Source organism: Hypanus sabinus, chromosome 23, assembly GCF_030144855.1.
Source record: "Hypanus sabinus isolate sHypSab1 chromosome 23, sHypSab1.hap1, whole genome shotgun sequence".
Classification (NCBI taxonomy): domain Eukaryota; kingdom Metazoa; phylum Chordata; class Chondrichthyes; order Myliobatiformes; family Dasyatidae; genus Hypanus; species Hypanus sabinus.
Window position 1 is genome coordinate 59,597,678 of NC_082728.1, and position 71,292 is coordinate 59,668,969.

The 71,292-nt window shown below is 45.5% G+C and overlaps 3 protein-coding genes and 1 long non-coding RNA gene across 5 annotated transcripts in view; 2 read left to right on the forward strand and 2 right to left on the reverse strand.

Annotated features, from left to right (window-relative positions):
• Positions 1-6,111: 6,111 nt before the first annotated feature.
• On the reverse strand, positions 6,112-13,166 carry LOC132380231 (WW domain-binding protein 2-like). Its single transcript, XM_059948946.1, has 4 exons — positions 13,089-13,166; positions 7,424-7,532; positions 6,847-6,985; positions 6,112-6,203 (listed from the first exon to the last, which is right to left on the reverse strand). The coding sequence occupies exons 1-4, from the start codon at positions 13,124-13,126 to the stop codon at positions 6,199-6,201; spliced, it is 291 nt and encodes a 96-aa protein (XP_059804929.1). The 5' UTR covers positions 13,127-13,166; the 3' UTR covers positions 6,112-6,198.
• A 6,346-nt stretch (positions 13,167-19,512) lies between these two features.
• Positions 19,513-31,869, reverse strand: atp5pd (ATP synthase peripheral stalk subunit d). 2 transcript variants are annotated; one of them, XM_059948950.1, is made up of 6 exons: positions 31,749-31,869; positions 26,539-26,669; positions 24,231-24,327; positions 20,406-20,477; positions 20,265-20,327; positions 19,513-19,705 (listed from the first exon to the last, which is right to left on the reverse strand). In XM_059948950.1, the coding sequence occupies exons 2-6, from the start codon at positions 26,658-26,660 to the stop codon at positions 19,574-19,576; spliced, it is 486 nt and encodes a 161-aa protein (XP_059804933.1). In that variant the 5' UTR covers positions 26,661-26,669; positions 31,749-31,869; the 3' UTR covers positions 19,513-19,573. The 2 variants fall into 2 exon arrangements, with proteins under 2 accessions (XP_059804933.1, XP_059804932.1); XM_059948949.1 differs by lacking the exon at positions 31,749-31,869 and adding an exon at positions 31,508-31,642.
• LOC132380233 (BTB/POZ domain-containing protein KCTD2-like) lies at positions 31,572-59,915 on the forward strand. Its single transcript, XM_059948948.1, has 6 exons — positions 31,572-31,818; positions 44,133-44,241; positions 49,477-49,568; positions 53,178-53,273; positions 57,926-58,051; positions 59,283-59,915. The coding sequence occupies exons 1-6, from the start codon at positions 31,618-31,620 to the stop codon at positions 59,310-59,312; spliced, it is 654 nt and encodes a 217-aa protein (XP_059804931.1). The 5' UTR covers positions 31,572-31,617; the 3' UTR covers positions 59,313-59,915.
• A 6,848-nt stretch (positions 59,916-66,763) lies between these two features.
• The window catches only part of LOC132380235 (uncharacterized), an 8,121-nt gene continuing 3,592 nt past the window's right edge, over positions 66,764-71,292 (forward strand). The window contains exon 1 of the long non-coding RNA XR_009507708.1: positions 66,764-66,901. This is a non-coding gene — a long non-coding RNA (uncharacterized LOC132380235). The remainder of the gene's footprint in view (positions 66,902-71,292) is intronic.

Below are 71,292 nucleotides of genomic sequence, written 5' to 3' on the forward strand. Positions count from 1 at the left end.
GGTGGTGGTGATGGAGGGAACTAGATCAGAGGTGGGTGGTGGTGATGGAGGGAACTGGATCAGAGGTGGTGGTGATGGAGGGAACTGGATCAGAGGTGGGTGGTGATGGAGGGAACTGGATCAGAGGTGGTGGTGGTGTTGGAGGGAACTCGATCAGAGGTGGTGGTGATGGAGGGAACTGGATCAGAGGTGGTGGTGATGGAGGGAACTGGATCAGAGGTGGGTGGTGGTGATGGAGGGAACTGGATCAGAGGTGGTGGTGATGGAGGGAACTGGATCAGAGGTGGTGGTGGTGATGGAGGGAACTGGATCAGAGGTGGTGGTGTTGGAGGGAACTGGATCAGAGGTGGTGGTGATGGAGGGAACTGGATCAGAGGTGGGTGGTGGTGGTGGAGGGAACTGGATCAGAGGTGGGTGGTGGTGATGGAGGGAACTGGATCAGAGGTGGTGATGATGGAGGGAACTGGATCAGAGGTGGGTGGTGGTGATGGAGGGAACTGGATCAGAGGTGGGTGGTGGTGATGGAGGGAAGTGGATCAGAGGTGGGTGGTGATGGAGGGAACTGGATCAGAGGTGGGTGGTGGTGATGGAGGGAACTGGATCAGAGGTGGTGGTGGTGATGGAGGGAACTGGATCAGAGGTGGGTGGTGGTGATGGAGGGAACTGGATCAGAGGTGGTGGTGATGGAGGGAACTGGATCAGAGGTGGTGGTGGTGATGGAGGGAACTGAATCAGAGGTGGGTGGTGATGATGGAGGGAACTGGATCAGAGGTGAGTGGTGATGGAGGGAACTGGATCAGAGGTGGGTCGTGATGGAGGGAACTGGATCAGAGGTGGGTGGGTGGTGATGGAGGGAACTGGATCAGAGGTGGGTCGTGATAGAGGGAACTGGATCAGAGGTGGGTGGTGGTGATGGAGGGAACTGGATCAGACGTGGGTCGTGATGGAGGGAACTGGATCAGAGGTGGGTGGGTGGTGATGGAGGGAACTGGATCAGAGGTGGGTGGTGGTGATGGAGGGAACTGGATCAGAGGTGGGTGGTGGTGATGGAGGGAACTGGATCAGAGGTGGTGGTGTTGGAGGGAACTGGATCAGAGGTGGGTGGTGATGGAGGGAACTGGATCAGAGGTGGTGGTGATGTTGGAGGGAACTGGATCAGAGGTGGTGGTGGTGATGGAGGGAACTGGATCAGAGGTGGGTGGTGATGGAGGGAACTGGATCAGAGGTGGTGGTGATGTTGGAGGGAACTGGATCAGAGGTGGTGGTGGTGATGGAGGGAACTGGATCAGAGGTGGGTGGTGATGGAGGGAACTGGATCAGAGGTGGTGGTGATGTTGGAGGGAACTGGATCAGAGGTGGTGGTGATGGAGGGAACTGGATCAGAGGTGGTGGTGGTGTTGGAGGGAACTGGATCAGAGGTGGGTGGAGATGGAGGGAACTGGATCAGAGGTGGTGGTGGTGTTGGAGGGAACTGGATCAGAGGTGGGTGGTGATGGAGGGAACTGGATCAGAGGTGGTGGTGTTGGAGGGAACTGGATCAGAGGTGGGTGGTGGTGTTGGAGGAAACTGGATCAGAGGTGGTGGTGGTGATGGAGGGAACTGGATCAGAGGTGGGTGGTGGTGATGGAGGGAACTGGATCAGAGGTGGTGGTGATGGAGGGAACTGGATCAGAGGTGGGTGGTGATGGAGGGAACTGGATCAGAGGTGGGTGGTGGTGATGGAGGGAACTGGATCAGAGGTGGGTGGTCGTGATGGAGGGAACTGGATCAGAGGTGGTGGTGGTGTTGGAGGGAACTGGATCAGAGGTGGGTGGTGATGGATGGAACTGGATCAGAGGTGGGTGGTGGTGATGGAGGGAACTGGATCAGAGGTGGTGGTGATGGAGGGAACTGGATCAGAGGTGGGTGGTGATGGAGGGAACTGGATCAGAGGTGGTGGTGGTGTTGGAGGGAACTGGATCAGAGGTGGGTGGTGATGGAGGGAAATGGATCAGAGGTGGTGGTGGTGATGGAGGGAACTGGATCAGAGGTGGTGGTGGTGTTGGAGGAAACTGGATCAGAGGTGGTGGTGTTGGAGGGAACTGGATCAGAGGTGGGTGGTGGTGTTGGAGGAAACTGGATCAGAGGTGGTGGTGGTGATGGAGGGAACTGGATCAGAGGTGGGTGGTGGTGATGGAGGGAACTGGATCAGAGGTGGGTGGTGATGGAGGGAACTGGATCAGAGGTGGTGGTGATGTTGGAGGGAACTGGATCAGAGGTGGTGGTGATGGAGGGAACTGGATCAGAGGTGGTGCTGATGATGGAGGGAACTGGATCAGAGGTGGTGGTGGTGTTGGAGGGAACTGGATCAGAGGTGGGTGGTGATGGAGGGAACTGGATCAGAGGTGGGTGGTGGTGATGGAGGGAACTGGATCAGAGGTGGGTGGTGATGGAGGGAACTGGATCAGAGGTGGTGGTGATGGAGGGAACTGGATCAGAGGTGGGTGGTGATGGAGGGAACTGGATCAGAGGTGGGTGGTGATGGAGGGAACTGGATCAGAGGTGGGTGGTGGTGATGGAGGGAACTGGATCAGAGGTGGTGATAATGGAGGGAACTGGATCAGAGGTGGGTGGTGGTGATGGATGGAACTGGATCAGAGGTGGTGGTGATGGAGGGAACTGGATCAGAGGTGGTGGTGATGGAGGGAACTGGATCAGAGGTGGGTGGTGGTGATGGAGGGAACTGGATCAGAGGTGGGTGGTGGTGTTGGAGGAAACTGGATCAGAGGTGGTGGTGGTGATGGAGGGAACTAGATCAGAGGTGGGTGGTGGTGATGGAGGGAACTGGATCAGAGGTGGTGGTGATGGAGGGAACTGGATCAGAGGTGGGTGGTGATGGAGGGAACTGGATCAGAGGTGGGTGGTGGTGATGGAGGGAACTGGATCAGAGGTGGGTGGTGATGGAGGGAACTGGATCAGAGGTGGTGGTGATGGAGGGAACTGGATCAGAGGTGGGTGGTGATGGAGGGAACTGGATCAGAGGTGGGTGGTGATGGAGGGAACTGGATCAGAGGTGGGTGGTGGTGATGGAGGGAACTGGATCAGAGGTGGTGATAATGGAGGGAACTGGATCAGAGGTGGGTGGTGGTGATGGATGGAACTGGATCAGAGGTGGTGGTGATGGAGGGAACTGGATGAGAGGGTGGAGGTGATGGAGGGAACTGGATCAGAGGTGGGTGGTGGTGATGGAGGGAACTGGATCAGAGGTGGGTGGTGGTGTTGGAGGAAACTGGATCAGAGGTGGTGGTGGTGATGGAGGGAACTAGATCAGAGGTGGGTGGTGGTGATGGAGGGAACTGGATCAGAGGTGGTGGTGATGGAGGGAACTGGATCAGAGGTGGGTGGTGATGGAGGGAACTGGATCAGAGGTGGTGGTGGTGTTGGAGGGAACTCGATCAGAGGTGGTGGTGATGGAGGGAACTGGATCAGAGGTGGTGGTGATGGAGGGAACTGGATCAGAGGTGGTGGTGATGGAGGGAACTGGGTCAGAGGTGGTGGTGGTGACGGAGGGAACTGGATCAGAGGTGGTGGTGGTGATGGAGGGAACTGGATCAGAGGTGGGTGGTGGTGATGGAGGGAACTGGATCAGAGGTGGGTGGTGGTGATGGAGGGAACTGGATCAGAGGTGGTGGTGTTGGAGGGAACTGGATCAGAGGTGGTGGTGATGGAGGGAACTGGATCAGAGGTGGTGGTGGTGTTGGAGGGAACTCGATCAGAGGTGGTGGTGATGGAGGGAACTGGATCAGAGGTGGTGGTGGTGTTGGAGGGAACTCGATCAGAGGTGGTGGTGATGGAGGGAACTGGATCAGAGGTGGTGGTGGTGTTGGAGGGAACTGGATCAGTGGTGGTGGTGATGATGGAGGGAACTGGATCAGAGGTGGTGATGATGGAGGGAACTGGATCAGAGGTGGTGGTGATGGAGGGAACTGGATCAGAGGTGGGTGGTGGTGATGGAGGGAACTGGATCAGAGGTGGGTGGTGATGGAGGGAACTGGATCAGAGGTGGTGGTGATGGAGGGAACTGGATCAGAGGTGGGTGGTGGTGATGGAGGGAACTGGATCAGAGGTGGTGGTGATGATGGAGGGAACTGGATCAGAGGTGGTGATGATGGAGGGAACTGGATCAGAGGTGGTGGTGATGGAGGGAACTGGATCAGAGGTGGTGGTGGTGATGGAGGGAACTGGATCAGAGGTGGGTGGTGGTGATGGAGGGAACTGGATCAGAGGTGGTGGTGGTGATGGAGGGAACTGGATCAGAGGTGGTGGTGGTGATGGAGGGAACTGGATCAGAGGTGGGTGGTGGTGATGGAGGGAACTGGATCAGAGGTGGGTGGTGGTGATGGAGGGAACTGGATCAGAGGTGGGTGGTGGTGATGGAGGGAACTGGATCAGAGGTGGGTGGTGATGGAAGGAACTGGATCAGAGGTGGTGGTGTTGGAGGGAACTGGATCAGAGGGGAGTGGTGGTGTTGGAGGAAACTGGATCAGAGGTGGTGGTGGTGATGGAGGGAACTGGACCAGAGGTGGGTGGTGATGGATGGAACTGGATCAGAGGTGGGTGGTGATGGAGGGAACTGGATCAGAGGTGGTGGTGATGGAGGGAACTGGATCAGAGGTGGGTGGTCGTGATGGAGGGAACTGGATCAGAGGTGGTGGTGATGGAGGGAACTGGATCAGAGGTGGTGGTGATGGAGGGAACTGGATCAGAGGTGGTGGTGATGGAGGGAACTGGATCAGAGGTGGGTGGTGGTGATGGAGGGAACTGGATCAGAGGTGGGTGGTGGTGATGGAGGGAACTGGATCAGAGGTGGGTGGTGGTGATGGAGGGAACTGGATCAGAGGTGGTGGTGATGGAGGGAACTGGATCAGAGGTGGGTGGTGGTGATGGAGGGAACTGGATCAGAGGTGGGTGGTGGTGATGGAGGGAACTGGATCAGAGGTGGTGATGATGGAGGGAACTGGATCAGAGGTGGTGATGATGGAGGGAACTGGATCAGAGGTGGTGGTGATGGAGGGAACTGGATCAGTGGTGGGTGGTGGTGATGGAGGGAACTGGATCAGAGGTGGGTGGTGGTGATGGAGGGAACTGGATCAGAGGTGGTGGTGGTGATGGAGGGAACTGGATCAGAGGTGGTGGTGGTGATGGAGGGAACTGGATCAGAGGTGGGTGGTGGTGATGGAGGGAACTGGATCAGAGGTGGGTGGTGGTGATGGAGGGAACTGGATCAGAGGTGGGTGGTGGTGATGGAGGGAACTGGATCAGAGGTGGTGGTGATGGAGGGAACTGGATCAGAGGTGGTGGTGATGGAGGGAACTGGATCAGAGGTGGTGGTGATGGAGGGAACTGGATCAGAGGGGGTGGTGGTGATGGAGGGAACTGGATCAGAGGTGGGTGGTGGTGATGGAGGGAACTGGATCAGAGGTTGTGATGATGGAGGGAACTGGATCAGAGGGGGTGGTGGTGATGGAGGGAACTGGATCAGAGGTGGTGGTGATGGAGGGAACTGGATCAGAGGTGGGTGATGATGGAGGGAACTGGATCAGAGGGGGTGGTGGTGATGGAGGGAACTGGATCAGAGGTGGTGGTGATGGATGGAACTGGATCAGAGGTGGGTGGTGATGGAGGGAACTGGATCAGAGGTGGGTGGTGGTGATGGAGGGAACTGGATCAGAGGTGTGTGGTGGTGATGGAGGGAACTGGATCAGAGGTGGTGGTGATGGAGGGAACTGGATCAGAGGTGGGTGGTGATGGAGGGAACTGGATCAGAGGTGGTGATGATGGAGGGAACTGGATCAGACGTGGGTGGTGGTGTTGGAGGGGAATTGCTTGGTTCTTTTTTTAGGAAGAAGCGGAGAGTTATAAGGGATTGATGGGGGATAGAAGTGTATAGGGAAGACTTCTGTGGTGAAAATGAGCTGGTCAGGCTTCAGAATTTGGAAGGTGTTGAGGGTATTGAGGATACGTTAAGTATCGTGGATATAGTTGGGAAGGGACTGTTCGGAATGGAAAAGAATGGATTCGAGATATGAGGAGACGCGTTTGATGGGGCACAGTGAAAAAGCCCACCTGATGAATTCCTTTGTCTGTTCAGCCGTCCTGTTTAATTTCTCTTCTCACACATACTCCTGCTAGTTCCTCATTGCATTATTTAATTTAGCTTTACTCTGCGAAGACATGTAAACCCAATAACTGCTCAGAACTTGTGCCGGCTTTTCACCAGCCAGTGTTTGTAAGATGAACAAGAATGGGAGAGGTATTTTGTGAGGGAAAGGGGTTTTGTAAATACCACAGGAGAATTTTACAGGATTCAGCAACCCTTCTGGCAGGACTACTCACCAAACATAACAATTACTCCAGGGAAGGCATTCCTCCGGCATCCTGACACAGGATTGCAATCTTCTCCCTTTGACAACTCGTCTGCTCTATCGTACCTGAACTGCATGTTAACAGCATAATCCTCTTCCAGCAGAGTGGGTACATCTGCCCTAGGCAGACACTCCCAGAGAAACTATTGGAATAGCTGCTCTTCCATCTCTCGTATCATTTCCCTCAAGCCCCAGGATATTTGCACATTGTTGCAGTACAACATTGCCCAGACACTGGCCAGATCCCATCGGTACATTACCAATGCAGAATGCTATTGCCCCAGCCTCTGTTCTGACTCCTCCTTTGCCTCCATGGTATCAGCCACTTCCTGCTCCAATTCCTCCCCAATAAAAGCAAACTGGTTGTTTCTCACTCAATTGCTTCCACTGGTTGTAAACAAGCAGTGTAAATGATTCCCTGATTCCTGTTTGTCCTGCTCACCATGTGGCTCAGCACGAATTGTGCCTTTGATGTAGTTAGCTCCGAGCATGGGCTGCTTGATCTCACAGCCCTTCATCAAGTAAAACGGCATCGTGAAGGATTTCAGTGCTTCTCTGCTGTCTTTTGCCACAAAGATCAGCTGCAAAAGAAGAGAGAGAGAGACAGGAGATGCCATTGTATAGGATGTGAGGACGTTATCATTCAAAGCAGGCAGTAACAGGACTAGCCTTACACAAAATGGCAGATTTGCTTACAGAGTAAATTTGAGCTTACGGTAGACATGCACACCAGCCTCTACTGAGGTTGGTCCCAGTAGCAGCACGGATCCCACTAGGGCAGGGGAACAGTACTGGCACAGGATCAGTCTCGGTTTGGGCCTGGCCCTGAAGTTAGCATAGGCTGGTCTCTGACAGTGGCTGAGTCCTTGAATCAGGTGATCTAACTTTTCCCATGATCTCTCATTAACTGGAAATGTTCACTCTATTTTTCTCTCTCTGTAGGTGCTGCCCGATTGGCTATAAATTTACATAATCTGTATTTTAATTTTCCAGTGCTTAGCGCATGCACGATCACATACTTGATAAGGCATCAAGTAAACTGTTCCTTTCTTTAAGCCTCTGAAAGCTTCCGGGTTGTTGCTCACATCACCGAACGACAACTCCACGTGATCCTGAGACATCAAGGCACTGCAGGAACAGGAAACAGGTAACATCAGACTCACAAAGGGACAACTTCTCCAAAATCTCCTCCTTCATCCTGCTGGTGAGCCTGAGTACAACACGAAATGCACTACATAATAATGGCATAACTGACGCCCAGCACTTTCTGATCCAAAGAAAACCATTTTACATCCGCGGACTATTGTCCCTCAGATAACTATTTCAAAATAAATGAAAATTGAACTCAAGTATTAGATTGATTGTCTAGGATTCTACATAAATGAGACAAACATTCAATTCTACTTTGCCCTGGAAAGTTAATGATTAAAAATTATTTTTTTAAACATGCTTTTTTCTTCCTTATTTGCGATCTTGTCTGGTCAACTCAATTTTGCAGCCTCTTTCTGAAGAAAACTACAATAACCAATCTGTCCTTACAGCTGAAGCCTTCTCCATATTTTACTGCAAAAGGCTGGTTACGTGACTGTAGTTGGACACTGTGCCTCCCACTCCAGCCTGCCTGACAGTAATCATCACTGGGAAAAGAGATTAATGCACAGAGACTGGCAGTTCCCCAATAGCTAACCAAGGTAACAACAGAAGGCATTCATTCACTGTTGCCTGCAAGTGTTGGTCTGTTTACTAACAACGTGGGGAACCATACTGGCACAACCACTGCCCCAGGGTCAATCACAATCTCAGAAGACCACATATCCTCTCTGTCACTGACCGGGTTTCCTTCAGCTACAAAGACTGTACAAAAGTACATCAGAGGAACAGGCCATTCAGCCCACAATGTTGTGCTGACCCAGCTAAAAAGCAAATCAAAAAACCCAAACACTAATCCCTCCAGCTACACCATCTCCATATCCCTCCATCTTCCTCACATCCATGTTCCTATCAAAAGCCTCTTAAAAGCCTCTAATGTATTTGCCTCTCCCACCATACGAGGCAGCACATTCCAGGCATCACTAAACTTCCTTTTGGTTAGCCCTGACGAATGGTCTCGGCCCGAAATGTCCACAGTGCTTCTCCCTATAGATGCTGCCTGGCCTGCTGCGTTCCACCAGCATTTTGTGTGTGTTGCTTAACTACAGACCAGTTCGTTTAACATCTGTAGTTGGGAAAATGCTTGAAGCTATCATTAAAGGAATAAGAGTGAGGCATCTGTAAAGAAATGGATCCATCAGGCAGATGCAGTGCAGACTCAGCAAAGGCAGGTCTTGTTTCATAAACTCAAAGTGCACTGCAGCTGCTGTGGTCAAATCAAGACATACAAAAAAGCTGGATGAACTCAGCAGGTCCGGCAGCATCCGTTGACTGCTTCTTTCAACAGATGCTGCCCGATCTGCTGAGTTCATCCAGCTTTTTTGTACGTCTGTTCGATAAACTTACTGGAATTCTTTCACAATATAACAAGGACAGTGGATAGATGGGGATATATGGACATTATTTACTTGGATTTCCAGGTGTTCAATAAGGAGCCACATAAAAAACGTATCCATAAGATCAGGCTGCATAGCGTTGGGGTGATGTACTAGCATGGATAAAGGATTGGTTAACCAACAGGAGGCAGATACATGGGTGTTGCTCTGGTTGGCAGTCCGTGGTGAGCAGTGTGCCACGGGGGCACAAAACTGTTCACGATATACGTTAACGATCTGGGAGAGGGGACAAAGTATAGTGTATCTAAGTTTGCTGATGACACTAAACCGAGTGGAAAAGCAATTAAACAGAAGATACAGAGAGTCTGCAGAGAAGTGTAGATAGGTTAAGTGAGTGGGCAAGGGTCTTGCAGATGGAGTACAATGTTGGTAAATGTGAGGTCGTCCACTTTGGAAGGAAAAATTAAAGAGCAGATTATTATTTAAATGGTAAAAAATTGCAGCATGCTGCTGTGCAGAAGAACTTGGGAGTGCTTGTGAATCAAGCTCGGTATAAAGTTATTACTAGGAGGTACTAATAAACTCTTCTCAACAGATCATTGCTACAATTATTTTACTAGTTTTTTAATAATTTTTATTTGTAACACAAAAGACCATTGGCCCATCCTACTTATGCAAGACCAATTCTACTTCCCATCTCTGAGTCAGTAACTGTGCATTTCAGGTGCAGATACTAGTTGATATCAGGAAATTTAGAGGTGATGAGTGAGTCAACACAGAGATATGAACCACCACCAGCTCTAAGGTGAAATTAATAGCTCTCCATCTGTCCTCTAACCCACTACAAATTGCATCTATGTTCCCTGGTTACCCACGAAGCCACTCAAATTTACATAACTCAATTTTCCAGCCTCTTCTGCCCTAGAGAAAACTGGCCTGATGAAGGGTCTCGGCCCGAAACATCATCTGTTTAATCTTTTCCACAGATACCGCCTGACCTACTGAGTTCCTCCAGCATTTCGTATTCATTGCCTGACCAATCTTTCCTCACTGCTGAAGCCTTCAGACCTGATATTGTCCTCTCTGCTGCCAAAACATCATGCCCGTAACAGGGAAATTAGAATTGCACTCAACTTTCTAGCAGAACCGAATAAAGATTAAAGGTGAACCTTAGTAGTCAAAACATCCAGTGAAATATGCCGTCTGTGCCAGCAACCACCGCAGAACAAGGATGTGCTGGGAGTGGCCCGCGAGTGAGGCCATGCTTCCAACACCAGCATAGCCTGCCCCCACCCACCACAGAAACTGGAGAAGCGGTTACCGGGAAAACAAATTCCTTACAGACACTGGCTATTGTACTGTACTGTACCACATTGTACAAAGCACCGCCTCCACATGCTTGTGTTCTGCGTAAAAGTTCTATATAAAAAGTAAAAATTCCATTCTTGTTGTCTTCAACGCCTTGCTGACCGAGATTCTCGGGTGCTCTATGCCTATTGCTGACCTCACGATGGAGTCTGTACATACCGGTCACAAAATATCCATGCAGCTATAAAGAAGGCAAGACAGCAGCTATACTTCATTAGGAGTTGGAGGGGATTTAGTTTGTCACTTAAAACACTAGATGTACAGTGGAGAGCATTCTGACAGGCTGCATCACCGTCTAGTATGGGGGGGGGGGGGGGGGGCTACTGCACAGGATTGAAGTAAACTACAGAGAGGTGTAAAATTAGTCAGCTCCATCATGGGTTCTAGTCAGGACATCTACAAGGAGTGGTGCTTCAGAAAGGCAGTGTCCATCATTAAGGATCCCTACTATCCAGGGCATACCCTTTTCTCATTACTTCCATCAGGAAGGAGGTACAGAAGCCCAAAGGCACACACTCAATGATTCAGGAGCAGCTTCTTCCCCTCTGCCGTCCGATTTCTGAATGGACAATGAACCCATGAACACTACCTCACTACTTTTTTTAATTTCTGTTTTTGCACTACTTAATTTAATTTAATTATTTAATATACATAACCACTGTAATTCACGTTTTCTCTATTTATCATGTATTGATTTGTCCTGCTGCCATTATGTTAACAAATTTCACGACGCATGCTGGTGACATTAAACCTGGTTCTGATTCGGATTCTCACTGCCTCAGTGAAGTCGGCAGCATAATCAAACCCCGTTCATCCTGGACGTTTTCTCTTCTCCCCCTTCCCATCAAGCAGAAGATCAGTGCTCAACTGCGCACTGATGATGGCTTCTCAATTGGAGCCAAAACGTCTGCAAATATTTTAGCAAGCTTGGCCATCAACCAAACCTCCAAGAAGATGCAAAGCCTGAAAGGAACACTCTTCTCCATTTTCATCCAATTTATAAGTCACAGAGACACAGAACAGAAACTGTTGCTTTCATCTACAGAGTTCATTCCAAACATTATGTGCTATCCTCAGACTAATCCATCATATTCTCCACATATTCCCATCTCATGCATCTCAGAGTCTATGCAACAGGGGCAAGTTACAAGACGTAACCATCGCTTGGCGGAGGAAACTGGATCACTCAAGCAACCACAAGGTAAATGATCAAACTCCACACAGGCAGAAGCCCAGGTCAGGATTGTTATGGTCGTCATGCTACCTCAAATCTCTATTATCTCCCCTCTTAAGATCTTGACAACATCTCCTCAATTCTGAAGATATTAGGCTGCTTTGGCTGTACATTTTGTTTGTGGGCACAGATCACTCTCTTGCGCCAGCATCACCCTGACTCCCCCACTTAATGCCCCTAGAAATTTACATTGGACACTTCTGGGTTTCTTTTATCATTCTATCTCTCTTTGTTCATCATTTCCTCTTTCCTCTCAGCTCACTGTAATCAGCAATTAATCACCTGACATGCATCATCTCCCATATCCTTTTTTCAACTTTCATTCTCTCCCCACTCTACCAAGCAGCCTTTTGTCAGAGACAGCTTCAAGGGCCTCCTTTTTTTTGGTGGGAGTGTACCTGTTCCATACCAAAAACATCTAGTCTTCACATGTCACTTAACATCCTCGTACAGCACAACCTTTATTATAGGATGGAGACAGCAGCATTCCTGTCTCAGGAACAGGAAGTGTGTCATCTAATGGGTAAAGCAACAAAACTTGGAAATAAAATACGTTTGTCAACTTTCCCCACACAAGTTCCTCCTGAAAAAACATAAGTTCTGAATCTCAGAATATGGGAGAGTGATTTGCAAATTTGGTAATGGTCGCAATACAGTTTCCTGTGCATCATTTTGAGGTTCTAACGTTATGATCATTCATTCTTTGCAAGTTCTTGTTTATTTGATGTCTCAGGTTAAATTGAACCATTTTAACACGCCAGGCCCTCCTCTTCAGAGTGAGTGTTCTACTTTTTAAATTATTCCTTTACATCATTTATTTTTTTCTGGGAGTTTTTATTTTCCAACATGAATTTAAACTTTATGATCACTGCTCCATGGAAATAGGACAATTCAAAAAGGTGGCTTAAAAAGACTTACCACATGCTTTCCTTTATTATGTAAGACACAACAAGGAGATTATACTAAAATCACTGCTCCTTCTAAGCTGCATGGTGTGTGCAGCTGGAATTTTTTTTTGTCTAATGTTAATATAAAGTGTCAGACAGATTTCAAGCTGTGTACACATTTCCTGCTCAAAGTAATGGTTGATCTGCGCAGCAGTAAAACAGAATTAGAGGGCAGGTTGGCTGGAATTGCTAACGGGGAAGAACAGGAGGAGAACAGCTCTGATCCCCACGTGAGACCGCACTGCAGAGAGTACTGACTGGGACGTTGCCAGGACTGGAAAATGGTCGCTCTCTAGAAAGGATGGACTTACTGAATTATTTTTCTCTAGAAGAGATGATACTGTAGGTAGCTGTGTAACATCTTGAACAACCCGGACAGAGTAAATGAGAACCGCCAGAATTTTTAAAAATGTCGAGAGGAGATGGGGGAACATTTTCCACCCGGAGGGCTGGAGAGTGAAGCAAATACCCCATCCCGTTCAGAAATCCCTGCACCCGGCTTGAAGCCTGTCAGTAAGCATCAACATGACGGGCGGGTACTCAGCTGCCTCTCTTGCCACCGTTATTTCCAGTCAGTTAGCGCAATGTCTGTAATCAACATCACGGAATCAGCGGTGAGAAGGTGGCGACCCTGCCCACGCCCCAATACCTGGAGCAGCCCAGATCACCGGCCACGTTCAGCGCCATCGTCGCCGCGATCGCCTCCTTAGTGAAGCCCCGCCTCCGCCGTGACCCCGCCTCTTAAAGGGGCAGCCCGCCCCCCCCGCCGTGACCCCGCCTCTTAAAGGGGCAGTCCGCCTCCGCTGTGACCCCGCCTCTTAAAGGGGCAGTCCGCCTCCGCTGTGACCCCGCCTCTTAAAGGGGCAGTCCGCCTCCGCTGTGACCCCGCCTCTTAAAGGGGCAGTCCACCTCCGCTGTGACCCCCGCCTCCTTAGAGTGAAACCCCGCCTCCGCTGTGACCCCGCCTCTTAAAGGGGCAATCCACCTCCGCTGTGACCCCGCCTCCTTAGTGAAACCCCGCCTCCGCTGTGACCCCGCCTCTTAAAGGGGCAGCCCGCCTCCACCGTGACCCCGCCTCTTAAAGGGGCAGCCCGCCCCCCCGCCGTGACCCCGCCTCTTAAAGGGGCAATCCACCTCCGCTGTGACCCCGCCTCTTAAAGGGGCAGTCCGCCTCCGCTGTGACCCCGCCTCTTAAAGGGGCAGTCCACCTCCGCTGTGACCCCGCCTCTTAAAGGGGCAGCCCGCCCCCCGCCGTGACCCCGCCTCTTAAAGGGGCAATCCACCTCCGCTGTGACCCCGCCTCTTAAAGGGGCAGCCCGCCCCCCGCCGTGACCCCGCCTCTTAAAGGGGCAGCCCGCCCCCCCGCCGTGACCCCGCCTCTTAAAGGGGCAGTCCGCCTCCGCTGTGACCCCGCCTCTTAAAGGGGCAGCCCGCCCCCCCCCCCGCCGTGACCCCGCCTCTTAAACGGGCAGTCCACCTCCACCGTGACCCCGCCTCCTTAGAGTGAAACCCCGCCTCCGCTGTGACCCCGCCTCTTAAAGGGGCAGTCCACCTCCGCTGTGACCCCGCCTCTTAAAGGGGCAGTCCACCTCCGCTGTGACCCCGCCTCCTTAGAGTGAAACCCCGCCTCCACTGTGACCCCGCCTCTTAAAGGGGCAGCCCGCCTCCACCGTGACCCCGCCTCTTAGGGCAGTCCGCCTCCACTGTGACTCCGCCTCTTAAAGGGGCAGTCCACCTCCGCTGTGACCCCGCCTCCTTAGAGTGAAACCCCGCCTCCGCTGTGACCCCGCCTCTTAAAGGGGCAGCCCCACCTCCACTGTTGTTAAAGTCCAATCTGAATAAAACTTGGGATACCAGCTTCTTATAGCTATCACAGTTTATTGCACACACTCCTGCAGGAGTTTGAGACCCAGTTGTCAAAGGGAAGGCACCTGTACTGCCACCATCCGAGAAGTGGGCCTGTTCCCTCAGGTTACAATGTATAGTTATACACAGTAGGCCCCATCCATTACTGTTGCAAGATGTTATTTGAACTGGTATGCCAACCAAGTCTGTTGGTGCAAAACTTAGTTACAGATAAGAGAGCTTGCTAGATCAAGCCTTAATTAAAGATGGATGTGTTGACCAGTCCTTATCAATTATTCCTTTTGCTAGGCCCTGACTTAATTACAGATGGATGTTCATTCCTGTCCTTATCTGTGAGTCCTCCTCCCCCAGTCAAACGATGGCACAACGTACAATGTTATCAAACTCTCAATGTCTCTCTGCAAGCCAGTGAGAACTTAGCTGACTGCTGAAGGCAGAGTTTACTTCAGTTCAAAAATTCCTATTCAGTTCCAATTATTCGTTTAGCCAGAGGTTAAATAGGTTCAAATGAGTTTTTATAACCTCAATTCCTCACTGTAACCCCGCCTCTTAAAGGGGCAGCCCCACCACCACCGTAACCCTGCCTCTTAAAGGAGCAGCTCCACCTCTTAACATATTCCCCCTCCCCTTCTGTGCTGGCATCTGTTAGTCTTGCGAGACCATGGATCTGCGCCTGCGAAGTCTTGCTTCAGTTGTCCTCTTCAGAGCGCAGGCCTGGCAAGGTTGAATGGAAGACCAGCAGTTGCCCAAGCAACAAGTCTCCCTTCTCCACGGCACCGATGTTGTCCAAGGGAAGGACAAGGGCCGATACAGCTTGGCACCAGTGTCGTAGCAGGAGTTGCCACAGCAAGGTTGAAGGCAATGTCAGACTGCCTTAGACTCCAGCTCCGGATTTGTCCTCAGGATTTACTCCCGAAGCCGTTCCCATGAGTGGGTATGGCCACAAGACAATGGAGGTTTGAAATCAGAGTTTTCTTTCTTTTAGATGGACTGCCTTCCCAGGCTAACGAGCTCCACCTCCCCTACTGTAACCCAATTCTTAAAGAGGCATCCCCACCACCCACCCCTCTTCCACCGTAACCAGTATCTTTTAAAGGACTCTTAATTCAACTGCATACATCAGATATCCAATCTAATAAAACTTAAGGAATCTTTGAGAGGTATGGAAAGAGCAGACAGCCAATATCTTTTTCCCAGGGCCAATGTGTCTAGTACCGTACTAGAGAGCATTCATTTAAAGTGAGATGAATGTGCAAAGAATGGAAGAATATGGACCAGGTGCAGACTGAAGAGATTTGTGTAAATGGGTTTCATTAGCTTAGTATCAATTGATAAGCACAATATTGTAGACTGAAGGGCGTGCTGCAGTGTACTTCCCACACCTTGGGGGAAGCGCAAGAGAAACAATCCATTCAGAAGCCTTTTGGGGAATGGGGAAGAAATAAGAAACATAAACAGAGGTAAACTATTCTGCCCTTCAAACATGCTCTGCTGTTCCATATAACAATTACCGCACGGAAACAGGCCATCTCGGCCCTTCAAGTCCATGCCGAACGCTTACTCTCACCTAGTCCCACCGACCTGCACTCAGCCCATAACCCTCCATTCCTTTCCTGTCCATATACCTATCCAATTTTACTTTAAATGATAATACTGAATCTGCCTCTACCACTTCTACTGGAAGCTCATTCCACACAGCTACCACTCTCTGAGTAAAGAAGTTCCCCCTCGTGTTCCCCTAAACTTTTGCCCCTTAACTCTCAACTCATGTCCTCTTGTTTGAATCTCCCCTACTCTCAATGGAAAAAGCCTATCCATGTCAACTCTATCTATCCCCCTCATAATGTTAAATACCTCTATTAAGTCCCCCCTCAACCTTCTACATTCCAAAGAATAAAGACCTAACTTGTTCAACCTTTCTCTGTAACTTAGGTGCTGAAACCCAGGTAACATTCTAGTAAATCTTCTCTGTACTCTCTCTATTTTGTTGACATCTTTCCTATAATTCGGTGACCAGAACTGTGCACAATACTCCAAATTTGGCCTCACCAGTGCCTTGTACAATTTTAACATTACATCCCAACTCCTATACTCAATGCTCTGATTTATAAAGGCCAGCATACCAAAAGCTTTCTTCACCACCCTATCTGCATGAGATTCCACTTTTCGGGAACTATGCACCATTATTCCTAGATCACTCTGTTCATCAATATCAGACCGAGAACTTGGTCAGTGTTGAAGAGTGGGGGCAAAGAGCCTGTTTTGTGATTGATCTTCCAGCTTATTTTTATTTTTCTGCTCTACACCCATGACGAAGTTTCTCCTTAACTCAATTCTGAAGTTTGAGACCATGACATCAGTCCTAGGCTCTTCAGCATGGAAGCATATTGAACCTTGCAAGAATATTGTTAGTTTCAGTGAGATCACCTCTCATTTATCTGAACTTTAGGGAATTATAGAACCTGTCTTTTCACCAGCTCTTCACGGAGCCCTGGAATCCGTCTACCTGCTCTGCACTCACTCTTTCACAGGCCTGATCCTTTTCAGGTGTGGAGACAGGACACAATTCTCAGTGTGCAATCTTACAAGCGACACTTGCCACCTCCCAATCCACAGAACTCTGGAAGATGGTAAGTGCACACCATTCCGACAGCCACCTCTATCAAAACTTTGGGTTGCAGATCAAATCCCAGGGATTTATCAAATTTTAATCCATTTCTCTAGTAGTTAATAAAGTTACATAACTCCCTTCAATTTGTCATGGTCACTTGTCTTCATTCTTTGGGATTCTGAGCTATCAAGGAGAAAAGGCCGAGTTCACTCAACCTATCCTCATAAGGCATGCTCTCCAATCCAGGCAACATCCTTGTAAATCTCCACTGCACCTTCTCTATAGTATTCACATCCTTCCTGTAGTGAGGTGATCAGAACTGAACACAGTACAAGTGGAGTATAACTAAGGATGTATATAGCTGTAACATTACCTCATGGCTCTTGAACTCAAATGATTTCCAATGCTACCCATAATCTATTACATCCGAGCAGTACAAGACTCTTCGGCGATCATTTTACAGTTAAAGCACTCATCTGATTCAGGTGAAATCCAGGCTCAATACTGATCTTGGGCAGAATATTGTAATTCATGTTAAGCAGCAAGTTGACTTGCCAATTACTTACCTCCTTCTGCTACTTGTAGGTCTTTTCTCACGAATTCCGACATTGCAGCAGATCTAGGCCCATTACAGCCAAGTGCTACTGAGCCAGGAACCCACTGTTTTCAGCAACTTCATCCTTCGAGGAAGAATAGACTTCCTGGATCAACTCAACCAATGCCTGGCTCAGACTCTTGCTGCCATTGAAAATTTCCAAGATCAGGGACAGGAAAGCCTGCACCTTCCAATCACAGATCGTGCAATCTTCAATGCTCAAGCGCGGACTCATTCCAGGTTGTTTTGAGACATTTCCAATAAATTTGATTACCAGAGTGGTCTCTGCCTCTGGAAATGTGCACTGTGCAAGCAGTATTTCACTGTATACCCCATAACCTTTTTACAGCCAGCCATCGTGCAAAGGTACAAAAGAACTGAGGCGGTTAGTGCGGCTGCCAAATGAGCCAGTTTGCTCCTGATCTCTGGTGCTGTCTGTGTAGAGTTTGCACGCTTTTCCTGTTACTGTGTGAGCTTCTCAGCATTCTGATTTCCTCCCATATCCCACAGGTCTGCTGGTAGGTGAATTGACTAGTTTAAATATCACCAGGTTGGTGGTTGGAGAACTGCGGGGAAATGCTTGATTTGTGGGACTAAAATAGCTTGCAGAATAGTTTGGTGCCTAGTGGTGTGCCTCAGGGATCTCTTCGACATTTTTATAAATGACCCAGATGAAGAAGAAGTAGAGGGGTGGGTTAGTAAGTTTGCTGATGACACAAAGGTTGGGGGTGTTGTGGATAGTGTGGAGGGCTGTCAGAGGTTACAATGGGACATCAATAGGATACAGAACTGGGCTGAGAAGTGGCAGTTGGAGTTCAACCCAGATAAGTGTGAAGTGGTTCATTTTGGTAGTTCAAATGTGATGACAGAATATAGTATTAATGGTAAAACCGTTGGCAGTGTGGAGGATCAGAGGGATCTTGGGGTCCATATCCATGGGAGACTCAAAGCTGCTGTGCAGGTTGACTATGTGGTTAAGAAGGCTTACAGTGCATTGGCCTTCATTAATCGTGGGATTGAGTTCAAGATCCAAGAAGTAATGTTGCAGCTATATAGGACACTGGTCAGACCCCACTTGTAGCACAAAGCTCAGTTCTGGTCACCTCACTACAGGGTGACATGGAAACCATAGAAAGGGTGCAGAGGAGATTTACAAGGATGTTGCCTGGATTGGGAAGCATACCTTATGAGAATAAGTTGAGTGATCTCAGCCTTTTCTCCTTGGAGTGACGGAGGATGAGAGGTGACCTGATAGAGGTGTATAAGATTATGAGAGGCATTGATTGTGTGGAAAATAAGAGGCTTTTTCCCAGGGCTGAAATGGCAAGCATGAGAGGGCACAGTTTTAAGGTGCTTGGAAGTGGGTACAGAGGGAATGTCAGGGGCAAGTTGTTTTTATTTATTTATTTACTTACTTACGCAGAGTAGTGAGTGCATGGAATGGGCTGTGGTGGAGGCGGATACGATAGGGTCTTTTGAGACTCCTGGACAGGTACATGGAGCTCAGAAAAATAGAGGGCTCTGGGTAACCCTAGGCAATTTCCAAAGCAAGTACATGTTCAGCACAGCATTGTGGGCCAAAGGGCCTGTATTGTGCTGTAGGTTTTCTGTTTCTAAAAGTAAGCAGGGAATAAGATAATGGGAAATCTGTACACCAGCAAATATCGACCAAATGTTCTCCTATACTCAAGGGAATAAGAAAAAAAGAGAAAACTTTCAATACTCAGGACATTCCAATGTTTTTCACAGCCAATTAAATCCATTTGAAGTTGATAATTTCTACAAGTGTAACAGGAATTGAGCACAGCAAGATACCATAATTTACAATTAGCATAATTGCCACAACCACATCACTGACAAATCCCTTTTCCCTGGAAAGAGATCCCAAAATAGGACAATGTGAGAAAACTGAAGAATGAGCAACCAGCTCTCGTAATATTTTGCTCAGGTGAAGACCACTGCAGATGGTGACACACTGTGAGGTGGAATAGGACCACTCACTCAACACTGAACAACGCTTTATTTTAAAATAGAGTTACATCTGCAGCCAGCACACAGCCTGTTACAGCTCATTGATGGGCTTGTGAGGCCAATAGGGATACTTCTCCATGTCCAGCTTGGTTTCAGGGAAGGCTTGGTTCAGATCATCAATGGTCATCTGGTCAAACGGAACCATACTTTTGAAGCTTGCAAGCTGAAATGTAACATGAGAAGACGTGTATTTCACAGACCTGAAATTATAAGTCTACCCCATGAAAAATCCAACCCACGGAGTGGAATTCTCCAATACTGAATTCTGACATTGAAGTTAATCTCTTCATTCTGTCTCTTCTCTCTCTCCACTTGATCCACCATCTCTCACACACACCCTCCACCCAAGCCCCTTATCACCCCACCCACACTCCTCCTGCTGGGTAGCACCGACAATGTCGCTAAGTTGTAAATAACAGTCTGCTGGATATTAACCGCGGAGAGGTAATCCTGATTCAGAGTCAGACAGGCATTGCTTACTGGGCCCTAATGGAATGTCAATGACAGAAAATTTTACTTACACCACCTACTCAGCTAAGAGTTCCAGCATGTTCTACTTTATGTCAGTTTTGCAGCTTATGACTGCTTTTTTTAATGTTTTTTTTAATGTTTTTTATGTTTATGACTGCTGGTGAATTGTACCCTATGTGCCAGTGAGGCAGCACCTTCTGGGAAAAACTCATAATGAGTAGTCGTTGGAGAATTACACAGAGTTGCGTTACCTCCTTTTCATATTTGGAAATCCGCTCCTTTGAAGCCTGACAGTATTCTTCAGCACTCTTATTCTATAGAACAGAAGGCAGCAGTTACCACATTTAATCCTTCAACATGATTGGTCAGTACTGAGAAAAAGGGTTACTCACAGCCTCTTGCTCCTGAGCATTAATTTTCTCAGTCTGTGTGTTGATGGGTTCCGGAATCTTTAAAGCATTGTACTGTTATAAATGGGGGGGTGGGGGGGGGTAAGAGGAAAGAGAGAGAAAAAAAACTCAAACAACAATCCTTTAGTCACAGATGCCCCTGCAAACCATTGCCCTTCTATCAGCTGGAATTATGATTACCAAATGAATCACAAAGGAGTCCAATACGAACTAGTTAAGCAGTTTAGATACAGATCAGACACCCACACATACAGATGAGTGTTTTGGAAACAGGTGGGATAAACGAGCCGGCTACTGTGGGGCTGTGAGTACTCTTAGCCATACAGGCATTCATTTCACAGCAATCTCTGCATGGCTGTTACATGCCCTTCACTGACCTCTGTTTTTATATAAATATGTCACTGCTTGGCTGCATTTCCAACTTACTGTTCACATTACACACAGCTGTCATGTCCTGAGGAACACCTGTATTCAGGTAACACTCCCCACTGCACAGAAGTGTTGAATGCACTGGGACTTGGTGGTATATTTGCATTTAGACCCCTGCATCACAAAAACAGACCCAACCGTGCCGGCACATCCCTCCCCCACCCCATCACAACCACTGCCTATTCAGGGTCTACATTCCTTCTAAACACATCTAAATGGAACAGTGAATGGCTGCTGGCCAACGTGGTTGATGTTGACTCTACAAACTGTTGTGGATCTCAGCTCATTGTTTGTGGCAAGGTCACATTAAATAGCCAGTATGAATTTACATTTAACATATGACAGGCAAAGATCTTCTGGTCGAGTTGTGATGGTGGGTGTTAGAAAAGAAACAGCTGGATTTTGTTTCCATTTCCTTTAACATCGACTCTCCTTTCCTTTGCCTGAGTGGTGGAAGCAGGCAGTAGGAAGTGTCTAGTCAGGTTCCTCCAGCTGTGTTGCCTCAGTGGCCCTTCCCTTCCCCTCGTATCTTTGTTCAGAGCCTAGGGGAGCCTATCCAGCTCTGTAATGTAATTGTCATGGACAGAACATACCACTGCATCAAAACTCATGGCCATTGACCTGTTCACAGCTGAGCTGACTGCTATACTGTGATCAGCCTTGACACCTCCTGCAGAAGAGCAAACTAAGCAGAGCCTCTTGCTCCCTGATACCAGCCAAAGACCCACGAAGTTTGGATTGTGATGTACTGCCTGTCGTCGGGGTGTAGGCTCCGATACCAGCCAAAGACCCACGAAGTTTGGATTGTGATGTACTGCCTGTCGTCGGGGTGTAGGCTCCGATACCAGCCAAAGACCCACGAAGCTTGGATTGTGATGTACTGCCTGTCGTCGAGGTGTAGGCTCCGATACCAGCCAAAGACCCACGAAGTTTGGATTGTGATGTACTGCCTGTCGTCGAGGTGTAGGCTCCGATACCAGCCAAAGACCCACGAAGTTTGGATTGTGATGTACTGCCTGTCGTCGGGGTGTAGGCTCCCTGAAACCAACCAAAGACCCACGGTTTGGATTGTGATGTACTGCCTGTCGTCGGGGTGTAGGCTCCGATACCAGCCAAAGACCCACGAAGTTTGGATTGTGATGTACTGCCTGTCGTCGGGGTGTAGGCTCCCTGATACCAGCCAAAGACCCACGAAGTTTGGATTGTGATGTACTGCCTGCCGTCGGGGTGTAGGCTCCGATACCAGCCAAAGACCCACGAAGTTTGGATTGTGATGTACTGCCTGTCGTCGAGGTGTAGGCTCCCTGATACCAGCCAAAGACCCACGAAGTTTGGATTGTGATGTACTGCCTGTCGTCGGGGTGTAGGCTCCGATACCAGCCAAAGACCCACGAAGTTTGGATTGTGATGTACTGCCTGTCGTCGGGGTGTAGGCTCCCTGAAACCAACCAAAGACCCACGAAGCTTGGATTGTGATGTACTGCCTGTCGTCGAGGTGTAGGCTCCCTGATACCAGCCAAAGACCCACGAAGCTTGGATTGTGATGTACTGCCTGTCGTCGAGGTGTAGGCTCCCTGATACCAGCCAAAGACCCACGAAGCTTGGATTGTGATGTACTGCCTGTCGTCGAGGTGTAGGCTCCCTGATACCAGCCAAAGACCCACGAAGTTTGGATTGTGATGTACTGCCTGTCGTCGGGGTGTAGGCTCCCTGATACCAGCCAAAGACCCACGAAGCTTGGATTGTGATGTACTGCCTGTCGTCGAGGTGTAGGCTCCCTGATACCAACCAAAGACCCACGAAGCTTGGATTGTGATGTACTGCCTGTCGTCGAGGTGTAGGCTCCCTGATACCAGCCAAAGACCCACGGTTTGGATTGTGATGTACTGCCTGTCGTCGGGGTGTAGGCTCCGATACCAGCCAAAGACCCACGAAGCTTGGATTGTGATGTACTGCCTGTCATCGAGGTGTAGGCTCCGATACCAGCCAAAGACCCACGAAGTTTGGATTGTGATGTACTGCCTGTCGTCGGGGTGTAGGCTCCGATACCAGCCAAAGACCCACGAAGTTTGGATTGTGATGTACTGCCTGTCGTCGGGGTGTAGGCTCCCTGAAACCAGCCAAAGACCCACGAAGCTTGGATTGTGATGTACTGCCTGTCGTCGGGGTGTAGGCTCCGATACCAGCCAAAGACCCACGAAGTTTGGATTGTGATGTACTGCCTGTCGTCGGGGTGTAGGCTCCGATACCAGCCAAAGACCCACGAAGTTTGGATTGTGATGTACTGCCTGTCGTCGGGGTGTAGGCTCCCTGAAACCAGCCAAAGACCCACGAAGCTTGGATTGTGATGTACTGCCTGTCGTCGGGGTGTAGGCTCCGATACCAGCCAAAGACCCACGAAGTTTGGATTGTGATGTACTGCCTGTCGTCGGGGTGTAGGCTCCGATACCAGCCAAAGACCCACGAAGTTTGGATTGTGATGTACTGCCTGCCGTCGAGGTGTAGGCTCCCTGATACCAGCCAAAGACCCACGAAGTTTGGATTGTGATGTACTGCCTGTCTTCGAGGTGTAGGCTCCGATACCAGCCAAAGACCCACGAAGTTTGGATTGTGATGTACTGCCTGTCGTCGGGGTGTAGGCTCCCTGATACCAGCCAAAGACCCACGAAGTTTGGATTGTGATGTACTGCCTGTCGTCGAGGTGTAGGCTCCCTGAAACCAGCCAAAGACCCACGAAGCTTGGATTGTGATGTACTGCCTGTCGTCGGGGTGTAGGCTCCCTGATACCAGCCAAAGACCCACGGTTTGGATTGTGATGTACTGCCTGTCGTCGGGGTGTAGGCTCCGATACCAGCCAAAGACCCACGAAGTTTGGATTGTGATGTACCGCCTGCCGTCGGGGTGTAGGCTCCCTGATACCAGCCAAAGACCCACGAAGTTTGGATTGTGATGTACTGCCTGCCACTGGGGTGTAGGCTCAGGTATTGGTGTCTTCTTCTCACGAAGTTGTGCAAATGTACTACACCGAAGGCACTGTGTCCTGTGCAAAGACAGGGAGGCTGAGGTCCCACCTGAAGGTGATATTAGCACTCTACATTTACTGATTTGATACACAGGACTAACCTCATCAATTAGCAGAGCATTCAGATTTTACACAAGCCTGTCGGGCTAATGTCCCCCCCACACATCATCACCAGCTATTAAATCAAATGCTTTCCTCACTCTCTACGCTGTGTAATGCTTCTGCGACAATTTCCTTTCAAATACGTTCTCAGTGTGTTCCAGTGAAAATAAAACACCCAGGAAGACATTCTTTGTGCTTCCCAGCTTTTTCAAAGACTCTCAGCTTTCCAAAACCATGCAGGATGGACCCCTTACCTTCTTCTCAAACTCATCCACCATTCCAGGTTTTACGATAATTTTCCTATAATAGTTCCAGTCAAAAGCCGGAGGTTTCTCTGGAAGTGACGTTAACCTGTGGCAAAACATAAGATCCAGAGGTTACAACCATAGAACTGCTCACGACACAAACACTCCTGTAACACCATCTTTAAACATACACAAGCAGAAACAACACAAATACTTTTTAATGAAATTTGTTCCCTCCAGCTCCATTTCCCAGAGATACCAGCAGCCCTGCAGTATTAGTTTGGGGATATTAATGCACTTTGCTTTTGGCAACAAAGGTCAACTTTAAGCCCCAGAGAAAAAGCTTTATTGCACCTCAATTGTTAAAGTTTGATAGCTCCGAACACAGGCAACTTTAGACTTCACTCCATCCACAACAGGGAGGATTTCCCAGTTGCCAACCATTTTAGACAATAGACAACAGGTGCAGAAGTAGACCATTCGGCCCTTCGAGCCTGCACCACCATTCTGAGATCATGGCTGATCATCTACTATCAATACCCGGTTCCTGCCTTGTTCCCATATCCCTTGATTCCCCCATCCATAAGACACCTATCTAGCTCCTTCTTGAAAGCATCCAGAGAATTGGCCTCCACGACCTTCCGAGGCAGTGCATTCCACACCCCCACAACTCTGTGGGAGAAGAAGTTTTCCCTTAACTCTGTCCTAAATGACCTACCCCTTATTCTCAAACCATGCCCTCTGGTACTGGACTCTCCCAGCATCTGGAACATATTTCCTGCCTCTATCTTGTTCAATCCCTTAATAATCTTATATGTTGCAATCAGATCCCCTCTCAATCTCCTTAATTCCAGTGTGTACAAGCCCAGTCTCTCTAACCTCTCTGCGTAAGACAGTCCGGACATCCCAGGAATTAACCTTGTGAATCTACGCTGCACTTCCTCTACAGCCAGGATGTCCTTCCTTAAGCCTGGAGACCAAAACTGTACACAATACTCCAGGTGTGGTCTCACCAGGGCTCTGTACAAATGCAAAAGGATTTCCTTGCTCTTGTACTCAATTCCCTTTGTAATAAAGGACAACATTCCGTTAGCCTTCTTCACTTCCTGCTGCACTTGCTCATTCACCTTCAGTGACTGATGAACAAGGACTCCTAGATCTCTTTGTATTTCTCCCTTACGTAACTTTACACCGTTCAGATAATAATCTGCCTTCCTGTTCTTACTCCCAAAGTGGATAACCTCACACTTATTCACATTAAACGTCATCTGCCAAGTATCTGCCCACTCACCCAGCCTATCCAAGTCACCCTGAATTCACCTAACATCCTCATCACGTCACACTTGCTGATGTTATTCTCAATGCCTTCATCTAAGTCGTTGACGTAAACCGTAAACAGTTCCCTTTCCCATTCCGACATGTTGGTGTACAGCCTCCTCTAATGCCACAATAAGGCTACTCACCATTTGAGCAGCAACCTGTCCAACCTGATTGCATGAACATCAATTTCTCCATTTGATCATTCCCCCCCCCCCCATTCACTACGCTGGCTCCCCTCTAAGTCCTTCTTGTCACCTCACCTACCTATCACCTCCCTTAGGTGCTCCTCCTCCTTCCCTTTCTCCCATGGTCCACTCTCCTCTTCTTCAGCCCTTTACCATTTCCACCTATCACTTCCCAAATTCTCACTTCATCCCCCCTTCCTCACCCATCACATTCCAGCTTGTACCCCTCCCTCTCCCCCTTCTTATTCTGCCTTCTTCCCCCTTTCCTTTCCAGCCCTGATCAAGGGTCTCAACCCAAAAGATTGACTCTTTATTCCTTTCCATAGATGCTGCCTGACCTGCTGAGTTTCTGCAGAATTTCGGGTTTTTCCAGCACCTACAGAATCTCATGCTTACAATTTTAACCATTTTCTAGTTTGCAAGAAATAAAATCTTCAAAGATTCAAAGTACATTCGAAGTTGCAAAAGGAGAATGGGAGGAGCCCCAGGTGCTTCCCAAATCTCAGCATAGACTAGATAGCCTAAAGAACAGCTTTGGTCCTGCATATATGTTGTTACTATCTATTTCATCCACACACGATCTGCACTGTTAAGAGTGCAGTGGAAGCTTCATTCTGTTTCTAACCTTTGTTAAAACTGCCCTGAACTGCTTAGTATTGGTGCTGGGTGCAGACATAGTTAATCACCTCTCTTTTTGAGGAATACATATACTAACTGGGGTGGGGATATCAAAATGTTCTTTGTTGGAGTGACAAGATTAGCTGGCTGTGAGCTTACATCTGTGAAGCAGAAGTGTATTTAGTTACACTCACCTGCTAGTCAGGGCATCAGTTCGAGTCTTTAGGGCATTGAACATGGCTCTCTGGTTGGGTGGAACCCGCTCGCCAAATGCCAACCAGTCAACAGCTTTCATGGCAACTCTTCGGCTCGACATCCTCGCTGTCTGGAGGAGTAGAAAAAAGTCAGTGTGTGACACCAGGGAAACTGAAGTAATCCTGTCTGTGCTGGAGAATCCTTTACAATAACACCCACACACAGCACTGCCCGCTAACACAACCACCTTCATTAAGGCTGAAGCTTTAATGATTTTTTCTGCTGCTCCCACATTTATTTAGAGATGAGCCCTTATGGCCTAATAAGCTCGCACCACCCCATTGGTCACCTATGTGACCAATGTCATTGGAATGTGGGAGGAAATCCACGCGGCAGGCTTATTCAGAAAGTCAGAAGGCAAGGGATCCAGGGAAGTTTGGCCAGGTGGATTCAGAATTGGCTTGCCTGCAGAAGGCAGAGGGTCATGGTGGAGGGAGTACATTCAGATTGGAGGGTTGTGACTAGTGGTGTCCCACAAGGATTGGTTCTGGGACCTCTACTTTTCGTGATTTTTATTAACGACCTGGATGTGGGGGTAGGAGGGTGGGTTGGCAAGTCTGCAGATGACACAAAGGTTGGTGGTGTTGTGGATAGTGCAGAGGATTGTCGAAGATTGCAGAGAGACATTGATAGGATGCAGAAGTGGCAGATGGAGTTCAACCCAGAAGTGTGAGGTGGTACACTTTGGAAGGACAAACTCCAAGGCAGAGTACAAAGTAAATGGCAGGATACTTGGTAGTGTGGAGGAGCACAGGGATCTGGGGGTACATGTCCACAGATCCCTGAAAGTTGCCTCACAGGTAGATAGGGTAGCTAAGAAAGCTTATGGGGTGTTAGCTTTCAGAAGTCGAGGGATAGAGTTGAAGAGTTGCGGGGTAATGATGCAGCTCTATAAAACTCTGGTTAGGCCACACTTGGAGTACTGTGTCCAGTTCTGGTCACCTCACTATAGGAAGGATGTGGAAGCATTGGAAAGGGTACAGAGGAGATTTACCAGGATGCTGCCTGGTTTAGAGAGTAAGCATTATGATCAGAGATTAAGGGAGCTAGGGCTTTATTCGCTGGAGAGAAGGAGGATGAGAGGAGACATGATAGAGGTGTACAAGATATTAAGAGGAATAGATAGAGTGGACAGCCAGCGCCTCTCCCCCAGGGCACCACTGCTCAATACAAGAGGACATGGCTTTAAGGTAAGGGGAGGGAAGTTCAAGGGGGATATTAGAGGAAGGTTTTTCCACTCAGAGAGTGGTTGATGCGTGGAATGCACTGCCTGAGTCAGTGGTGGAGGCAGATACACTAGTGAAATTTAAGAGACTACTAGACAGGTATATGGAGGAATTTAAGGTGGGGGGGTTATATGGGGGGGGCAGGGTTTAAGGGTCGACACAACATTGTGGGCCGAATGGCCTGTACTGTGCTGTACTATTCCTTGTTCTTTGAAACCCACACATTCACAGGGAAAGCACACAGTACAAATAACGATGGTATTAACCCCAGGTGCTGACACTGTAATAGTGTAAAACTATCGACCGCACAACCTTGCCTTTATCTGTCCAAATATAGCTGAAATGTCTTTATCCAACAACACTCACATCTGGACAAAAACTCTCCCACAGCTCAACTTCACCCAAAACCACCCACTTGCGAGCTGCCCCGAAGTCAGCTCTCCTCACTGCTCTCGTCCATTACATCTCAGTGCTTCTCTGCCCAGTGCCCCACTCTCACCAAAGGCAATGGCAGGGGTTATCAGGGCTCAATTTTCACCGCAGGAGCTCGAGCTACATCCTGCAAGCCCCCACAGACCAGATTCCAACTGGCAGCAAGTAACACCTCCCACAATTCAAGAGCATGACACTTGAATACTGATCTCCGTTCCCATGGAGCTTGATGAAATCTGAGAAGCAGCTCACTTAATCTGTGGCCCATCCACCTTCCAAGATATTTATTCCCATCATTACTGGAGGACAACGTGTCCCACGTACAGCTTGCTCAAGCTACTTCTATAGCACCTCCCAAACCCAGAATCTTTATCAGAGGACAAGGGCAATAGAAGGGAACATGGCAATTTCCACCGACTGCCCTCTCTCTGCTCTGAAGAATCCTCTGATACTAAACAAAACAGCGAGGGTACTGAAGGTAATCTGGGTGAGAGACTGTCCCCACTGTCTGGCAGGTATGTCTATCCGCGATGCGAGAAGACAAATTCCATCCTCACTCTCCATCAGCATGATACCACACCACAGATCTGGCGGCTCTCATGCTGTCACGGTGCAGTGAATCATTAACAGCAGCAGGAGTGTCCTCCCACATCCTGACCCAGTATATTCCTCCACTATCAAACCCTGGTTCAGTGAAATGTGTAGAAAGGCATATCAGGAGCGGTGTGCAGTACAAGGTGCACTCAGAAAGGTCGAATCATTGTATGTGCTAAATAGCAGCCAATAACAACAGATCAGTGGTGACCAAACATTTTAATTCCAATTCCTATTTACACCCCGACATGTCAGTCCACAGCCTCCTCTTGTGCCATGATGAGGCCACCCTCAGGGGGGGAGGAGCAACACCTTATTTTCCATCTGGCAGCCTCCAATTGGACGACACAAATCTCAATTTCTCCTTCCAGTAAAAAAATTCTCCCCCTCCCCTCTGGCCCCTTATCTCTTCTCACCTGCCTATCACTTCCCTCAGGTCCGTTCCTTCTTCCCTCTCTCCTCTCTATCAGATTCCTTCCTCTCCAGCCCTTGAACTTTCCCACCTATCACCTTCCAGCTTGTCCTCCCCTCACCACCTTTTTTATTCTGCTGTCTTCCCTTTCCTTTCCAGTCGTGAAGGCCTCAGCCCCAATGTTGACTGTTTACTGATTTCCATAGATGCTGCCTGACCTGCTGAGTTCCTCCAGCATGTTGTCCACATTGCTTTGGACTTCCAGCATCTGCAGACTTTCTTGTGTTTAGCATCAGACCGACGCTCTGCAGTCCCACCACATCTATCTGAAAGAATCGGCTCCAAGAGCTTCCCCGTCCTTAGTGACGGCACAGCTCAGCACACATCCACTTCCGTCTGAAACATACACAGTGTTCATCTCGAGTTCTGTGCCACCCCAAAAACAAGGCTCACCAACTCCACATGACACAGGATATCCCGGCTGAGGGATATCAGGGCTCCTGCGGTGAAGATTGAGCCCTGATAACTGCAGCTGACAGGAAATGGGATGCAGCAAAGGCTTTGGAAGCAAACATCTCAGCTGTAGATTCAGTCCAGTTGATGCCCAGGTATGTCCTGGCACCTTCTCACCAATAACCCACTTACAGTTTCAACAGAACCACACTTCTCCAGACCTCAGCATAGCCTTGGTCCAAATGTGAAAGGGTGTTGAACTGGAAGGTGAGGAAAGAATGGCTGTCCACGACAGTGATGCCCACTGGCTTCAGCTTGATCAGTCATAACCCTCAAAACAGAAAATACTCATCACAGAATCACTTTCAGCCACCCCACCCCCAGAACATGGCTGCAGGAGTAACTCAGAACACTGCCCTTGATCTAAACATTTTCAGCATCTCTAGACGGGAATTCACTCAGTACAGGGTCAGAACATCCCAAGACTCCGACAGAAGGGACCCTCCAATGGTGTGCGGTCCTGACGAAGGGTCTCGGCCCGAAACGTCGACAGCGCTTCTCCCTATAGAGGCTGCCTAGCCTGCTGTGTTCCACCAGCATTTTGTGTGTGTTGTTGTGTGCGGTTAATATTGCTTTTGCTGGGGATAGTCAATGTCTGGCACTTGGCCATTTCTTTTTAGAGTAGCCACCCACCTTTGCCTTTCAATGACATTCCCATCGCCAAGACCCTAATTAACAATATCCTGGTGAATCACCACTGAAACACAGCTCCACTGTACTCGCCATGCAAGTACTGTGGTAGCTCGCAGACTGGGTATCCTGTACAAGTGACTTTACTTTTTAATGCACCAAGGTCTCCCCAACATCAACAAGGCACAAGTTCATGTTTGCAAAGGCCTAGTCTGCACCTGCCTGGATGACAACAGCTCCAGCAATGAAGATGCATGGACTGCAGACGTTGAAATCTGGAACAACAAACAATATGCTGGGGGAACTCAGCAGGTTGAGCAGCATCTGTGGGGGGGGGGGGGTAAAGACAGTTAATGTTCAGATCAAGGGTGCTGACCTGAAACATCAACTGTCCATTTCCCTCCATACATACTACCTGACCCTCCAGCATCTTGTGCGTTGTCAAACTCATGATTATCCAGGGTAACACAAATCCTAGATGGATGCCATCCATCACCATTATGCACTGTCTGCAGTGTGTACCATTACCCCAAGGAGAACAGAAGTATCAAGATTATAAAAACACCAAATGTAAGTTCTCCTGAAGATCTTGGCTTAGAATTACATCGCCAGTATGTCAGGATCTAAAATGCCTTAACTCCTAGATCTAAGGGTTTACCTACACCAGTTGATCAAGGCAGTGGCTTGCTAACACCTGAACAGCAATAAATGCAGGTCTTGTCAGTGATGATCACATCCTGGAAAATGAATTTCAAAAACACTCTCCCCATCCTACTTCCCTTAGCTCCCACCCACAACCCTCATCCCGTACCCTTTGTCCCCAACCTTACCCCGACCATCTCAGACACAGGTACACTTTCCCACTTACTCCCCCCACTCGCTACTCTATCCCCCGCTCACCTCACCACACCACCACTCATTCCCTCCCCCATCGTTCACCCTTCCCCTCATTCCAGTTTACCACCCACTCTCTCCCTATCCCTCACTCAGAGGGATGGACTCCCATGTCCACCCTATCCCCCGCTCACCTCAGCACACCACCACCCATTCCCTTCCCCTCATTCCGGTTTACCACCCACTCTCTCCCTATCCCTCACTCACAGAGGACAGACTCCCTTGTCCACCAAGGGCGCAAAGATGGCGGGGCGGAAGCGGAAGTGCCTCACAGGCCCCACCCCCGGCGCCGCGCTACTTCCGGAAATGGCGGTGTGATGGCGGAGCTGCAGAGCTCGGGGCCCGTGAGCGGGAACAGCGCGGACTCCCTCGGGCTCGGCGATAAACCCGGCAACAAATGGGTGCGGCTGAACGTGGGCGGAACTTATTTTATCAGCACCAAACAAACCTTGTGCCGCGACCCCAAATCCTTCCTGTGCCGCCTGTGTCAGGAGGACCCGGACCTAGACTCGGACAAGGTAAGACTCAGCCGTCGCCATGGAGATTCTGCCTGTCATTGGCCGGTCCCCATGGTGAAGGACCATTTCACCTGTTGGCATGGTGACCGACGAACCATCTCTCTCCGTGTTGGTTGCCATGATCCGTTCTTTTCAACTTCACGGGGACTCGCGTTAATGAGAAATGCCCATATCTGTGGAAGAATAAGCGTTCTCGGATTAATAGAGTTTATCTCCAAAAACCTAAGAAAGAGGGTGGCATGGCCTTACCTAACTTGCGTTTATACTATTGGGCAGCCAATATACGTTGTGCTACCTTTTGGTCTTTTTTCCATGGCCAACCCGAGTGCCCTAATTGGGTGGCAATGGAGTTGAGTTCCACTAAAGATTTATCTACCTCTGCACTTCTTTGCTCTGTGCTCCCTAGTAGTTTGTCCAGATTGATTGTTAATCCTCTTGTTAGACACACTTTGGGAATATGGGCTCAGTTTAGGAAATTTTATGGTTTCTATGGTTTTATCTTACATAATCACCTTTTTTTTTTACCTACTATGTATGATTCAACATTCCATGATTGGTATAGGAAGGGCATTAGACATTTTGAAGATCTTTTTATTGATAATTGCTTCGCTTCTTTTCAACAGCTCTCTGCTAAGTTCAATCTGCCTAATGCTCATTTTTTTAGATATCTCCAAATTAGACACTTTATTAATCCTTTAATTCCTAACTTCCCTGAAATGCCTGAGAAAAATGTTATGGATTTATTTCTTTCTATTAATCCACTGGGTAAAGGTTTAATATCATTTATTCATGATAAATTAGCATTCTTACGGCGTGCCCCTGTGGATAAAATTAGAATGGCTTGGGAGCATGATTTAAATATCTCTATCTGATGAGACTTGGGACTCGATTCTCAAATCAGTTAATTCAACCTCTCTTTGTGCTCACCATTGCCTTTTACAGTTTCATAGAGCCCATCTGTCTAAATCTAAATTATCTCGATTTTACCCGAATATTAGTCCTCTTTGTGATAAATGCAAAAGGGGCGAGGCCTCTCTTATTCATATATACTGGTTCTGTCCTAGCTTGGAGAAATTTTGGAAAGATGTCTTCATAACGTTATCGTATATTCTGAATCACCACCTAGAACCAAACCCTTTAATTGCTTTGTTCGGTTTCTGGGGTGAGACAGATTTACGTTTGACTAAGTGTCGAATGTTATCTTTTGCTTCTCTCCTGGCTAGACGTTTAATCCTCCTTAGATGGAGAGATGTTGCCCCGCCCACGCATGCTCAATGGCTTAATGATATTATGTCTTGCTTAGACCTTGAAAAAATTCATTATTCAGTTCTTAATTCGGATATAAAGTTCCATAAGGTCTGGGGACCTGTTATTGAGTACTTTCATAACCTTCCTCTTAACTAAGGTTTTTTTTTCAGTCCCTTGCTTTCAGTTCTTTTTTTTTGGTAGTAGGCATTATTATCTTCTGTTGCTAAGTGTATTTACAGTTTTGGGGGTTTGAATGTCCTGATGTATACTCTCTATATTGTGTTGTGGTTGGTCTGGAGTTTTTTTTGTTGCGGGGCTTGGGGAGGATACTAATTTTACATGTCTTCAATTTGGGTGCTTTCTCAATTATCTTTTTTATATTATATTATTATTGTATGTTTATTTTTGCACTGTATTAATGTTCTTCATTTTGATTTGGGGTTTTTTTTCTATCTGTAGCGATGTAGAAAATGCATAAAAAAACTAATTAAAAAAAAAGAAATGCCCATTCCTGCCGTACAGTTAGTCCTGCATTTATTGCCATCCTACATTGTCCTTGGGAAGCTGGAGAGGAGCTGCTGCCGCCTTGTCCTGCCAATCAGGTTTAATATCACCGGCAAAAGTCGCAAACTTAGCGGCAGCAGTACAATGTCATATATGACAATATAGAGAAATGAAAAATAAGTAAATCAATTACACTAAATATGTGTATTAAATAGTTGAATTTAAAGTAGTGCAAAATAGTATAATAAAAAAAACTGTATCTTCATGGAAGACCCTCCTACAATGCCAATGGAGAAGATGTTTCTGAATTTAGACCCACTAACATTAAGGATGGTGTGACCTGTAGAGTGGAACCTGCAGGGGGGTACTCTCATGCTGCCTGTTGGTTGGTTTAAACAGTAGAACATGGGTTTGCGAAGTGAGTTGCTCTTGTGTATCTTGTGGATGGTATGCATTCTGGTAATCTTGTTTTAGTTGTGAGGGAGCAGGACGGTGTTGCAATCAGCTGGACTGATTTGGGCTGAATAGCACTGGATAATATTGTTGCAACTTCACCCCTCCACAGTACATCAGTGTATTCCTGACACATTCGTTGTTAGAGGTTGCTGGTCATTGGAGAGTCAGGAGACATCACTTGCTGCAAATCAGCAAACTTCTGACCTAGCAGGTTTCAGTGTTGTTTTTGTGACTCTTGGGATGATGACAACGAGAATCCAGTAATGGTAATTCTGTTAATGCCGTAAGGAGATTGCTTGGGGTAAAGGGTCATTCCCTGGTAAAAAATACACTTGCCCTTACCAGCTGAATCTTGAGACTAAAAAAGCATAGAATGGACTTAATCAGAGCACTTATGAATGGACCAGAGGTCTGTGGCGTCATCAGCAGATGGCCTCACTTCTGAGTTTCGGGTACAGGGAGAATCATTAAGATGGCTGTTTCTAAGAGTGTTGCAGTGTGGTTTCCATTAGCTGTAATGATTTCCTTTTGTAGCTCTGTCTCTGGATAATTTCCACTTGAGTTCAGAGTCAGAGCAATACAAGCAGGGATACAGGATCTTCTGCTCAACCAGTCTATGCTGACCATGGTCTCCACCCCCACCATCGGGCCCATATCCCTCAAAGCATTGCCCCTGCACATACCTATCCAAGTGATTCTTAAATGAACCTATTGTACTGCTTCAAACACCCTCTGGCAATTCTTCCATTCACTCACCACCTTATGAGTGAAAAGGTTGCCCCTCAAAACCCTTTTAAGTCTATTCCCTCACACCCTAAAGTAGTGGTCATCAACCTTTTTAAGCCCAAGATCCCCTACCTCGGCCTTAGTAAAAGGCAAGATCGACCTACTAAATCGGTTAGTCAAATGCATGCGCACCAGGCAGAAGAGACTGGAAAACCCCGCAACCCGGAAGTAGAAATAATGTGTGTACACCAGAGGTCACTGCCCTTTTTTGCATCGCGGACCGGTTTAATATTGACAATATTCTTGCTGACCAGCCAACCGGGGTGGGGGTGGGGTTGTTAAATGCAACCAGAATACAGTGATACTTGAAGCAGGTTCCTTATGTCCAGTCTATTCTGCAATTTAGTTTATGTGGCTCTCAGCTCTTAGGTTCTGTCCCGCTTGCTCACGTTTTTTCCGCTGTAAAAACTCAACGGGTTTGTCTTTAAGTGCAGGGTGATTGAATTCAAGGTACTGAAGCAGTTTTGAGTGCTTCATTGCCTCATTAGACAGCCTCCGGGCCCGAACTACAGCTTCCCGCCCTCCTGTCATCAGACGCCTTGGCCAGGTGCAGCTGGTTGTGGGTGGGGTGAGAAGACAAGGTCAGGGCTGGAGGTCCCCGTGCCGGGGCCATGGCAGTCGCAGTCCGGAGAGAGTGACCGAGCGAGGAGTGTGACAGGGTGCGCGCCCCCCCCCCCCCCCCCGTAGAATCTATTAGCCGACAAAATTTTTGCTCGAGGGATGACTTTCAGTAGATCGCAGCAAGGCAGCTGCTCTGCTACTTACGAAACCCTGAGTCCGAATTAGGTCGTCTGTGAATATTTTAGCACCATGTTCCCCACAAACATTCGGTGTAGTAAACAGGTTTGGAGGCGGCACCCATCTGTCCATGTTCCAGGCCAGTAGCAACGGCACTTCCCACCGGCTGCGCGAGGCGTCCGGTTACCCGAGGCCAACCAGTGACCCCTGGCACGAGGGTATCACTGCGTTTAGGTGACTGATGACCTAACATGCATTCAAGTTCAACAATGGGCATGACAGGGAATGAGGAAAGATGCAGCTGACTCAAATCGTTTCATAATCGCCAAATCATATCGTTTCCTCGCGGCCTGGTGGTTGGGGACCACTGAAGTACACTGCGTAGTGCGTGGCAGGGGAGCTACACGCATGCGCACTGGGCAGAAAGAACGGAACTAAAACCCCGCAACAGTCTCTCAACAGTATTCGTGTATTTATTTTTCATTTTTTTCGGGATCTACTGGGAAAGTCTCAAAGATCAACCGGTCGATCGCGATCGACGGGTTGGCAACCACTACCCTAAAGCTACACACCCTAGTCTTGGATTTCCCTACCCTGTTATCATCTACCTTATCTATGTCTGTCCTGATTTTAAGCATTTCTGTATGATTGCTTTTTATTCTCCTATGTTCCAAAAGAGTAAAGACCCAGTGTGGCCAACCCCTCCTTCTAGTCCTGGCAATGTCCTCATAAACATTTTCTACACTACTTTTAGTTGAATTTCATCTTTCCTATTACAGGTGAACAAAACTGCACACAGTACTTCCAAGTGTAGCCTCACCAACTGCTTATAGAGCTGTAAGATAATATGCAGCTCCTGCACTTTATGTCCTGACTGAAGAAGGCAACGTGCTAAATGCCTTTTTCAGCTTTAGTTTTACTCTCTGACTCTCATTATCATGCCTTGATCTGAAAGACAGTCACTCTCACCTCAGCCGTGCTTTGGTCCACAAGCTCAGGCTGCCCGTTCCTCTGGTTATCATGATCACAAAAATAGGAATAGCAAGATAGAGTTAACAGGTTTGTGGACGGTTCAGGAATCTGATAATGCTGCGTATGGGTCTTGTATCTTCCCCATGGTAGTAATGACCTGTGTGGTGAGGGTCCTTCATGACGAATGCCATCTTTCTAAGGTGCTTACTGACTTTTGAAAATGTTCCTCGATGGTGGGGAGATGACTGATTCTACAACCCTCTGCAGCCATATGCAGAAATTTGCTATAATTTGGTGGTATGCCAAATCTCGACAAACTCCTAATGAAGCTTTGTTGCTGACATACCTTCTTTATGATTGCATCAATGTGTTTAGCCCATGGTAGATACTCTGAGATGTTGATGCTGAGGAACTTGAAGCTGCTCACCCGATCCACTGCAGAGCCCGCAATAAGGATTAGTCTTGTGGTTCTCCCATCCTCTTTTTAGTGCTTCATAATCCTTCTGGTTTTACATGGATACAAATAGCAATTAAGCTGCTGGGCACTTGAGAGTTCAAATCCCACATGACAGCAGGGCAATTTGAATTACCTTTCCTGCTTACCTTACCAAACTCACCATTTCTGAAACCAGCCAAGTGGATCTTAGGCATAGACTAGATAGATTAATGGCTGTGAACTCACCCTGGTTGTAGTGTGTTGTAGGAGAATCCAGAGGGCTTAATGATTACATTGAAACATAGAAAACCTACAGCACAATACAGGCCCTTCGACCCACAAAGTTGTGCCGAACATGTCCTTACCTTAGAAATTACTAGGCTTACCTATAGCCCTCAATTTTACTAAGCTCCATGTACCTATCAAAAAGCCTCTTAAAAGACCCTATCATATCCGCCTCCACCACCTTTGGTGTCAACCCATTCCACGCACTCACCACTCTGAGTAAAAAAACTTAACCCTGACATCTCCTCTATACCTGCTCCCCAGCACCTTAAATCTGTGTCCTCTTGTGGCAATCATTTCAGCCCTGGGGAAAAAACCCTCTGACTATCCACTCATCATCTTGTACACGTCTTTCAGGTCACCTCTTATCCTCCTTCACTCCAAGGAGAAAAGGCCAAGTTCACTGAACCTATTCTCATAAGGCATGCTCCCCAATCCAGGCAACATCCTTGTAAATCTCCTCTGCACCCTTTCTATGGCTTCCACATCCTTCTTGTAGTGAGGCGACCAGAACTGAGCACAGTACTCCAAGTGGGGTCTGACCAGGGTCCTATATAGCTGCAACATTACCTCTTGGCTCCTAAGTTCAATTCCACAATTGATGAAGGTCAACACACCATACACCTTCTTAACCACAGAGTCAACCTGCACAGCTGTTTTGAGCGACCTATGGACTTGGACCCCAAGATCCCTCTGATCCTCCACACCGCCAAGAGTCTTACTATATTCTAACATCATATTTGACCCACCAAAATGAACCATTTCACAATTATCTGGGTTGAACTCCTTGTGCCACTTCTCAGCCCAGTTTTGCATCCTGTCAATGTCCTGCTGTAACTTCTGACAGCCCTCCACAGTATCCACAACACCTCCAACCTTTGTGTCATCAGCAAACTTACTAACACATCCCTCCACTTCTTCATCCAGGTCATTTATAAAAATCACAAAGTGTAAGAGTCCCAGAACAGATCCCTGAGGCACTCCACTGGTCATTGACCTCCATGCAGAATATGACTGATTTACAACCACTCTTTGCCTTCTGTGGGAAGCCAGTTCTAGATCAAAAAGCAATGGCCCCTTGGATCCCGTGGCTCCTTACTTTCTCAGTAAGCCTTGCATAGGGTACCTTATCAAATGCCTTGCTGAAATCCATATACACTGCATCTACTGCTCTTCCTTCATCAATGTGTTCAGTCACATCCTCAAAAAATTCAATCAGGTAGTGCTGACTACTCCTAATCATATTATACCTCTCCAAATGTTCATAAATCCTGCCTCTCAGGATCTTCTCCATCAACTTACCAACCACTGAAGTAAGAATCACAGGTCTATAATTTCCTGGGCTATCTACTCCCTTTCTCGAATAAGGGAACAACATCCGCAACCCTCCAATCCTCAGGAACCTCTCCCGTCCCCATTGATGATACAAAGATCATCGCCAGAGGCTCAGCAGTCTCTTCTCTCGCCTCCCACAGAAGCCAGGGGTAAATTTCATCCAATACCGGCGACTTATCCAACTTAATGCTTTCCAAAAGCTCCAGCACATCCTCTTTCTTAATATCTACATGCTCAAGCTTATCAGTTTGCTGTAAGTCAACACTGCAATCACCAAGATCCTTTTCCATAGTGAATACTGAAGTAAAGTATTCATTAAGTACCTCTGCTGCTTCCTGCTGTTCCATACACACTTCCCCACTGTCACACTTGATTGGTCCTATTCTTTCATGTCTTATCTTCTTGCTCTTCACATATTTGGAGAATGCCTTGGGGTTTTCCTTAATTCTGCCCGCCAAGGCCTTCTCATGGCCCCTTCTGGCTCTCCTAATTTCCTTCTTAAGCTCCTTCCTAGTAGCCTTATAATCTTCTAGATCTCTAACATTACCTAGCTCTCTGAACCTTTTTTAAGCTTTTCTTCTTGACTAGAAGAACAGCCTTTGTACACCACAGTTCCTGTACCCTACCATAACTTCCCTGTCTCATTGTAATGTACCTATACAGAACTCTACACAAATATCCCCTGAACATTTGCCACATTTCTTCCATACATTTCCCTGAGAGCATCTGTTTCCAATTTAAGCCTCCAAATTCCTGCCTGATAGCCCCTTACTCCAATTAAATGCCTTTCTGACTTGTCTGTTCCTATCCTTCTCCAATGCTATTGTAAAGGAGACAGAATTATGATCACTATCTCCACTGAGAGATCTGACACCTGACCAGGTTCATTTCCCAATACCAGATCAAGTACAGCCTCTCCTCTTGTAGGCTTATCTACATGTAAAACTTACACGATTGGCTGGTGTATGTCTAGGGGAAGATTCGTCCACCCGCCAAACCGCGCCTCGCGTATATGTGGATGCTGTGAAATGCGGGTACAAACTCGCACACACAGTATCAAACTGTACACCGTGTACATTTACAGAATACACTTTATAAATCTTACTAGAACTAAGTGATTAATAATGATACAATATTTATGAAAGAAAAGGTGCCAGAACTTATCAGGGTACAGTCAATTAGAGCACATCGTTGGAGCTCAACCATCAAGTCTTCAGTCCACTCTTCAATCTTCTCCCACCTCCACGACCCGTGCACCTGGGACCACCCTCAGTCATCGACCAGCAGCGCCTCCAGCACCCATCCACCTTCCTCGCGATCTCCTTCCCAACTCCCCAAAAGTCCACCAACAACAGCTCACAGACCCACAAAAACGAATGACAACAATCCCAATTGGTTAACAAATGAATACAATTCTCGTTATCAGTAGCTATAACCCAAACTAGCTTCGAGAGTGCTCTGCAGAAAAAACACTCTCTCACCAGTTAGCATAACAAAGAAGCATTTTTACTTTTAATAAACAAAGAAGCCATTTTGATTAACATACGCAGTACATACATATTGTGTCAAGAAACCTTCCTGAACACACCTAACAAACTCCACCCCATCTAAACCCCTTGCTCTAGGGAAATGCCAATCGATATTTGGGAAATTAAAATCTCCCATTACGACAACTCTGCTATTATTACACCTTTCCAGGATCTGTTTCTCTATCTGCTCCTCGATATCCCTGTTACTATTAGGTGGCCTATAAAAAACACCCAGTAAAGTTATGACCCCTTCCTGTTCCTAACCTCCACGCACAGAGACTCCGTAGACAATCCCTCCATGGCGTCCACCTTTTCTGCAGCCTTGACACTATCTCTGATCAACAGTGCCACGCCCCCACCTCTTTTGCCTCCCTCCCTGTCCTTCCTGAAACATCTAAAACCCGGCACTTGAAGTAACCATTCCTGATCCTGAGCCATCCAAGTCCCTGTAATGGCCACCACATCACATCTCCAAGTCCTGATTCACGCTGTAAGCTCATCCGCTTTGTTCACAACACTCCTTGCATTAAAATAGACACATCTCAAGCCTTCAGTCTGTGCGTGTCCTTTCTTGCCTATCCTCTTTCTTGGACTGTCTACAAGCTTTCTCTATTTGTGAGCTAACCTCCTCTTCCCTAGTCTCTTCAGTTCAGTTCCCACCCCCCAACAATTCTAGTTTAAACTGTCCCCAGTAGCCTTAGCGAACCTCCCCGCCAGGATATTGGTCCCCCTGGGATTCAAGTGCAACTTGTCCTTTTTGTACAGGTCACACCTGCCCCAAAAGAGGTCCCAATGATCCAGAAATCTGAATCCCTGCTCCCTGCTCCAATCCCTTAGCCACGAATTTTATCCTCCGCCTCATCGTATTCCTATTCTCATGTCATGTGGCACAGGCAATAATCCGGAGGTTACTACCTTTGCGGTCCTGCTTCTCAACTTTCTTACTAACTCCCTGTAGTCTTTTTTCAGGACCTCTTCCTTTTTCCTACCTATGTCAATGGCACCAATATGTATCACGACCTCTGGCTGTTCTCCCTCCCACTGCAGGATACCTTGGACGCGATCTGAAACATCCCGGACCCTGGCACCTGGGAAGCAAACTACCATCCGAGTTTCTTTCCTGCGTCCACAGAATCGCCTGTGTGACCCTCTAACTATAGAGTCCCTTATCACTACTGCCTTCCTCTTCCTTTCCCTACCCTTCTGAGCCACAGGGCCAGACTCTGTGCCAGAGGCATGGCCACTGCCGCTTCCCCCAGGTAGGCTATCCTCCCCCCCCCCCCCCCCCAACAGTACTCAAACAGGAGTACTTATTGTCAAGGGGTACAGCCACAGGGGTACTCTCTAGTACCTGACTCTTCCCCTTCCCTCTCCTGACTGTGACCCACTTGTCTGTCTCCCGTGGCCCCAGAGTGACCACCTGCCTGTAACTCCTCTCTATCCCCTCCTCGCTCTCCCTGACTGGGCGAAGGTCATTGAGCTGCATCTCCAGTTCCCTAACTCAATCCCTTAGGAGCTGCAGCTCGACACACCTGGTACGGATATGGCCATCCGGGAGGCCGGGAGACTCCGGGACCCCCCACATCTGACACCGAGCACAGAAAACTGGCCTCGCACACATACTTCCTACTTCACCTCGTCCTGTTACTGCCTAAGCCTGTTGAACCAAAGCCCTATCACTCTGCTACCTCTCAATATGCTGCCCGCTGGATATGGCGGTCTTCTTTTTAAACCTTTCGCGCTCTACTGGCTGACGTCACGCGCCTGCGCAGTCTCATCTCTCTAACATACAGGAACATGGGGCAGGTAGATTTGAGGAAGTAGAGCAACTACAGAAGAACTTAGATTAGAAAATGGGTAAAGAGTGGCAGATGGAATACAGAGTTGGGAAGGGTATGGTCTTGCACCTTGGTAAAAGAAATGAGGAAGTAGACTATTTTATAAATGGAGAGAAAATTGAAAAACCTGAGGTGCAAAAGGACTTGACAGTCCTTGTGGAGGATTCCTTAAGGGTTAATTTGCAGGGTGAGTCTGTGGTGAGGAAGGCAAATCTGATGTTAGCATTCATTTCAAGAGGACTGGAATCTAAAAGCAAGGATGTAATGTTGAGACTTTATAAAGCACTGGTGAGACCTCTCTTGGAGTATTGTGAGCAATTTTGGATCCCTTATCCTAGAAAGGATGCGCTGAAACTGGAAAGGGTTCAAAGGAGATTCATGAACGTGAATCCAGGGTTGAGTGGCGTGTCATATGAAGAGTGTTTGATGGCTCTGGGCCTGTATGGATTGGAATTCAGAAGAGTGAGGGGTGACCTAATTGAAACCTATCAAATGTTGAAAGTCCTTGATAGAGTGAACATGGAGAGGATGTTTCCTATGGTGGGAGTATCTCAGACCCAACAAAACAGCCTCAGAATAGAGGGGCATCCTTTTCGAATGGAGATGAGGTATTTCTGTAGCCAAAGAGTGGTGAATCCGGAATTTGTTGTCACAGGTGGCTGTGGAGGCTAGGTCTTTGCGTATATATAACCATATAACAATCACAGCACGGAAACAGGCCATCTTGGCCCTCCTAGTCCGTGCCGAACCCTTAATCTCACCTAGTCCCACCTACCCGCACTCAGCCCATAACCCTCCACTCCTTTCCTGTCCATATACCTATCATATACCTATATTTAAGACAGGTTGATAGATTCTTGATTGATGAGGGCATGAAGGGATACTGGGAGAAGGCTGGAGATTCAGGTGGAGATGAAAAATGGATCTGCCACAATGAAATAGCGGAATGTCCTAATTCTGTTCCTGTATCTTATGGTGTTATGGTCTATTTTATACAAAAATATGGAGAGTAAGACCCTATATATATAGTTTTTAGGTCAGAGACTCCAGGGCAGTCTCATAAAAGCTGAAATAATCTTGATTTGAGGACTCTTCTTGCACCACCAACAAATGAGGTGTTAAACAGAAAGAGAAATGCTGAGAGTACACCGGTCAGACAGCATATGTGGAAAGGGAAACAAGTTGAATCAGCGACTTTTCTTCAGAATCTGATGAAGCATTTGTTTTTTGTATCAGTATCCAACGTGTAGTTTAAAGAGCAAACACGAGGAAATCTGCAGATGCTGGAAATTCAAACAACAACACACACAAAATGCTGGTGGAACACAGCAGGCCAGGCAGCATTTTTTGGGAGAAGCGCTGTCGACGTTTTGGGCCGAGACCCTTCGTCAGGAAGTTTTATTGTTTTCTAATACCCTTTACCTTCCTAATCACATGCTGCACCAAGTCCTTATGCACTTGTGTATAAGGACATCCAGGTCGTTATACCCCCAATTCCATGTACTCTAAACACATTGATCAACCTTCTGTGTGGGCCTTTGTTGAAAATATCTTCTGCAAAACCAACTGTACAACATCCAGTGTTTTCCCTTTACCCACGTTATAAGTTGCATTCCCAAAAAATTCCATTAGATTAGTCAACCCTGTACTTCCTTTCATAAATCCCTACTGATTCTGCTCAATCCTGGTATTCTTTTCAAATGTTCTGTTATTACGTCATCTATTAATGGATTCCAGCATCTTCCCAGTTGCTGAAGCTGGACTGATAGGTTGATAATTCCCTGTTTTCTCATTTCACCCTTTCTTAAATATTGGGGTCACATTTTCTTACTTCCAGTCTATAGATACAATTCCAGCATCTGTACAGGTTTACTTGTTGATCACCATGATTTTTGCTATTCTTAATGGTACCTTGCATCTGTCCCTGCATCTAAAGTATTTCTTGAATTACTCTCTTGAGACAGAACTCGTGTGGCTATAATAAGACATTTATTTGTTTGTTTGGAAAAACAATGCAGAACAGGCCTTACAGCCTAAAGAGCCACACTGCCCTTCAGCCCAGTGATTACAATGGTCAGTTAACTTATGAACTTAAATTCAGGCAAGTTTGCTTGTCCATAATGAAAAGTTGGCCGTGGATGTGTGAGCCACTTTCACGTTGTAGTTGATTTTGCATCTCTCTTGCAGGATGAAACTGGTGCCTATCTCATCGACAGAGACCCGAGTTACTTTGGCCCGATCCTCAACTACCTTCGACATGGCAAACTAATCATTAACAAGGATTTGGCAGAAGAGGGTGAGAGATGAATATCTGCTGAAATATAATACAAATGTTGACAGGGAGGGTTGACCAGAGAGTAACTCAAACACTTAGATACATTAGACTCCAAGATTGACCCGGACACAGATTGTTAGCTCTGAATGGGCCAGATATTCAAGGTGACAGAGACTGAATTGGTTTTAAAAAAGTTCCCAAGCCAGGTTGAATGAGTGGTTCGTGGATGGATTTTAATGATTAAGAACTTGGTTTTACATTAAAACATTAAACACAGCCACTAAAGTTCTTTATAACATGTGGTCACTTGTATTACAACCAGAAAATAGTAGAAATACTCAGCACATCTTCTGAGAGAAACAGTTAACATTTCAGATCGATGGTCTTTCATCAAAGGAGGGAAGTTTTAAGTTGCAGAGAAGAGGGAGGGATAGAGGTAACAGAAGCAATGGAAGAAACTGCATGATGCAGGTATGAATAGTTTTGTTTTGGAGAGTGTATTGAAGGTATGTTTAAAATAGCTGGTCTCTTTGTAGGAAGTGTAAATTAAAGATGAATGAAGACACTGAAGAGAGATCTGTGAGATGCACAACACTGCAGTTACTGAAAGGGGTATCTGGAGGAGAAAGAAAACACATTAACATGGAGGCTGATGCCCTTCGATCAGAGCTGGAGAGTTATGAATCATGCTGAAAACATGATAATCTGGAATGGTAGATTGTGGTGTTGACTCCTACACTGTCAATTGTAACGTGTTTTATCAGCAAGTTGGTCTTCATTAGTAATGTGTTAAAGGCCATAAGCAGAAAAGTCCAAATCCGATCGGATGGAGAACTAAAGTTGCTTTATAACATTGGAACATTTGACATTTTGTGGTATTGAGAAGCCTGAAAAAGAAGTAGAAGGGTGGGTTTGTAAGGTTGTTCATGATGCAAAGGTTGGGGATGTTGTAGATAGTCTGGAGAGTTGTCAGAGGTTACAGTGGGACATTGATAGGATGCAGAACAGGGCTGAGAAGTGGCAGATGGAGTTCAACCCAAATAAGTGTGGTGGTTCACCTTAGAAGGTCAAATTTGAAGGCAGGATATAATATTACTGGTAAGACTCTTGGCAGTGTGGAAGATCAGAGAGATCTTGGGGTCTATGTCCATACAGCACTCAAAGCTGCTGCTCAGGTTGACAGCGTTATTAAGAAGGCATATAGTGTGTTGACATTTATCAACCATGGGATCGAATTCAAGAGCCATGAGGTGATGTAACAATTATTTAAGAGCTTGGTTAGACCATTTGGAGTATTGTGTCACTTCACTACAGGAGGGATGTGGATACTACAGAGAGAGTGCAGAGGAGATTTACAGGGATGTTGCCTGGATTTGATATGAGAATAGGTTGAGTGAATTTGGCCTTTTCTCCTCAGAGCGACGGAGGATGAGAGGTGACCTGATAGAGGTTTATAAGATGATGAGGGGCATTGATCGTGTGGATAGTCAGAGGCTCTTTCCCAAGGCTGAATTGGCTAACACAAGGGGGCTGATTTTTAAGGTGCTTGGAAGTAGGTACAAGAGGTAAGTTTGTCACACAGAGAGTGGTGGGTGTGTGGAGTGCACTGCCAGCAATGATGGTGGAGGCAGATACGTGAGGGTCTTTTAAGAGACTCGTGGATAAGTACATGGAGCTTAGAAAAATAGAGGACTATGTGCTTGGGAAACTCTAGGCAGTCTCCAGAGTAAGTTGCATGGTCGGCACAACATTGTGGGCTGAAAGGCCTCTAACCTGCTGTAGATGTCTGTGTTCTGAAAACTGGGGATTAAGGGAAAACCTTGCAATGAACAGAATCACACCAAAACTAAGCTACATTGCTACAGCAGTTCTGCAGGGCAATAGCCAAGGCTCAGCTACAGTCAGCTGCTTTATCAGTGGTCCTCCTTCCATCATTTTGATCAGAAGTCATGATTATACAATGACAAATTGTAATCACAGGTTTTCAGCAAGTGAGACATGCCTACACGCAACAGTACAGGCAATCCCCGGGTTACAAACGAGTTCTGTTCCTAAGTTCGTCTTTAAGTCAGATTTGTACGTAAGTCAGAACAGGTACATCCGGTATTATTTAGCGTCAGTTAGTCAAATGTTTGTCTTGGTATATAGTATATATTTTACCTTTCTATGCATATAAAACACTTAAGAAACATATGTATTTCAATCAATAAACCACTGTGTTGCTTAGTAATAATTGTAGCTTTCATCGGGCAGAGCCTTTCACATGCTCCATTATTCTCACTTTATCCTTTAAACTTGTTCTGATCGTTGACCGACTGTAGCCTAATGCTTTTCCAATGACCTCTTTCCAATCGCTTTATTATTTCCACTTTATTTTCAATTGTGATCGTTTTCCGTTATTGGAACAGAAACACTGTGGCTTCAGCAGCAGCTGCAGGTGGCAGGTCCTGAGCTCCCCCGGGTCCTAAAGTCCACCCGCACTGAGACAGATTAAATGGGACAAGTGGGGGTGGTGCTGACTGGAAAAGGGGGGGTCAGGGTGAATCTTGCTAACAAAAATTTAAGCCAAATACAAAGTTATACACTCAACACAGTGTTAACGGCAACGTGATCCGACTTAAAATGGTGGACGGTGTTCTCCTTCCTCGAGCCGACAAATTTTTAATATAATAGGCTTTATGGCAGGCCGTTCATAAGTACAAGTTGTTCGTAAGTTGGACGTTTGTAACTCAGGGACTACCTGTACTGAAACAACATTCACTCATCAATCGTATTTGTGACATAAAATGTCAGACAGTGAGCACTTTCAATCAATCTACCCTTGACATTCAATAACATTATCATGGTTAAGTCTTGCACTATTTACATTCTAGAGATTTACCATTGGCCAGAAGCATGATAATATCATGGCTATGAGGGCCGGCCGGTCAGATTCTCTGGGATATGATAGGGTCTTTTAAGAGTCATTTGGATAGGTACATGGAGCTTAGAAAAATAGAGGGCTATAGGTAAGCCTAGTAATTTCTAAGGTAGGGACATGTTTAGCACAACCTTGTGGGTTGAAGGGCCTGTATTGTGCTGTAGGTTTTCTACGTTTCTATATGTAGTACTCCCAAGTGGGATCTGACCAGGGTTCTATATAGCTGCAACATTACCTCTCGGCTCCTAAATTCAATTCCATGATTTTTGATACCTCCAAGGATACTCAACCATTTTAAATGCTGTAAGTCAACAGTGTGATGGAATACCTTTCCCCTGATGCGATGTCCAATAAAACTCAAAAGTTCAACACTGTCCAGGACAAAGCAGCCTACTTGTTTGGCACCCCACATCAGTTCTTCCACTACCACAGGCGAGGTTACTCTGATAACACATACCCAGTCCATGAGCTTTGCCACCCATGGACAAGGCAGCTGATGTGTGGGACACCACCACCTCCACCATGATTGGTTCCAAGTCCTCATCTGCAACAGCCTTACGGGAACACCTTCAGCAGCTCATGGCGGCATTTAGGACTTAATAAGAAATGTTGATTTCTGCTACCAACTCCTGCATTCTGGAAAATTAATATGTTGCTGGAGTGTTAATTTTATCTGTGCAAGAGCAGAAATATCTTCCTCTGATCAGAGAGCCCTTCTGAGACCGAATCAAGAATACTATTGACAGAACTGGTTTCCCTACCAATGGAAGAATATGCTTGCAATCGCACGAGTACAGCATCAATTTATTAAAATGATTCCTGGGATGTCATTTAAGGAAAGATTAAACAGTTGAAGTCTGTAATCCATTTCATTTAGAAGAATGAAAGCTGATATAATTGAATGTATAAACTTTGAAGGAACTGGCAAGGTATATTCAGAACAGATGTTTCCACTGCTTATGTGCTTAGGACTAGGAGTCAGTCTCAAAATAAGGGGCTTTTATTCAGTACTGGGACAAGTTATTTTGTTGCTTGTTGTGTTCCTTGTTATAATGCCATTGTGACACTTGTGGGCTGCCCCCAGCACACACTCATTTATTAACACAAATGACATATTTCACTGTATGTACAACTGATGCAAGTGAAAAATAAAATTGAATCTTTGAGAAGTTATGGCTTGAACCAGAGATTAGTGACTCTCTGGAATTCTGCAGCCAGGATGGTCATGGAGGCTCAGTTGCTGTATATTCAAGGCTGAGAATGATTAACTTTTCTATAATGAGGAATCAAGGGATATGGTCTTTGTGTGGGATTGTAATGCTGGGATAAGAAGTCAACATGATCTTATTGAATTGCAGTCCAGGTGAGAGGGGCTGAGTGGCCTCCTACTGCTTCTGGATTTTCTGTTTGTTACAGGCTCAAGTCTGCAGATGACTCCATAGTCTTGTGTTAAGTAAAGATTTGGGATGGGCCAAGCTACACAGACAATTAGCTTTTAGGTTTAATTTCTATATTGTATTGAATTAGTACAATCAGCTGTTGATATGTTCAATTGTATGTGACCTAGCAGATGTTCACAGTAGCTATACACTGTCTGATGCTAATTAGCTTGAGTACTAGATAGTGTATGGCAGCCTTGGAATTACAGTTTAGCAGGGAAGGCAGAGAAAAGTGATTGAATCAGGGATGGATTGAGAACTTTAATATTTTTAATGCCACTTTACTACAGTATCATTGTACAGGCTAGCTGAGGAGTCAGTTGTCATGATGTAGAGACCCAGTCAGAGTGAGCAGTGTAACTATGAGGCAGATGCCAGGCCATTCAAATCTCCGATCTCTTCTCTTGGATTCTTGGTGGATGAATGCAGACATTAAATACCAGGGGCTAAGAGTGGTTGTTTTTCATGTTGCCGCCTTAATCGCTTATGTTACGGAAATTTTATATAGTGGGAAAAGTGTGCTGTAAGTTCATCTCAACTTTAGTTTGACTGTATCTCCATCACAGATTCATAAAGCTGCCAGGCTCAATTTAGGGTTTCTCCGTCAATTAGTTTGTGGCATTGGAAACAGCTAGTTAAGCCACAATTTCTAACAAGGCAAGCTAGTTAAGGCAAAACTCAAGTTCCTGTAGAACTGACCTGCTTGGTTCAAGGGATAGATTTCCAAGGTTATGACGTCTTTTGGATGGTTAGTTGTGAAAATGTCAGAACGTTTCTGAAGGATTGGAGTTGATACTAGTTGTATGATAGTCGGGATCCTTCTTTGATGTAATACAGAATGGTCTGTTGCATATGAGCTTTGGCCAACTGCTTCCTAACCACTCTTTGTTTTTCCAGGGGTGCTGGAGGAGGCAGAGTTCTATAACATTGCCTTACTTGTCCGATTGGTCAAAGAACGTATTCGGGATTTGGAGAATAGGACCTCACAGGTGAGCTGACCTTGACTGTTTTATCGTTTTTTTAAATTTGGAAACTACCTAATAACAGTTTGTTCTTGGTGAAAGGAATGGATTTGTTTCTGTCACAGAACAGTTTCTGTCAACTCTGAGAAATAATGTATGTTTACAACAATTCAAGCAAAATTCAGATTGGAATTGCCTGAGTAGATGGTGGGCCTTGCAGAGACAATGGTACTAGGGTAAGTTTGGGGATAGAAATCCCAAAAATAATTGATCTTTTTGTAATTGTTCATATCCTTGTGAATTCAGTAAAGTAAGTACAGATATTCAAGGGAGTAAGTTTCAGTTTGGGAAATGCCATTCAAAAGTCTGCTCCCACTCTGCCCAATTCCTGACCAAATGATTAGAAGATACCAACTCTAACTATAAAGCAACCTAATGATGATACGACAGGCAGATCAGCAGCTTCTACCCCATTGACTGGCATAGATGAGAAACTGAGATTTGGGTAATGATCAGCTGCATGTAGCACACATCAGGCTACCATGAATCAAAAAGAACAGGTATTTTCTCTCCTGAGTTGCCCTGTGTTATCTCACTGACATCTGATTCCTTGCCACATGTTTTGAAACGCTTCAACTAATAGTTGTCTCCAGTTGTTCCCTTGCCCACTTTCCTGCATGTGCATTATTATGGCCGAGTCACTGGCTGATCCACGGTGAAGTCTCCATCATGGAAACACTGAGGCTGCGTGTAACCAGTGCTAACCCTGCTGGAAAGTTTTGCTGTATCAAAACCCATGCAAGGTGACAGCACTTGTGCACCCAAAGCCTCTCCACAAATGCTCACTTGGCTTTTAGACTGCAGATCTTGCTGTTGTCTTGATTCAGAGGTAGACGTGAGCTTATTTTTTGCCACGGTGACGGCAGAGTACTATTTCTGAATAGGACCAGTGGTTGCAGCCTTAGGAACCGGAAAGGAGAGACTGTGATTTGTCCCTGCCCTAGGATATTCCTGCGGGAATTTCTAAATGAGTTGTTCAATTTCTTGTTCAATGCATTTTCCTTTATCATCTGATCAGAGGTGGATGAATCTGTTCCGTTTGCAATCCCTCAGATAATGAGGTAGTTCAATATCCTCCTTGGAAACATTCAGGCTAAAGCTGATGAGACAGTTAGGATTGATTTCATACACACAACAGCCAGTGATCATTTGTATAAATTAGAAAGTTCAGCCACATTGCTTAGCCACCTGGTTAAATATTTTCTAGTAATATCAACACATTGACTGCTGGAGCAGGTCAAAAGCTGGATAATCCCAGACATCCCACCTTTCCCGGAAGTTCCAGGAGTCTCCTGCACATTGATAGTGGCTCCCCGACACCCACAAATTATATACAGTACAATATCCCAGAAATCAATTTTTTTTTTAGAGTGAGGGGGGGAGAGAGAGAGAGAGAGAGAGAGACAGAGAGAGCGAGTGACAGACGTAGCGAGAGAGTGACAGAGGGAGCATCCTGATTGGTCTCTATTTGTGCTAAGTAGACCTATCAGTTTTCTCTGTGGGCGGGCTTTACAATCGACCTCTCTCTCTCTTTCATTGTCCATCACTTCAGTGTAGTGTCCTGCAGCGCCATGGCAGAGTGTTTCAAAAAAAGAAAATATAAAACGTACTTCAGCCCAGACTACGCTAAAGTAGTCTACCTAATAGGGGTCAAAATAATGACAGTGTTGCTCGCTGTACTGTTTGCAACAGTGACTTTTCTATTGCCCATGGTGGATTAAATGACTGTAAAAGACATGTTGAGGTGAGTTTAACAGGTATCATTCATTCATTAGCATAGCTAACGTTATTTAAACCAGCTGGCTAGCTGCTAAGGAGCTACTGTATTACGTGATGAGGCCAAACTCCCTGTAGACTTGCTTAAAGTTATAATAGAATTAAAAAATGACTCCATGATAATATCAGTACATATTTTAATGTCACATTTTCTGCATAAGACAATATAATAAGGATACACCCTGTGCTTTTATTTCTTTTAGGGATCACAACGTATTAGGGAGGCTAAGCGCAGGGAAGGCTGCTCAAGTATTTCACAGTTCTTTTTCAGCAGAACATCACAGTACAAGGAAAATTTTCAAAAGGATTAGAAAAGTTATTTGGATTAGCATTTAGCTATTAGCATTGAGGCTGCCAACAAAATACTCAACAAGGAATATATTAATGTGTGTGTGTGTGTGTGTAAATAGTTTCAATATGTGATCAAATAAATTGCTGTGTTCTTTCATAATCAAATGTCCTGTATACATACACCCTTGGAGGTCGACCTGGGGGAGGGGCGGTGATGGTGCTACCTCCCTGAAATGAGTTTTTGCAGGGTGGGATGTCTGTAATCCACAATAGGCAATGTACTTCTGGACTCCTGAAGCCTTTCTACCGCCTTCAAGGCACAGTAAGAGTGTAGTGAAACTTGACTGTACCTTTAACAATTCTCAAGCTAAACACTATTTAGAACAGAGCAAAATGGAAACTTGGCGGCACATTTGGTGTCACTGCCAAGTTCTGTGGCGTCTGTCGTTTGGGAAACACATTGGTAGCAGATGAATGCAAATACCAATTTCAAATTCCTCTCCAAAGCACTCACCCTCTGAGGTGCATGCACACCACTTTTCCAGCACAGTAGTTGGAGCTCCATTACTAACAGCATTGTGGAAACAGTTTCCATATGGGTTCCAGTAGTTCAAGGAGACTCCAAACTACTTCTGGAGAGAAAGTAGAAATCTACAACAAGATGTAATGTCTCAGGTTTTAGATCCTTTGTGAGAATCCAATAATTATTTTTTTGTAAGAACTCATGTTGAAGTTGGCTGGCAGTCCAGACTATTTTTTGTCTGTTTGTGCACTAGCAGATGGTCACATCCTGTTTTATTGTAAGAACTAATATACACTCGACTTCAACAATAATGAAAATTAGCCTCAGTATTTGTAACTGACTTTTACATATATCTGAATAGGAACTGATTTAGTGTACTGAGATAGAGCAAAAGGTTTGTCTTGCATGGTGTCCCATTAAGATAAAAACCAATAAAACAATAGCAGAATACAGAATAAAGTGTAACTGCTACAGGGAGAGTACAGTGCAAGAGCATAACAAGGTAGATTGTGAGGTCAAATGCCCACCTCATCCTACTAGGGAACCATTTAGTAGTCCGATGTCCTCGAACCTGGTGGTACGTGCTTTCAAGTTTTTGTACCTTCTGCCCAGCGGAAGAGGGGAGATGAGAGGGCTTGTGGGGTGGATGGGCTGGCTGTTTTACTGAGGCAGTGAGAAAGCTAGATAGAGTTGAGGCTGGTTTCCGTGACGTAATGAGCTGTGTCCACTACTTTCTGCAGTTTATGGCGGTCACAGGCAGCGCAGTTGCCATACTGAGGGATTATGCATCCAGAGAGGGTACTTTCTATGGTGTGCTGATAAAAGTTCCTCAGCCTACTGAAGAAACAGAGGCATTGGTGAGCTTTCTTAGCTGTGGCCCATGTGGTTGGACCAGGACGTTGGTGACGTTCACTCCTAGGAAAATGAAGCCTTCAACTCTTCACCATTGATATAGCATGTTCATGGTATTATTGTCTACTCTACAGGGTCCAGTGAAACATGTTTACCGCGTCCTACAGTGTCAGGAGGAGGAACTCACACAGATGGTTTCTACGATGTCGGACGGATGGAAATTTGAGCAGGTAGCACTTCAATTTTCAATCAAAATGATCTGTTTCGCAAATTAGGAGTTAAGAGAGCATGGTAAAGGTAAGCAAGTTAATACTGTCATAATTTAAAGTTATTGAATTCTAAAGATCATAAATTATTATTCTTAAACAGTTAATAAACAGATAGCAAAAACATTGACAAAAAGGCAATAACTTAATAGAAGAGGGAAAATTAACATATAGTCAGAATGACCTCTATGACAGAGGGGTCTATAATGTGTACATTTGGTTGCCAGCAAGATATTGGGAAGTGGACTTTTAGAGGATATAAGAGAAAATTAAGTTTCCTTTTGGTTTAGGAGGCAGCTGAAGGTTACAAGAGCCAACATGTTGTCTTGGTTTGAACTGTGAAAGGAAGATGTGACCTGCAGCTTTTTGTAGAATGAGACTTGATCTGTGTGTTTTATAAGGTGGGAATGGACTGCTGGTCCTCAACATTGTTGTGTGTCAATTCATCAGCTCCTATAACCATATAACAATTACAGCACGGAAACAGGCTATCTTGGCACTTCTAGTCCGTGCTGACGCTTACTCTCACCTAGTCCCACCTACCTGCACTCAGCCCATAACCCTCCATTCCTTTCCTGTCCATATACCTATCCAATTTTACTTTAAATGACAATACCGAACCTGCCTCTACCACTTCTACTGGAAGCTCATTCCACACAACTACCACTCTCTGAGTAAAGAAATTCCCCCTTGTGTTACCCTTAAACTTTTGCCCCCTAACTCTTAAATCATGTCATCTTGTTTGAATCTCCCCTACTCTCAATGGAAAAAGCCTATCCATATCAACTCTATCTATCCCCCTCATAATTTTAAATACTTCTATCAAGTCCCCCTTCAACCTTCTACGCTCCAAAGAATAAAGACCTAACTTGTTCAACCTTTCCCTGTAACTTAGGTGCTGAAACCCAGGTAACATTCTAGTAAATCTTCTCTGTACTCTCTATATTTTGTTGATATCTTTCTTGTAATTCGGTGACCAGAACTGTACACAATACTCCAAATTCGGCCTTACCAATGCCTTGTACAATTTTAACATTACATCCCAACTCCTATACTCAATGTTCTGATTTATAAAGGCCAGCATATTAAAAGCTTTCTTCACCACCCTATCCACATGAGATTCCACCTTCAGGGAACTATGCACCATTATTCCTAGATCACTCTGTTCTACTGCATTCTTCAATGCCCTACCATTTACCATGTATGTTCTGTTTGGATTATTCCTACCAAAATGTAGCACCTCATACTTATCAGCATTAAACTCCATCTGCCATCATTCAGCCCACTCTTCTAACTGGCCTAAATCTCTCTGCAAGCTTTGAAAACCTACTTCATTATCCACAATGCCAACTACCTTAGTATCATCTGCATACTTACCAATCCAATTTACCACCCCATCATCCAGATCATTAATGTATATGGCAAACAACATTGGACCCAGTACAGATCCCTGAGGCACACCACTAGTCACCGACCTCCAACCTGACAAACAGTTATCCACCACTACTCTCTGGCATCTCCCATCCAGCCACTGTTGAATCCATTTTACTACTTCAATATTAATACCTAACGATTGAACCTTCCTAACTAACCTTCTGTGTGGAACCTTGTCAAAGGCCTTACGGAAGTCCATATAGACAACATCCAGAGCTTTACCCTCGTCAACTTTCCTCGTAACCTCTTCAAAAAATTCAATAAGATTTGTCAAACATGACCTTCCACGCACAAATCCATGCTGACTATTCCTAATCAGACCCTGTCTATCCAGATAATTATGTACACCATCTCTAAGGATACTTTCCAGTAATTTACCCACCACTGATGTCAAACTGACAGGCCTATAATTGCTAGGTTTACTCTTAGAACCCTTTTTAAACAATGGAACTACATGAGCAATACGCCAATCCTCTGGCACTATCCCTATTTCTAATGACATTTGAAATATTTGTCAGAGCCCCTGCTATTTCTACACCAACTTCCCTCAAGGTCCTCGGGAATATCCTGTCAGGACCCAGAGATTTATCCACTTTTATATTCCTGAAAAGCACCAGTACTTCTTCCTCTTTAATTATCATAGTTTCCACAACTTCCCTACTTGCTTCCCTTACCTTACACAATTCAATATCCTTCTCCTTAGTGAATACCGAAGAAAAGAAATTGTTCAAAATCTCCCGCATCTCTTTTGGCTCCACACATAGCTGTCCACTCTGATTCTCTAAGGGACCAATTTTATCCCTCACTATCCTTTTGCTATTAATATAACTGTAGAAACCCTTTGGATTTATTTTCACCTTACTTGTCAAAGCAACCTCGTATCTTTTAGCTTTTCTAATTTCTTTCTTAAGATTCTTTTTACATTCTTTATATTCCTCGAGCACCTCATTTACTCCATGCTGCCTATATTTATTGTAGATCTCCCTCTTTTTCTGAACCAAGTTTCCAATATCCCTTGAAAACCATGGCTTTCTCAAACTCTTAACCTTTCCTTTCAACCTAACAGGAACATAAAGATTCTGTACCCTCAGAATTTCACCTTTAAATAACCAGTAATCTGGTTTACTTTAATGCTGTGAAGCGAGTTTGGTTGACACATGTAGAAAAGGTTTTGATAGTGCTGTGTAAAAGCTCTCATCAGTATCCACTAGTTCAGGGGTCGGCAACGTTTACCACTGAAAGAGCCAATATGGACCCATTTCCCACAGAAAAGAAAACTCTGGGAGCCACAAAACCCGTTTGACATTTAAAATGAAATAACACTGCATACAACGGGTTTTTTTTTTGCCTTTATGCTATGTACAAACAAACTATAATGTGTTGCATTTATGAAATTGATGAACTCCTGCAGAGAAAACGAAATTACATTTCTGCATGCAACAAAAACATTTTGAACTCCGAGAAAAAGACGTTGGGTTGAAGGTTACTCCATAGTTAGCCTACCTTGGATCGAAGAATTAAAAGAAAGCACGCACTGGTGGGTGTCAGGCATTGGCAGTGGTGATGTATATTAATAGTGATAAAAAAACACGTTGTAGCGGTGTGCTACACGCAGCGCTAAATTAACGACACTGCAGTCAAAGATAACTTTATTCGAACTAAACAGCCTTGCTTTAAAGCCTCCCTCAACCCGTCCCCGTGGGCGCGGATGCTCCAAAAGACACGTACTCACAAACCCCCGTAGGCTATCTCCCTTAGCCAGAACGGTGGCTAATTGTGAGCCGGTTCAGATGTGCCAGGAAATGGGGTCTTCACAACGTTTTATTTAGATTGTACAAGATCACCATAATCTTCAAATTTCGAATTACATTTCAAAAACTAACAAACCACGGGGAGCCGCAGCACAGAGATGAAGGAGCCGCTGGTTGCCGACCCCTGCACTAGTTAGTAAGAAGCCAAACAGGTAACCCAAAAAAACTCAACAGAAAGTAATGAGTATTTGTTTCTTGCTGGTTAAGATAACAGTACAGATAACTTTAAGAAGCTGGATGTATGTATGTTGATAAATATTCAGATAAGGAAAAATAGCAGAGGGCTGGAGTGGAGCATGATCATCAGCATGGTCTGAATTGTCTGTTACTGTGGTAAATGTGCCTTCGCTGAGGTTTGTCCAATGTGTTATTAACTATAGGGACTGCTTGTGAAAATTCCTCTTAGAAACTGCACAAGTCAAAGATTGCTTTCTGAGAAATTGCCTTAGAGTAGCTAATTTGATTGTACATGCATATCTACACATGTAACCATTGGTTTATACTTGATACTAATTGATCAGAAAAGTTAATATCATTGCTGACCTACAGTGTGCTTACAGATTTCACATTGAAAAGATAAGATTCATTCAGACTCCATCCATTGAAACATACTGTAGAATGTGTGGTTAATATTATGTTGGCAAGAGCCAACAGAATATACAGCCCATCCATCGGGTCTGACCATTTCCTCCTTTAGAAATACTGTTTATAATCTGAGCCCTTTGTAGGAGGAGTCCTAGTTGTCACTGTGAACAGGAACACAGTGACGAGATGTATTCTGAAAGAAACAATTCTTATTTCCAAGGTAGACCGTAACATTCTTCTCTCATCTGCAACATAGCCACTTTTGAAGTTTACTAAGCACCTATTATCTTAAACGTTTTGGATCTTTCTAGCGATTCTGTAGCAAACTATCATAGTTCTCCAGTGTGATTTGCTGTCCAGTTTGGGGCTTTGGAACAAGGTATTTAGATCCTCAACAAAATGGTTTCAAACACTTAGATGTTTGTGGCGGATGTTGGTCTTTATTATGAGTTTCTTAATATCTATTTTGAAAACAGACAGACAGACATACTTTATTGATCCCGAGGGAAATTGGGTTTTGTTACAGTCGCACCAATCAAACGGCATGTTTGATGCTGCTGTATTCTCTGCAAAAAGAACTAGGGAGTTAGCTGCTTTTTTTTTGTGTTCAGATCTCTGAATTTTGAGAGATCAACTAGATGTTCCAGCCAATATGTATGGTGATCTCTACCATTGTAACCGGGTTTTATTTGATCAAATTCTGGAAGGCAATATGAAAGGTTTGTGTGATTTATCTGGAGCCTCTTTTTATATGCTGCTACTAATTAAATTCTGGTCCTGTCTCAGCTCATTAGTATTGGATCCTCCTACAACTATGGCAGTGAAGATCAGGCTGAATTTCTCTGCGTTGTCTCCAGGGAACTGAATAACTCAACTAATGGGATTGTCATCGAACCTAGTGAAAAAGCCAAGGTACTACATTGTCCATAACTTTCCCTCTTGTTCTTTCTCAGCTGCTTGCTGTATTTGTCACAAAATAGGCTAACTTCTAGTCCATTGCCACCCAGCCTCCGGGTCCAACGTATAATTCTCCGTAACTTCCGCCACCTGCAATGGGATCCCACTACCAAGCACATCTTTCCCTGCCCCCCCCCCCCCTCCCTACGCAACTCCCTTGTCCATTCGTCCCCCCCATCCTTTCCCACCAATCTCCCTCCTGGCACTTATCCTTGTAAACGGAACAAGTGCCACACCTGCCCTTACACTTCCTCCCTCACAACCATTCAGGGCCCCAGACAGTCCTTCCAGGTGAGGCGACACTTTACCTGTGAGTCAGCTGGTGTGGTATACTGTGTCCGGTGCTCCCGGTGTGGCCTTTTATATATTGGTGAGACCCGACGCAGACTGGGAGACCGTTTCACTGAACACGGTCTGCCAGAGAAAGCAGGATCTCCCGGTGGCCACACATTTTAATTCCACGTCCCATTCCCATTCTGATATGTCTGTCCATGGCCTCCTCTACTGTCAAGATGAAGCCACACTCAGGTTGAAGGAACAACACCTTATATACCGGCTGGGTAGCCTCCAACCTGATGGCATGAACATTAACTTCTCTAACTTCTGTTAATGCCCCTCCTCCCCTTATTTCCCCAACCCTGATACATTTAGATTTTTTCCCCCTCTTTTTTCTCTCTTTCTGCCCATCACCCTGCCTGTTCTCCATCTTCCTCTGGTGCTCCCCTCCCTCTTTTTTTCTCCCTTGGCCTCACATCCCATGATCCTTTCCTTTCTCCAGCTCTGTATCCCTTTTGCCAATCACCTTTCTGGCTCTCAGCTTCACCCCACTCCCTTCGATCTTCTCCTATCATTTCGCATTTTCCTCTCCCCCTCCTACTTTCAAATCTTTCCTTTCAGTTAGTCCTGATGAAGGGTCTCGGCCTGAAATGTCGGCAGTGCTTCTCCCTATAGATGCTGCCTGGCCTGCTGCGTTGCACCAGCATTTTGTGTGTGTTGCTGTAACTTCTAGTTGTTAGGTTGGGGTGGTTTGAGATATTCTTTGCGTTTTTGAGGGCAATGATGTGAAGTCTGATGCACTCTGAGATGAGGGATATTTTGACGGGGTAGTTAGAACTAGTCCAACTGGTTTCACCAGATTTCATCTCCCTACTCAATTTCTTAATAATTGTCTTCTTATTGGAATCAGATTCTGCAAGAGCGAGGCTCAAGGATGTGACATTGTTGATCAGAATTGCTGTTTACATTCCTTATGAAGAGGAATCCTCCGTCTGTTGAGGGCACCAACCCTTTGCCATCCTCTGACACTGGCCTCGACACTTTCAGCTCACATGGGCCTCCCAAGATTTGAGGGCTCGTTTTACTGAGAAATCAACCTCTCTGCCTTTCACCTGAAGCCTATGAGAGGCCCACAGCACTTCTCTGAAAAATTAATTGTTAAGGCTGCCAAATCTCCCTGTGATATTGTTTGTTGTGTAATATGTATATATTCAGCCAATGCATTTACTTGGCTTTAACAGACCTGTGATATTGCTTGTTCCTTGATGACTAGGAAGCAGAGCCCCATTAATTTCAGTGTGTATGCTCAGTGAAGGTTCTCTTGTGTTCTTCCTGTGGAGCATTGTGTGCATGGATTCCACTCAATGAATATAGGGCTGGTTTCTTGGGAGGGCCGGGATACGGTATTGTAATTATTGCATAAGCACTGAATGAAGTGATTCAGTAATTCATGTTGTCATTTTTTTCCTCCTGCATTGGATGACTACTTTTCTGAAAATGTGATGATTAAACCACTCAGTATTGTCATTAGGCATTCACTGGAGTGTGGTGCTGTTCTCTTTCTATTCATTTCAAATGGCAAAGTGCCAACGTATTAGTGGTGTTGTTCCAAATCTCAGGTTGCTAGAGACAAGACCATCTTTAACAGTAAGTTTGGAGAATAGTTGCCTCCAAGAGGGCCACAACCTTATCATAGGGTTTGGTGCCTCAATGACCTGGAGAGCTGTGCTGGCTGGGTCAGGGCTTTATGTTTTGGCTCTTGGATTACCCATGGCAAACAGGTCAAAGGGTTGAAGACAGTGGCTGACCAGTCCTCCAGGTTTGGGGGTTCAGCTCAGGACTAACAATCCTGACTTGCCAAAAAACAGCTGTTAGAGAAACAGCAATGAAGAATCCTTCTATACAGACAGAGATGGAGGACCCTCATCACTGCCCTGAGTGCCAGTAAGTCAGTAAGAATAGTAAGTACATAAGAAATATGTATGGAGGACTTCTTCAGGACTAAATACATGGTCAGTTCGGTTCTCTATCCAGTTCCCGGCCCAGTCTTTTGGATACCATCTGTCTTGAATGTATTCAACTGCTGAGGATCTAGTGGTACAGTAACAATTGTTACTGTAATCTGATTTTACTACCGCAGTATAACACAAGGTAACTCAACGTATTAATCAGTGTATGCACAGCACTGAGGAATGTAAGCATCTATCACTATAACACAGGGACATTGTACAGGGGAGACATACACTGACCTCACTCGAACACCATGCAATTCCATCATCATCTTTCTCAACAAATTTTCTCCCAGTAAATGTTGGGCAGATTAAAGTTGTGTTTTGTTGCTGAAACGGACTTCATTTCCTAGGCACCAACTCCTTCCTCCATTACATCTCAAACTCTGCCAACTGTTAACATAATATCAAAGCATGTAACCACAAATTTGGGCCATCAACAAGACAGATTACTTTTTAATTCAGTCCTGCCTCAACACAATTGTAACTGAAATCATCCAAAGCTAGATTACCTCCTTAACTACTAAACGAAAACACTCTCCAACTTTCTTATTCTTCTGTTCTGAAGCTTGACATCCAAATATCTGTTGCTCCATCCATCAGCTCGGGAAACAATGGATCAGTAGAGCTGTGCTTCGTGACTCAGGTCTGAATTCAATCCTGGCCTACAGTACTTAGTGTGGAGTCTGCACTTTCTCCCTGTCGCCATGTGGGTTTCCTTCAGCCCTCAGTTTTCCTCCTGTGTCCAAAACATATGCAACTGTTAATTACCCCTTCTGTAAGTGGGTGGTAAGGAAAACAGTGGCAAACACGAGGAAGAATAAGTTACAGAGAAATAAATGTGGCAATGTGATTGATGAGATTGCCCTAAGAGCCAACATAGGTAAAATGCCTCCACCTATATCAAGATAATATGATCCCAATTAAACCATAGCTAAATTAAAAGATTCTTTCAACAATTTTGTATCTTCTTGTGACCTGACTCCTTCCAGATTATGTATCTGAGATATCTGCTGCTCTACACTTCTTGATTGTCCCTACTTATAATTCCTTCTCCAATGGTTGTGCCTTTATTTGTGAAACTCCTTTTAATAACTAACTTAAAAGTTGGGAACTGGTGTCAAAATTGGGTGCTATACAACTAGAAAGTCGAGTGACAAACTGCATCATACCTTTCAGCCACCAACAAGATGGATCTGATAGATAAGTAAGTCTCGTTACACTAAAATGAGCCCACTGGAGATGATGGTACAATCATTTTCAGTCAGGAAGTATCTCTGACATTGGGTCTGGACATTTAAGCCTCATTACAGCAGCTTAAACAAAAGGAAACCTGAGGATTGCCACCCAACTGTCTTCCCTCAGATGATGAATCAGTGCACGTCCGTGTTGAACATAACTGGGAAGAACCATGGAGGATGGGGGGGGGGGGGGGGTTGCAAAACAAACAGGTTGGGAAATACAATGTCCATCACAAAGATTGGCATCACCAAACTGATTTAGCTGTGAAAGGCATTGTTCTGCAGGTCATGCATCCACCCTGTTGGTAGAAGGTTCCGATCAGAACTGCTATGTCCAGTGGCAGGAAATTAATGGGAGAAGGAATCATTTTCACTACCCTCGTCAATGGATAACCCAGTACAAGTGGCAAAAGACAAGCTGAAGAATTTTCAACCATCTTTGCATTGATTATCATTGCATTGATCAGTTACATGATACATTGCTGAATTTGGATCCATGATTGTCTCTTCCCTATGTTTAAGAATAAGAGATTAGACCTGTAATCTCCTGGTTTAAATATCTTAGTTCAAGTCATTGTGGTTTTACACTGGGTGATGCTGGATTCTTTCTATAGTGCAGAATAAGTAGGGAAGTTCGTTTGTGTTAAATATGACAATCCAAACTCCAATGTTAAAATGATATTAAGAAATGATTTATTACAGCATATAGTGTACAATGTAGAAACATATCAGACTACTTGGTGTGATTCTTTAAGGCAAATTTCAGTAAAAGTATTTTGATTCAGTACACATTTTCCTTTTAGTTTTAATGGTCGGATTCAGGTGCCTGGTTGCAGTCTCCTAGAGCATGTTGTTCAGCTCTTTCCCAAGTTCACCGGGCTGATTTCTTCTGCTCTATTTCCAGTAGCTGCCTCTCCCTTCGCTCGAGAACCAGCTGCAGCTTCTCACTGTATTTCTGCTGCTCTCTAGCTCGGATCTCTTCAATGTCAGGGAAGAAGCTGCGCCTGTTGAAGACAGAAAACCCTGCTGAGACTGGGCCAATGATCACTCCGGGCTGGCAGGAACCTGACCCCAGGGTCCACTCTCAAGCATCTTCCAGCTGTCAAAGCATGATTCCTACTCACCAGCGTACTTGGGAAAGGCAGGCAGAATAGAGAACACAGATAATAGGAGATGAGATCAATACAGAAGCTCAACACGACCTTGGGTTGGCAGGTTCTGGTAGAGAATTAGGAATGGTTTGGATGGTGCGTTGAATCTGGGGCAGAGAACATTGCTGAGAGTTATCTATTGGCAGATGTAATCAATGACAGTATAAATAGGGATAGCAGAGGTCCATGAAAAGAGTAATGCAGTAATCATGGAGGACTTTAATCAACAAATCAAATTGGTACTAGTAATGGTAGAGGATAAATTAATAGCATCTATATGGAATGGATTTCCCAATAAGGAAACAAGAGGTACAGTGCAATGTGATAGGGTTATAAAATAATATTATTGTAAAGAGGCCTCTAGAAAGAGTGACCATAATAGAATCAAGGCTTTCAGATTAGAAAGCTAGGTAACAGAGTTCTCAATCTCCACAGGTACGAGGGGCAGAATTGTTGTGGTAGAATGGATACTACACTGAAGGGTACAGGCTAGGATCTAATGCAAAAAAATCATGACTTGCAGCAGATATTCAGAGTAAAAGACAATGAAAAAGGTGATGCAACCTTGGATTACAGGGGATACTAAACAGCATTAAGACAGGTGGTTAGAAATTGACAGAAATAGGAGTAAACTTGAGGACTGAGAATATTTTTATAATTCAGTAAAGGACGCCAAGAAAGTGATAAAGAAAGAAAGCAAGCAGAATACGTGCAACACACGAAATGCTGGAGGAACTCAGCAGGTCAGGCAGCGTCTATGGAGGGGAATAATCTGTCAATGTTTTAGGCCGAGACCTTTCCCCAGGACTGAAAAGGAAGGTAGAATAAGAAGATGGGGGGAGGGAAGAAGTATAAACTGGCAGGTGATAGGTGGGTGGGGAAGGGAGGTGGATGAAGTGAGAAGCTGGGAGGTGAGAGGTGGAAAATGTAGGGTTGAACAAGAAGGAATCTGGAAAGAAGAGAGCAGACCATGAGAGAAAGGGAATGGGCAGGTGTCAAGAAGCCAGAATGGGGAATGGAAAATGAGAGAAGGGCTAATATGAGAAATTACTGGTAGTCAGAGAAGTAAACATTCATGGCTTCAGGTTGGAGGCTACCCAGACAGAAAATCAGGTGTTGCTCCTCCCACCTGAGAGTGACCTCATCGTGACTGACATGTCAGAGTCAGAATGGAAATGGGAGGTAGAATTAAAATAGTTGGCCACAAAAAAATCCTGCCTGTTGCAGATGGAATGAAGGTGCTATGTTCTAAAGGGTCATCCTTCAATTTTGAGGCTGTGCCCTCTAGTTCTGGATACCCCATCGTAAGAAACACCCTCTCCACATCCACCCTATCTAGTCCTTTCAACAATTGGTAGATCTCAATGAGATCTCTCCCCTCCACCCCCCCCCCGGATTCTTCTAAATTCCAGTGATTACAGGCCCAAAGCCGCCAAACGCTCTTCATATGTTAACCCCTTCATTCCTGGAATCTTCCTTGTGAACCTCCTCTGAACTCTCTCCAATGACAACACATCCTTTCTGAGATGAGGCCCAAAACTTGTCAACACTCCAAGTGCGGCCTGACTAGTGTCTTATAAAGGCTCAGCATTATCTCCTTGCTTTTATATTCTATTCCCCTCGAAATAATGCCAACACTGCATTTGCCTTCTTTACCACAGACTCAACCTGCAAGTTAACCTTCTGGGAGTCGTACATGTGGATACCTAAGTCCCTCTGCATTTCTGATGTTTGAACCTTCTCCCCATTTAGAAAATAACCGGCACTATTGTTCCTTTTACCAAAACGCATCATCATACATTTCCCAACATTGTATTCCATCTGCCACTTTTTTGCCCATTCTTCCAATTTGTCTAAGTCCTGCTGCAATTGTATTGCTTCCTCAGCACTACCTACCCTCTCCACATATCATCAGCAAACTTTGCCACAGAGCCATCAATTCCATTAACCAAATCATTGACAAACAATCTGAAAAGTAGTGGTCCCAATACAGACCCCTGAGGAACACTGCTAGTCACCAGCAGCCAACCAGAAAAGGCCCCTTTCATTCCCACTTGCTGCCCCCTCCTGCCTGTCAGCCATTCTTCAATCCATGCCAGTATTTTTCCTGTAACTTCATAGGATTTTGTTTTGTTAAGCAGCCTCGTGTGGCACCTTATCAAACGCCTTCCGAAAATCTGTTAGGCAGGATTTCCCTTTACAGAAACCATACTGACTTTGACTTATTTTATCATTAGTCCAAGTACCTTGAAACCTCATCAAAAATACCAGGTAAAACAAATTAGTAAAGAAATACCTGCAGAAAGATTAATGAGTCTAAAAATTGGTATTCCCAAACTTTTTGGAAGAAGAGAGCATCATAGATCAAAATTCTATAGATTCTGGAATTGTTCCTGCAGACTGAAGAATGAGATGTGCCTGCCCCCTCTAAGAAAGGAGGAAGAGAGAGTGCAGGGAACTCCTGACCAGTTAACAACATCAGTAGTGGGAAAAATGCTGATAGAGATATGATATCAAGACACCTAGAAATTAACGTGATGGAGCAGTCAATTTGGATTTTGAAAGGGAAATAATGACTAATCTAATAGTTATTTGGGAATGTATCTAATACAGTAGATAATTGGGTAGGGGTGAAGTATTTCAATTTTTAGAAGGCTTTTATAAAGCCTTAAATGGGAGATTGCTGACACAGAGCACATAGGGTGAGGGAGCTGAGAATTGGTTAACAAAAAGAAAACAGAATAGAATAAAAATGTCCTCAGGATAGCAGGCTGTGTCTAATGGGATACCACAAGATCAGTCTTTAGACCTCAATCACATTCTATATTGATTTAGCTAAAGGGATCAAAAGTTACACACTAAGTCCTTGAGATCCGCTGATCTAAAATTTGTTGATCCATGTAGGATCCAAGGTGCACTACTGGGAGCATGACTACAGCAAGTTCCTCCAGAGCCCTCTCCTGTGAGGTCAGTGAATCCTACCTGCTATGACATGGCAGATAGCATTTAATGTGCTGTCATATGGTGAAAATACCAACAGATTGATAGTTTGTGGCCAGAATCAAGATACGGTTCAGAAAGATAGTCAGCAGGCTGGTTACGATCAGGAAAGTGAGCTGGCGTGCAGCCTGCAGGGACTGGGGTTGGGGACAAAAGTTTAGAGACCTGGTAGGCTTGCAATTCTGGCAAGCTGAAAACCTATGTCCACGGAAGAGCTGACTGCTGTGTCGCTTTTTGTTGTCCACGTGGCCCTGTCTCTCACAGACTCTGAGAGTCCTTCCCAGACTGTTGATGATACCAGGGAGTCTTCTGGGCTACATGCAAACAGAAAGGCTGAGTATTGTTTGCGTGATGGATTAGAAAGCACCGGCATTTAAAATGACCTGGATGTCATTGTATACGATGTACTGAAACAACAGTTGATCTTTATTGCGAGAGGGTTGAGTACAAGAGTTGGTTGAACAAGGACTCGACCAGAGAATACCTAAACGATTTGGTCTTCTCGCCACCGGAGGTCACAGCGACCGAGGGAGGGACCCGGCGCCATCGCTGTGCGGCCTCCTCCCGGCAGGGCCGCCTGGCACCGAGCGGGACGCGCGATGCCGCCGCCTCACCTGTAGACGAAGCCGACCGCCAGCACCGTCGCCACCGCCCCGAACAGCAGCGGCTTCGCCGAGCGCCTGGAGAACGGCTTCATGGCGGCCGCGCTCCGCAGGCCGGCCACACCACAAACCCGGGCTGGATCACCCGGGGGCGGAGTGTAAAACTCCGGAATGGAGGCTCCTTCACTGGAACGACCAACACTTATCATTGATGAAAACATTATGTCGTTGATGGTCAGCGATGTACCACAAGGCTGTGTGCTTGTGTTCTACACGGCTGATACTCGTGCTGTCCGGCTTAAGTCAATGCCATGCTCAGGTTTACTGGGGACACCACTGTTGTTGGCCGAATAAAAGGTGGTGACGAATCAACATAATGGAGGGAGATTGAGAATCTGCTTGAACGGTACCACAAAACAACCATTCACTCGACGTCAGCAAAACCAGAGAGCTGATTATAGCCTACAGGAGGAAGAAACTGGAGGTTCATGAGCCAGTCCTCTTCAATGGATCGGAGGTGGAGAGGGTGGGTAATTTTAAATTTTGTGGCATTATCATTCAGAGGACATGCCCTGGGTCCAGCACATGAGTACCATTAAAAATAGGCCATGGCAGTACCTGTACTGTCTTAGAAGTGTGAGCAGATTCAGCATGTCATCTCAACCTTCCTTGAATTTCTATAGATGCACAGTGGAGAGTATCGAACTTTCTGCATACTGTGATTATTTAAAGAGGACTCACAGTTAGCGCTTATTGTAGGGTCTTTGTTTAAAGAATGATTCATCACGCTGTGTTCCTTGGCCGAGCCTCTGATGCTCAGTCAGAATTCCAATGAATAAACTCTTGAGGGAGTTAGGAAGGAAGTTGAGAAGCAGGACCACAAAGGTAGTAGCCTCAGGATTACTGCCTGTGCCACGTGACAGTGAGTATAGGAATAGAGTGAGGTGGAGGATAAATGCATGGCTGAGGGATTAGAGCAGGGGGCAGGGATTCAGATTATTGGATCATTGGGACCTCTTTTGAGGCAGGAGTGACCTGTACAAAAAGGACTGGGTGCAATCAAATCCCAGGGGACCAATATCCTGGCAGGGAGGTTTGCTAAGGCTACTTGAGAGAGTTTAAACTAGGATTGTTGGGGGGTGGGAACCAAACTGAACAGATGTAGGAAGAGGCGGTTGGTTCACAAACTTGGAGAAAACTTGGAGACTCTGTGTGAAGAAGGATAGGCAAGTAATAGAGAGGGGACGTGCTCAGACTGACGGTTTGAGATGTGTCTATTTTAATGCAAGGAGTATTATGAACAAAGCAGATGAGTTTAGAGTGTAGATCAGTACTTGGATCTATGATGTTGTAGTCATTATAGAGTCTTGAATGGCTCAGAGGCAGGAATGGTTGCTTTAGATGTTTCAGAAAGGACAGGGAGGGAGGCAAAAGAGGTGGGAGCATGGCACTGTTGATCAGAGATAGTGTCACGGCTGCAGAAAAGGAGAAAATCATGGAGGGATTGTCTACGGAGTCTCTGTGGGTGGAAGTGAGGAACAGGAAGGGGTCAATAATTCTACTGGATGTTTTTTATAGACCACCCAATAGTAACAGGGATATTGAGGAGCAGATAAGGAGACAGATTTTGGAAAGGTGTAATAATAATAGGGTTGTTAATAATAGGGAGATTTTAATTTTCCAGTTATTGATTGGCATGTCCCTAGGGCAAGGGGTTTAGATGGGGTGGAGTTTGTTAGATGTGTTCAAGGTTTCTTGATGCAATATGTAGATAAGCCTATAAGAGGAGAGGCTGTACTTGATCTGGAATTGGGAAATGAACCTGGTCAGGTGTCAGATCTCTCAGTGTTGGAGCATTTTGGAGATAGTGATTACAATTCTATCTCCTTTACCATAGCATCAGAGAAAGATAGGAACAGACAAGTTAGGGAAACATTTAACTGGAGTAAGAAGAAATATGAAGCTGTAGGGCAGGAACTTGAAGCATAAATTGGGAACAGATGTTCTCAGGGAAATGTATAGAAGAAAAAATGTTAAGGGGATATTTGCCTGGAGTTTTGCATAGGTACGTTCCAATAAGACAGGGAAAGGATGGTAGGATAGAGGAACCATGGTGTACAAAGGCTGTTGTAAATCTAGTCAAGAAGAAAATAAGAGCTTACGAAAGGTTCAAAAAACTAGCCAGTGATAGAGAACTAGAAGATTATAAGGCCAGCAGGAAGGATTTTAAGAAAGAAATTAGGAGAGCCAGAAGGGGCCATGAGAAGGCCTTGCGGACAGGATTAAGGAAAACCCCAAGGCATTCTACAGGTATGTGAAGAGCAAGAGGATAAGACATGAGAGAATAGGACCAATTAAGTGTGACAATGGAGAAGTGTCTATGGAACCAGAGGAGATAGCAGAGGTACTTAATGAGTACTTTGCTTCAGTATTCACAATAGAAAAGGATCTTGGCAATTGTAGGGATAACTAACTGCTGACTGAAAAGGTTGAGCATGTAGATATTAAGAAAGAGGATGTGCTGGAGGCTTTGGAAAGCATCAACTTGGATAAGTCACTGGGACTGGATGAGATGTACCCCAGGGTACTGTGAGAGGCGAGGGAGGAGATTGCTGAGCCTCAGGTGATGATTTTTGCATCATCAATGGGGACGGGAGAGGTTCCGGAGGATTGGAGAGTTGCGGATGTTGTTCCTTTATTCAAGAAAGAGAGTAGTGATAGCACAAGAAATTATAGACCAGTGAATCTTACTTCAATGGTTGGTAAGTTGATGGAGAAGATCCTGAGAGGAAGGATTTATGAACATTTGGAGAGGTATAATATGATTAGGAATAGTCAGCATGGCCTTGTAAAGGGCAGGTTGTGCCTTACGAGCCTGAGTGAATTTTTTGAGGATGTGACTAAACACATTGATGAAGGAAGAGCAGTAGATGTTGTGCATATGGATTTCAGCAAGGCATTTGATAAGATACCCCATATGCAAGGCTTATTAAGAAAGTAGGGAGGCATGGGATCCAAGGGGACATTGATTTGTGGATCCAGAACTGGCTTGCCCACAGAAGGCAAACAGTGGTTGTACACGGGTCATATTCTGCATGGAGGTCTATTCTGGGACCCTTGCTCTTTGTGATTTTTATAAATGTCATGGATGAAGAAGTGGAGAGATGGGTTAGTAAGTTTGCTGACGACTCAAAGGTTGGGGGTGTTGTGGATACTGTGGAGGGCTGTCAGCGGTTACAGCGGGACATTGATAAGATTCAAAACTGGGCTGAGAAGTGGCAGCTGGAGTTAACACAGATAAGTGTGAGATGTTGCCAGTGCACACCCTGACTGCTTGGCAACTGCACTGCTCAAGACCACAATAAATTGTAGAGTCGTGGAAACAGCCCAATCTGAAAGACAAACCTGCCTCACGGGAGATTCTGCAAATGCTAGCAATCTCAAGCAATACACATAAGATGCTGGAGGAAGTCAGGCAGTATTTATGAAGGTACAGTCGAGGTTTCAGGCTGAATTTTTGTGTTGTTAGCAAAATCGGCTTCCTCTCCATTGTGTCACAACCGATCTGTGAGAGGCAGGGTCAGAAGCTTTTTATGGATGATTTTTTAAAAATACTGCAAAGCTGGTGTCACTTGAAGAGGATGTTGAAGATACAATTAAATTCTACAAAGAGTTTATCCAATGAAAAAATGATGAAAAGGATTATCAGTCTAGAAAATAGAAACAGGAAAAATAACTTGCGAATTCTGGGTCTTGAAGAATCAATTGAAGGCGCTGACCCTACGAAGTTCTTTGAAAACTTTCTGAAACAGTTATTCCCTGTTTTATTCACTCATGAGCCAAAGCTCGATCGAGAATATCGCTCGCAGACTTTGAAGCCATTGTAATCGGCAGCGAGACCCAGGTTGGTCATTCTAAGTTTTCATGAATTTCGTATTAAAGACCTTTTAATTCACCATACCTGTCGACTAGGAATGATTGATTTCCATGGTTACAAGGTCAGATTTGTGGAAGACTATGCGCCTGAAGTTATGGCCGAACGTATGAAATATAAAGAAGTTATTTTGGAACTTTACAATAAAGGATTTAAACCATCCCTCTGGTTCCCCGCCCATCTGAGTATCTTTTTAAAGAACGGATTGCAAAGAAGAATAAAGTCGGTTGAAGACGCAAAAAGGGTTTCTGAAGGCCGAAGTCTAAAACTTATATTTCATATTTGATCCATTTTTTCTTCTGTTAATATGAATTTGAAATAAGGTTTCAATAAGCTTACATTTTGGCTGTTCATATACTCTCTTTTGTTATATTTTTATCATATCCCTTTTTGAGGCTTTATTTTAATAATAGTTTTCTTTGATTTTGTTTAAATCGACCCTTTTATATTTTTGAATACTGAGTTATCTTTCTTTTTATGTTGTGTCTTGGTAGGGACATTATTGGCCTTGAAGGATCGGAGTTTCTGTCAACAGGATTTTTACGGGAGGGAAGTGTCTGATTGTCTGACAATCGCTGATTGCCTGTTGGTCAGCCTTATGGCTTTGGGAGGGGGAGGGGGAGGGGCTAGGGTCTGTTTCTTTCTGGGAGCTGCATTGGGTTGATTATATGATTGCCTGTTTGACTACCTTACCTTAATAAGTTTTAATAACTTATGGCCAGATCTTTTAATTACATGATGATTTGTATTTAAAATGGTTCGAAATATTAACTTTAATTTGAACGTGAAAGAGCTGAATCACCCCATTAAACAAAACAAGGTGTTTGCTTATATTAATAAATTAGAAGCACCCATTATTTTCTTACAAGAAACTCACGTATGCAGCTGTGATAGTTTACATTTTTTTACTCAATGCAAGGGTATGCAATTCCATTCTTCGTTTAATACAAAATCATGTGGAGTTTTGATTTTTGTAGATAATA

Excerpts from the sequence above, each read along its gene's own strand:
- LOC132380231 (XM_059948946.1), bottom strand. The coding sequence starts at position 13,126 with ATGGCGCTGAACGTGGCCGGTGATCTGGGCTGCTCCAG. Across the intron at positions 7,533-13,088 it reads GGTGATCTGGGCTGCTCCAG|TGCCTTGATGTCTCAGGATC; the intron begins GTATTGGGGCGT and ends CTGTTCCTGCAG. Across the intron at positions 6,986-7,423 it reads TTTACTTGATGCCTTATCAA|CTGATCTTTGTGGCAAAAGA; the intron begins GTATGTGATCGT and ends CTTCTTTTGCAG.
- atp5pd (XM_059948950.1), bottom strand. The coding sequence starts at position 26,660 with ATGTCGAGCCGAAGAGTTGCCATGAAAGCTGTTGACTGGTTGGCATTT. Across the intron at positions 24,328-26,538 it reads ACTGATGCCCTGACTAGCAG|GTTAACGTCACTTCCAGAGA; the intron begins GTGAGTGTAACT and ends GTTTTGCCACAG. Across the intron at positions 19,706-20,264 it reads TTTCCAAATATGAAAAGGAG|CTTGCAAGCTTCAAAAGTAT; the intron begins GTAACGCAACTC and ends GTTACATTTCAG.
- LOC132380233 (XM_059948948.1), top strand. The coding sequence starts at position 31,618 with ATGGCGGAGCTGCAGAGCTCGGGGCCCGTGAGCGGGAACAGCGCGGAC. Across the intron at positions 31,819-44,132 it reads CGGACCTAGACTCGGACAAG|GATGAAACTGGTGCCTATCT; the intron begins GTAAGACTCAGC and ends TCTCTCTTGCAG. Across the intron at positions 58,052-59,282 it reads AACCTAGTGAAAAAGCCAAG|ATTCTGCAAGAGCGAGGCTC; the intron begins GTACTACATTGT and ends TATTGGAATCAG.